Here is a 72,089-nt window from a genome sequence, read left to right on the forward strand (position 1 = left end):
ATGTTAGTGCTACTACAATCCCCAATACAAGTATCCCTGGTGTGGGCTTGGTTACCCTTTCCCGTGATACACCCATTGAGTTGTCGGAGAGGACCAGCCGGCTCCAGCATCTCCCTACCTAGGTCAGCCCGACTGGCCCTCTGGATTAACTCCTGTGAGGTAACTGACTCAATATCAATTCCCCAAACTGGTGCATAATCATAATATGTGGCATTCTGCCAAAAGTTCACCTTTCAGTGCTTCACAAGCTTGTGGCCTGAGGCTTCCCGGCATATTTGCCCTGGGCCATCCCAACTGTGCTTAGGCTTCCCGGCGTAAATGCCTCTAGGGTGTTACGGTAGTCCTCACAGTTATCCAACACCTGAACCCCTGTTGGCAAGGGTGCATTGCACGGATGATGAAACTCTAGCCCTATGTCTTTATGGCATTGTATGAGTCAGGTGGTGTCAACCGTATCCCATACTACTGGCTACTACCGGTCTCATTTCCAAGCCGACTATGACATCTAGTCTGACATTCACAATCATCAGATAAGAATCACAATGTTGATCAACAGACAGTCAATGTGTAGTAATTTGAGTAATTGAACAGAATTTAAATAACACAGCATTTATAAGAATTTAATTGTCGGCATAATAATGCAGTTACACATACATACACGATAATATTTCACTCACTTGGGTCCAGTTCTAAGAACTCAGTTGCAAATTTAGTTTCGGCTGCAGTCTGGCAGTAGGCCTCGAGCGCGGGATCAGATCCTAGATATAAATCAGAAATTATCATTTTAATATTCCAACCTTGGAGGTCCTAGGGTTGATCTAAGCTCACTGGGTTGACCGGGTGTACAATTGGTCTTCACTTGGAATTCTCTGGGCCTTGCACTGGGCCTTAGGCCTATGTCCCGGTGCATCATCCAAAGATGGTGGCCTAGGGGTAAAATAGTCATTTATAGTATTGGTACATGATCCTAGGTCATATTAGTCTTATAGTGCTGTCCCCCAACTTGACAGTGCTGCAGAACCAACACAAACAGGGTTTTCAAGTTCTGCGGGGCCCACTTGGGTTCCCAAAGCATTTATTCACATAGATAGATGTGGGGAGGGGCATTTAGGTCATTTTCCACCTTCCCACACAGTTACATGGCCATTGGGTGAAGTCCCCCAAGTCAGAGCATCAAAACTGTAACATTCCATTCACTGGGTGATGTCTGCATTGCCCAGTGCATCGACCAGAGATTTTAAAAATGAGATCTGGCTGAGTTTTCAAGGTTGCTAGCCATGGGCAGTGACCAAACCTTTTCCCCATGCATGTTAGGGTATCATGGACCCCCAGGGGTGATCCTTACACTGGTCCATGTGGATTTTCAACTAGGCCCACCACTTGGCTGCCAGAGGCTGCCTAGACAACCCAGTGAATAGTAACCCACTATTTATCCAGCTTCCAAACTTGGTTTCAGCCACATGCAAGGTTGATTACAGGTTTAATACACTGATTCAAGTCTGCTACCACTTAGGGTTTGGTCCCATACAGTCAGGACAAGGATTCAGGGCTCCAAACAGCCAGCTATCAGTGTAACTGGGCAATGCAGCCATGCACAGCCAGGTTTCAGTTCCAGATCAGCAAAACAAATATGAACATCAATGTAAAACACTCAGATCTTCCATGCATCATGTTTGCATGGCAGATCTGAGGTTGTACTTGGCAATTCCCAATTGTTCTGGGCTGCCAAAGGCCAGATATTCAGAAAAAACACTAAGGAATCAAGTAAAGAACAGCAGCAGCACATGAACAGTATGTCTAAGGTTAAATTTTATACCTGCACAGGTATATGGGTGCTCAAATCCAGGCCTTGGATGCAAGGCTGTCCTCCTTCTCTCTTCCTCCTTCTCTTTCTTCTTCTTCTTCCTCTCTTTTCTCCCTTCTTTTCTCTCCCACGATTTGAACAGTACCAAGAACTCTAAATGAGCCTAGGGTACCCCTATTTATAGCCCAACCCATGACTAGGGCTTGTTTGGCTGTTAAGGTCCATTCCCAGAATGCATTTTTTACTGCATTCTCAGCCATTCTGGGCACTCTGGTGGGGTCCATAGTGGTCCAGGGGTATGATGTCATCCCTTAGACTCCCCTCAACCTATGGAGGGTTCCCATGTTTAATATGGGTGGTCCCCATAATTAAAATCCTTAAAATAGTGCTATTTTGCACTCTGGGCGATGTCTCTAGGTGATGTCGACATCGCCCAGTGCATCGCCCAGAGATTTCAGCAAGGCTGAAACTCTGTGGGCTTGCACAGGGGTTTGACCCAGGGTCAGGGCCTTTTACACACATTTTCAGGGGTGGGTCCCATAATTGTGAAGTGGAGAGAGAATACCTGGAGTCCAGGCAGTACATTATGCAATGAGTTGTGCAGTTGCAAGGGTCAACTGTCCATCTTCTGACAGGCATGTAGGAAGACTTGCATAGGGTTCCTTCATCAATTTCAACCACTAGAGTGATACTCCACAGTGTGCTTGGAGGCCATGTCTGGGGTTCCTGTCCTTTAATCAAGATTCCAGTCAGTCAAGGGCAAGGTTTGACACATGGGCTCCGGGCCATTTGCTGCAGGGACCTCTAGTGCTCGAAAGGGAGGTGGGAGTGACATTCTGTTGACCATCAGGCAGATGAACCTGAGGATGATGGAGGGTTTTGAAGATGTCAAGAAGCAGTTCTCCACTCATGGTAGGCATCTCATGGGATGGATGTTTATTGGAATTTTTCTTTTAGTTTTCTTGCTTTTCTCTTTTTTTTTTTTTTCTGATCAGTTAATTTGAACAATTTGGAAATTGTGGAAGTATGTACCTTTTTGGTTTGGGATGGACAAAATCATGTATTTTGAGTTGGGAGAATCACAATCACTCCCAAGCAGGAATTTAGAATAATTTGGAGGTTGAACTTGGTTTTTTATATATATATGCTTATATATTTACCTAATTCCTCTTATTTGGATTATTGTTGATAATTATGGTTGATTATATTTGGTTTATCATTGTTTATTATGAATCATCAAATATATAATCGCTCACCTATTACTTACTCAAGACCCAATGAAACATTAACATAGTTGTCACTTAATAGCCTATGTTTCAAGTCCTAAATTCCATGTTTGCCTATTATCTTCTACGTTCTCATTTCACCACAATCAGTCCTCTTCCTATGTCAGCATACAATTATTTATGTTCTTGAGATTTTTATTTAGAACCTAATTGTGGAGATTAAATCAAGAGGTTATGCCAGACTGTGGTCGGTGTAGAGCATCATTGCTCCGATACCACTCTATCACGCCCCCATCCCGATGAAAGATATTTTACAATAAAGGGGGTGACTGGGACAACAAGTGTCATCCCACTACCCACCAGGATCACAGATACAGTGTCCCGAGTCATAGTCCACCCTGTCATCAAGTCTTGATAACAGCAGGGAATATACCCAATGGAATAAATCGTTTCAATTACAGAGTTAGCAGAAGCGAAATTTAACTAAATCATGTGAATATAGAGCATCGGTTCTCTAATAATAATACATAGTACCATTTCAATAACTCATAACTATTCATTTCTCTCCTTATAATTAAACATAAAGTTTATACATGTATGAACATGAATATAGAAATTAAATAATAAATCACACCACTAGGGTACCATTCTTGGGTGTACATCGACATCCAAGTCAATAGCCACCGGCTCCGCTTGATTCGCATCCAACGGTGCTCATCAAGAGGTTACCTACATATCAACTAAAAAGGGGGTTGAGCAACGGGGTTAACTCCATAAGCTAGTGAGAGAGCAAAGGGGAATGCACATACACATAAACACGTAATTCCAAGCAATTATGATGCATGATAATGTTAGATTCATTTTTCACCTAGCACACAAATTCTAAGCCAAGTGTATGCTACTGTGATAACTCAGGAGATACTGAGGGTCACTTAACTTTTTGCCTCAATCAAACCTCAATTATCACACGAGAGCCTACGCCGGTAGAAGCCATCAGACCACCGGGTGGCAGACCCCAATAGCCATCACTACCCCTGACCTAGCCTCTCCCACCTCCACAGGCAACAGGCGCTCAGACTATCCAACACATAAATCCCTATTGGCAAGGGTCATAGCATAAGGGAGCAAAAATCCTAGCCATAGATATATTATATGCAAGTCCTATCGTCCCGAGAGGTATTCCGGGTGCATCAATATCCCATTCCATTTAGTACCCGAGTCCAGCACGGCACAACGCATACAGATCAGGATGGCAATTAGTAAATTTCATAATTAAAGTCTGGGGTTCCGACACCAGCACACCCGGCACCATAACCCTGTACATTGGTGAGAATAATATCTCATCACATTCATAGTAGTTCACATTTGAGATAAATAATGCAATGCGCACAATGCTTATATTTTATATATAGCGTGATAATGATTTCTTAATATATATATTCAAGCCCAACAAAATCACCCAAAACCCACTCACCGAACTCGGGTGTCTCCCAGCGTGGTTGACATGAATCTCACCAGTGCACCAGCTATCCATCGAGTTGAGTAGCCTAAAAATACAAAAGCAACCATCAAAAGATGTATAGAGGGGTCCCATTTTATGCCCCCAAAGTTAAAACTAAGTTTCAACCAAGATAGCACGGGCGGACTCATGGACGGAAGCAACAAGGTGAGTCTATCCCTGACTCCGCTCAGGCCAAAAGATTAAAACACGAGGAGCGGATCCACGGACAGAACTTCTACTTGGATCTGTTCTTGCATCCGTTCGATTTCTGAGACACACCTGAGAGCGAGTGGATCCACAGCCGGATGCGTCATCCTAATCCGTCCTTGCATCCATTCGATCCCTGAGACATTCCCGAGAGAAAACAGACCCGCGGGCGGAGGTAATAGAGTCATTCCGTTCCTTCATCCGTTCAGGTCCAGTCACTGGGATAATACTGGACGGACTGACAGACAGAACCATGATGATGAATCTGTTCGTGCATCCATTAGAATTCTTTTCCGAGATTTCTTAGGGTTTTTCCTCCAGCGTGGAACCTGGAGTTCACCTTGCACTCAGGGTCATAGAGGGGGTATCTTAGGTCTCCCTAGGGTCACTAGAACCTAGGCTTACCTCATGGATCCAAGATCTCATAAGGGCTTAGCTCCATTTGGTCCAATGCTAGGGTTTGATGGTTTTAAAACCAAGGAATCAGTAGCAATGGCTGCAAGGTAGCTTATGAAAACCTTAACTAGGGTTTGGTCATCACCATTAGAGCTCCCTCTAGGGTCAAGCCTCACCTTGAGTCCCAAATGGAACCCTAGCTTAGCTCAAGCTCAACGATTCTACTTCAAATCAAGAATAAGAAATGGGAAAGAGGGTTGTACCAAGATTTAGGTCATACCTTGGTGAGTGGAGCTCCATTCCCAGCCCTATCCAGCCTTGAAGATCCACCTCCTCTTCCTTGTTTCCTTCCTTTCCTTCTCTCTTTTTTCTTCTTTTCTTTAAGCCTTGTCCGGACAGCAAGAGGACGAGAGGTCGGGCAGCCAACCTTCCTGGCATGCCTTCTATCTTCTTCCCTTCCCCTCTTATTCCTCTCCCTACTTTCTTCCTTCTTCTTTCTTGTCTCTTCTCCTCCACGGTTTGCTTGGAGGGGAAGAGATAAGAGAATATGAGGCTTTATCTTATCTTTTAATGATCAAAGAGGCCTTAGGTCTTGTTTGTTTAGGTGCCCCTAAAACTCAACACAGTCTTTTGGCTTAAATTAGGTCTTAGGGTTTATTTGGCCAAGGTCATAACCTATTAAGTCCATCTAGTTAGGACATGTTTGGGTCTACCCTAAGTCTTATAAGTCATATTGGTCTTTAAGGTCTGTTTGGTTTAAGCTAGGATAGAAAACTCATTATTTATTTTTAAGTTAAGTCTTGTGGGTCCACTCTTATAGATGAAACAACCAAAGAAAGGTAAGGGTGGGAGTCCATCTGGTCTGGGGATCTAATTATGGTGTCCGGGACACGGGGATGTGGGTCCCATCAAAAAATAAGTCAAAAGGGTAAGTAACAGCACGGGTGGATCCACGAGCGGAACCAGTCGAGTAAGTCCATTCATGACTCCATCGCTGCTGTTAGGGCCCAAACCTTGAGGAAAGTTGCGAGGCTTTGACCCATACTCTCAGGACTTCGAGGGGATACTTATAATAAAAAGTTATGTTCAAGGCCATAGTTGTTGACCATTGCCACCATGGCATCACCCTTTGGTAAAGTCTACTTTACCCCGGGGTATTAGGATATATTTCAGGTGCGGGTGTAACACATACCCTCCTCAAAGTCCTTGAAGTACGGGTCGAAGCCCATCATTTTTCTTTATATTTTTGCCCTTGATAGCAGGGACAGAACCACTGCTGCTGAGTCCGCCCGATGTTCTGTTCGTACTGTCAAGTTTTGTTTCTTGTGTTTTCTAAGGTGGGACCCATGTGCCCATGTCCCGGACACTGTGGCTATATTCTAGCCATGGTGGACCCCATCCCCATTCTTCCATTTCATGTGGAGTCATGTAGGTGGGCCCACATGGCTCACTTAAAGCTTTAATGAGATTCAAGTCCTAAAGACTAAATTAAATGGTTATGGGCCCCACCTAACCATAAGTAGGACCTGCCTCCTTCCTGATGCTAACCTGGTCTAGGGGCGTTAAGGTCAACTAACCCTATGTAGTGCTTGTAATGAAGGTTCATATGGGTTATTGATCGGGGTGTATACATGTACGCTATCTATGTTAAACCTATGCCCAAAAATACGGGCTAATTTGAATTTTGTTGAAGGTTTGGAACCCAAGGTCAAAGCTACCAGTACACTATGGTGCATTGATCCCATGGTTGAATTTAATGAGGTAGCCCCATTACCTACACACCATTAAGAAGGCAAACACCAACTCCTTGTAACTATACAGTTCACCACCAAATGTACAGTCTAAGATAGGTACCATCCCTTGATTTCTAAGGCCCTACCCGAGTACATGATACATTAGGCCTTTGAAACATTTAGGGAAGGTTAATAGGCGAAGACATTAACAGCGGGGTGATTCGGCACTATTTCATTAAGGCAGAAAGAAGAATAAAAGAGAGGCCTAGGCTCCTAAACTTAGCTTGAGTGTGAGAAGCTAAGCTTGGAATCCTCTCAAATTGCTCCCAATTTCTAAGGTAAAGACCCCAACCTAGTTAAATTCTTTCTCCCAACCTATTCTTAAACATAGGGTTGGTTGGTATTCTGGAACTAAAGATAAGAAGTTAACACCCATCACGCTTGCATATGTTCTATCTTCTTTTTGGTTAATTATAAACCCAATTCTTTTGCATGCATGCTTAAACCCAACCATAGGACCTAATCCTTGTTCTAGGTTAAACTATTGTTGACCCTCGTCACCTTGAATGTTTGAATTAAAGCATTTTCAGACCAAACATCAACTTGCATGTTTGATTTGATGATTAGAACTCAATTCCATACATGCATGTTAAATCCCAACACAAATATTAAATTCTTCTACTCTGGCAGATTGACCCCCACTTAGTTAAAATGATATAACTCCATTATCCGAACTTCATTTGCCTTGATTCCAATTTTGTTAGAAACTAGACTCACAGAGCTGCATGACCTTAGAAGAAACCATTGTCCAACTATGTCTCTAAATGAGATAAAATTTCATTTCAATCCAAGTAAAGCAGTAAAATAGGATTATCTGGGCGATGCACCTTAACGCTTAGTGCAAGGCCCGGAGTTGCTGAAGCATGTGTTTTTCATTCCAGACTTATGGGAACACTGTTCCTTGCTTATGGACCCCCCTCAACACCTCTTGAAACCTTTCCCCATCATCCCAACCATGTGGGCCCCACCTAGGTAGCTAGAATGAGGGAGAATTAGCTTAAAAATGTATTTTGAGCTTGGGACAGCATGCCCAAACAGGCCTTAGTGAAGCCTGGTCTATAAATAGGAGCACCCAGCCCTCTTATTTCTTTTTCCCTATTGTTTCCAACAGTTAAGAGAAGAAAGAAGGAAAGAAAGAGAAGGAGAAGGAGAAAAGAGAAAGAGGAAGGGAAGGAAGAAGAGGTTTGTGAAGCTTGGGATCGACCTCTCCATAAGCTAGGCAATCAAACCTGAACTTAGAACACTCTCCTTACCTTGATTTACATCAGTTCTAAGTGTTGAGCTCAAATTCATAAGCTATTTAGCCTTATCCTTGTATATAAAGTGTAGAATCACCATCTAGAGACCCAAGGTAGCCTTGGATCTTGCATGCATGTATGATTTAGCATGATCTAAGTAGTTATTATGTTGTATATAACCTGTGTGCATGATTAAACTCAATTCCACCCATGATCCTAGCTAAATCCTTGCTTATAGTCCATCGATAGTAGCACAGAGACACCCAACCTTAGATGCATGTTGTGTAATATGACCCTTAGCCATGATAACTACTACAATGAACCAAATATGACCTATACCTAATCTGTTTTGTGAGATTGTTGGTGTTCAGCCACTGATCACAGCCATGCCTGGCTAATCTCTGTGATGTTAGAACCCAAACTAGCATCCCCATAGATAATCGAGCTTTGAATGCTCAAGATCCATCCCATTCCGTTATTTACACCTGTTACAGCCCACCTGAGGTCATCCATAGTCGAATTGGGATGACCCCAATAGCCAAAACTAGATTTAGAGCCTGGAATCCCATGTCCTACAGGCACTGGGAGTTCCACAGGGAGTTTGGCCCAAGTGCCCAATGATGATAGGTTCTATAGGAACTGGACGATCATATTTGGTCAAATACCTAGTGACAAAATCCTATGTTCCTTTTATTACGGTATTTCTGAACAAGTACCTGGATGACAAGCCTAAAGGTTATTTGGTCTCTAATCTATTTCCAGCCTTTTGGACTATCACCAACAGGTCTAGAACAATATGGAGAACATGTAAATGACCTAAAACCCTACCCCATTAATCCTTGTTGTCATCCATCCCTTGGATGCATAAGTGGGCCCTAGAGAGCCAGAACCCACACACAGATTAAGCCAAACCTGAACTGAAAACCTTGGCACTATTTTATATGATTGGTAGGACTGTGATTAGGCTAACCATGCTTTAAATTCATAAAAACTTGGGCTCTGCATCTCTGGGTGATGCACTGGGCGTTTGACCCAAAGGCCCAGTGCAAGTCCCAAAGAATTATAACTTAATGCTTAAGTACTCAAAGCTGAATCAAATCAAACCTAGACCAATCCTGGAACTCCAAGACCCTTTTCAAACAATGTTTGACATGTTCTAATGGTTCGGTTAACATAGATTATAACCCCGAATATGAGGTGCTGTGTCAGATACTGACTGGGACCAAACCGACTGAAGAACAAGCAAAATTTGCACAAGGTGAGTAGAATTATACCATGAGTGTAGGTGTAACATGATTGATGAGTCATGACAACAATAACAATAATATTTAATGTCTTTATTTATTTAAATTGCTTATATTCCTATTTGATTTCTGATTCATATTTGATGGGTATTGGAATTGAATGTTAATGTTATACATGTGAAAATGCTAGATTAAATGTCGTAGCCGACATGGAAATGAGGCCAGTGGTAGCCTGTAGAATGGGATACGGTTGACACCACCTGACTCATACTATGTCATATAGAATGCATATGGCTAGGGAATCATCACTTGTGTTATAAGCCGTTACCAACAAGGGTTTAGGTGTTGGATACAACAAAAGTGTGAGGCCAATGTCCTGAAGGGCATTGCTCGGTCAATTGGCTCATCTGGTCACTAGGACAGGTGATGTCTGTTGGCCTATCAGTTGATAGGGCTGGTGGTAGCACAATGGTAACCTAGAGGGCCGGTCGGGCTGACCTTGGGAAGGGTTACTGAAGCTGACTGGTCTTCTCCGACAACTCAATGGGTGTATCGCGGGAAGGGGTTAGAGGTCTGCACTAGGGATACATGTATTGGGGATTGTAGTAGCACTTTTACCTACCTTAGTTTGATGCTAGGTGGCTTAATAATAGTAAAGAACCTCATTTCATATAGGATTCATTTGGTTGTGCTTGTATCTGCATGCATGGTTATATTTCATTCACAGACTCGATGGAGCTCATACTCTTGTTTATTTCTTTTTAGATCATACTATAGGTGGACATCTCAATAGCTGGGAGACTCATTTTACTAAGGAGGATGATGTTGATTACGACCTTTTGGGTTTGGACCCCAAGGGAGGTTATCCCTCTTGTGAGGGTGACCAGGGTGGCCCTTGAGGACGATCCTTAAGGGATGGACAACATACTAATCTAACCTTTTAGGAACTCTCTTTGGGTAGATAAGATATACTAAACCCCCTATCTTATATAGCTTACTTGGGCTCTTGATGTTGTAGCCCTCTTTTGTATTTTGTAAAGCTATTAGTTAGAAAAGTATTGATGGCATAATCAAGTGGTGAAATGGAGCAATGAACAATGTATTATTTATTTTTGAATGTTTAATTATATGCTTTAGCTTTCGCAACACTTTGTATCTCATTTTATCCATTTTTATGTATGTGTGTGTGTGTGTGTGTGTGTTTGTGGGTTATATTAACTGCTTCTGGATCCTGGGGATTTGGTGGATGTTGTTATACTATTCAAGTCACTTGCCCAATCCTCCCAGAGGATGGTTTGGGGCGTGACAGAGTGGTATCAGAGCGGAGAAGCTCTTTCTATACTCACAAAAAGCGGAGATAGGATAACTAGTAATAATAGAATCAAAGAACAAATAGATAAAAAACATGAGATAATCTTGTGGATAAAACACCATAGGAACTAACATAATGTGAAGATAACAAGATTTCATGAACCAAAAGAGCATAAGCCATTACACCTTGTTTGAGACTGGAAGTACTACTTCCGAACTACAACTTAGAAAGGAAAGTACAACCAATAACAGGAAAAAGACTTTAACAGTTTACCTTCTAGTTACAGGTACAAAACACATCCCATCCAATCTTAGGGCTTACGTCCATTGTATTATTGATAATTTCCCATGTTTTTAGCTACACATCTCTATACGTGCGATGCTTTACAATCATGTCGTACTATAGCAAATACTAGCTTGTACGCATAAGTACAAATTAGTATCTTCCTTAGTTAGGAAATGTAGATTTATCAATGCCTAAGGTTCCTTTCCAGAGAAACAACCATGGTTAACACATGATCCAACCGGGGTAGTCATCATGGAAGAGGCCCTCAATTTGTTTCAAAAGTTGGACTGCCAAACAAAGTTGAAGCTCAAAACTTTGAAGTGTCAGTCACTATGGCAAGGATGCCCGAGGACCTTCCAAACCCAGTGCCTGCGGCCCCTCCAGCAACGACCGTCGGTGAAATGAATTCCATCATGGCAAACATGATGCGGACCATGCAGTAACAACAGAAATTGCTGGCCCACATGACTGCTCAGTTCACGACGATGATGCAACAGCAAGCAGTGCCACCATCCAATCGGCCTCCACAATTTCCACCACCTGTGTCTCAGCAAGCAACAGACAACTCCACTGCTAGGGTAATGAAGAGGCTCAAGAAACTTCAGCCTCCCACTTTTTCCAAGATCGGCTCAGAGGCGATGGAACCAGAGAGATGGATTAGTGCTTTGGAAAAAGCCTTCCCCATTAGACTGTACTGATGCCCAGAAGTTGATATACGTAGGGTACCAGTTGTAGAATGAGGCTGAAGCATGGTGGAAGTCGACGCAACCAAATTTGGAGGCGACTCAAGGAAGTCTTCTTTAAGAATTATTTTTCCAAGAGTTTCAGAGACGAGAAGGAAGCTGAATTCTCTGCACTCGTACAAGGATCGAAGATCGTGTTGGATTACCAGCAGCAGTTTGAGGATTTATTCCATTTCATATCAGAGCATATGAAGGGAGAATCTAGTAAGATGAAGAAATTTGAAAAGGGGCTCCAGCCTGAGGTCGGGTCCATCCTGTCAGTCATGGATATTCAGACCTATGCACAGATGGTTGATAAGGCTAAGACTATAGAAGATAGACTGAAGGAGGAGACCACAGTGTCATCGGGGCTAGGTAAGAGGCCTAATGCCTTCCAAAATTTAGAATGGCCCAACAAGACCTTCCGAGGATCTATCTTAAGCCCTAGCCTGACACAATACCGTGGGCTTGAAATGGGTCAAGTTTGTCAACCCATTCGCCCAACATTCGAACAGTGTACACAGTATTATCGCCATGCCTCGAGCCAATCCACTCTACCACTTTGCCAGGTGTCGAGTCAAGAAGGCATGACTTCTTCTAAGCCTAACTTTTCTGCACCTGCCTATCCGCTTGCTGGACCCAGCTATTGCTATACATGTAAACTACCTGGACACATGTCTAGAGATTGTCTTTGTCGGAGATTTTGTCCACCACGATGGGATCCACCTACTATGCTTGCATATGTTTTATCTTGTTTTAGGTTAATTATAAACCCAATTCTTTTGCATGCATGCTTAAACCCAACCATAGGACCTAATCCTAGATCTAGGTTAAACTATTGTTGACCCTTGTCACCTTTAATGTTTGAATTAAAGCATTTTCAGACCAAACATCAAATTGCATGTTTGATTTGATGATGAGAACTCAATTCCATACATGCAAGTTGATGAGCACATTTATGTGTGAAATCTTAGGGCATAAAGCATGCATTTTACCACATTGAACAGAGTTACTCGGGTATTTTTCTGAATTTTTCAGGTTGTAGGTCATTTTATGCTATTTTGGGCTATCGGGAGCTATATCTCCTAATTTACACGTAAAGTCACCATATTTTGTTCCATGGCTGTAAAGAGAACTAAATTTTGAGCAAGATGGATGTGATGCAATAAAAGAATACATTCGTTTAGGCCATCCTGCAAGTGATTATTCTTTTTGGACCAGGAAAGAATAATGGGCTAGAAATGAGCTCGAATGCAAGCCCAGGCCAGTCTGTGTTTTTTCAAGGGTATTTTTGACATCAAAGAAGATGATTTTGATCAAGGATTGAGATTTCATCAAGCACAAGGCCCCTTTTGCATTTTTTATTGCTTGAAGAGAGAGAATAGTTGCCAACTGCACATGGGGCCCCACCTTCCATGTTTTTCTTAAGCACCCCATGGTCCACCTTTTTTTGAAGGGTAGAATGGAAATTAATTAATTCTTGAAGAAAGGAATCCAAATCATCACACACTCTCTCTCTCTCCATCGAATTTTCAAGGGCACTATGGGGATTTGACTATTGATGAATATTTTATGGGAAATATTCTCTCGTCCTTGGAAAGTTGAAAGTCAAAGATTGGGATAGCCTTGTTCACATTACTTAGAGAATACAGCTGCAAGAAAAAGGAAACACAAGAGTCAAATTGAAAAGCTCTCAATTTAGAAATAGTAGGTGTATTCAGCTAGGAACTTTGATGTAAAAGGGAGTAAGGATCAAAATCCACCATTGAGAGGGCTTCTCCACACTCCATAGTGTTTCCTTTTAGACCAATACATGAGGACTAGTTCAAGCTATGAATGGATCACTGTTAGACTAATAAACTCCCATTGGTGTATTCGTATGGAGGAATAGGCCCATTAAAAGGGTTAAAGAAAAACAATTGGAGGTCTTGTTTTTTAACGATCGATGGCCGCAATGCTGGATGCAAAAGTGAGTGATAGAGATGATAGAGCATTTTTTAATGGTAAAGGATCTAAAAGTGATCCATAGACACATGATTCCGATCTTGTGACGTGAAGTTGACAGATGGATTTGATTTTTTAAAAGGAAACCTTCTACAAGGATGTCTTGGATACATTATCATATATATATATTTTTTAATTGTAAACATTTTGTTTTATTATTTTTTGTTTTGGATTGAAATGAAAAAACTTCTTGTATATGTAATTAAATTATATATATTAGGGCTGCAACAGGGTCGGGTTGGGCCGGGCTTTATAGAACCCTAGCCCAACCCTAAGTCCCCTTAGCTGGGCCCAGGCCCGACCCGACCCTGACTCAGGGCCAGAAAAATCCAACCCTGACCCACCCTCAGGGTCGGGCCGGGCTGACCCTGATTGGCCCTGATCATGGGGAAGGGGAAAGAAATGCATGGGCTGGAATGGGCCAGGGAGAACATTATCAAATTTACATAAAATAACACTATAATAAAAAGTATTATATCACTTATTGTCGTCATATATAATATATTATATAAAAAAATATAGGTGACATTTAAAGTTTATAATGAATATATTATATCAATATATATTTTGACTTAAATCAGGGTCGGGGCGGGCCAGGCCAAGCTTAGCTTGAAGCCTCAAACCTAACCCGACCCGACCCTGACTCAGGGTCAGAAATTTCCAGCCCTAACCCGCCCTCAGGGCCAAATATCTCAACCCATACCCTATTCGGGCTCAGGGCGGGTTTGGGCCGATAGGGCCAAACTTGCACCCCTAAGATTATATACTCTCATACATGGAAGAGGGGGAAAAAAAGGCCAAAAAAAAAAAAAAATTGGAGACAAAAACAAGTTTAATGGTAGTGAACAAATTTTAAATAGTAGTGAAGCCAACTAATAGATACATGGCAACTAAACAGTTATTCAAAGTGATTTTGGATGAATCCCACTGACAGACTCAGGGTAATCAAATAATTATTTAGAGTAATTTTGGATGAATCAAACTGACAGACTCAGAGTAACCAAACAATTTTTCAAGAAGATTCAGTTCACAGAATCAGGGTAACCAAACAGTTAATCTATTAGGAATACGATTCAACAGGAAGTCACTTTATGAAATTATGTCCACTATCGATACATGCATCTACAGATTTATGCAACCAAATGCAACCTAAAGGATCTGTAAGTGTGAACATAGATATATATATATATATATATATATATATATTATATCACAGGTTGAGCCCAAACACATGGGGCGGGGCGGGCCAATCATTTTGACCATTCAGGGGGGCGGGGTGGTCATTTCACCCACCCCCATGCACCTAGTGCAGATAACATTTCCTCTAGTTTTATCACATGAAATTTATGTTGAGTATCTATGAGGGCCATATAACTCTTTCCAATTCATGTCTTGTTCATTTTAATTTGTACTAGTGATTTATGATTTGAGTAGTTGTTGTAGTCAGGTTCTCAATTCATCAGGGGTTAAGGATCGAACCATTAATAGATTACGATATATAGACTGAACTGCAACCAAGCATAGTAGAATCTATGAAGATCAGACCTCTTAATACAAAAACTTGCCTAACTGCCTCTAATCTGATATGTAAATATCATGCAATAACCATGCGGATGAAAGATTCACCATTCAAAATTTGAAATCCATCTAGGTGGAATGAATTTTTCTCTTGCTGTCCTCAAAACAAATCTCGAGCGTGAGTGCAAGAAAAACTATTGGGGAGGAATGTCGAAAAACTTGAAATTCTGATTCTAGAATTTTTAGCCCAATCATGGATTGGGTTGAGCCCCATAGGACTGGGTCTATGTTGTGATATCTCAGACCTACCTCAGGCTGGGCTGGGTCTTAATTGAGCTAAGGGACCTAGGGTTGGCATGTTGTTTTAAAAAATGGGCCCAGCCCTAAACAATTGCACCCCTACATACTCTAATGATGAAGTATCTTAATTTTATTCTTCTTATTCGCCATTTTACCAAAAAATGCCTAATAGCTAATAACGTCGTCTCAACTCCCAAGTGATCATATCAGTACGAAAATAATGAGGCCTAGGAAAACTTTGTTTGTGTTATCTTGTTGGGCCCCTGGTGATGGGTAGACAGTTTTCTGGGTTTGTTGATTAATTATGTATCCCACACAAGGTGTTATATCAATGTATTGGATGAGCTTGAGATATTAAAATGCATGACCCAAGAACGGACAAAGGACTCTCTCTCTCTTTCTCTCCTTATGTGAAACAATCCTAAGGCTTGGCCGCCGTCAAAATACAACGATGATCATACCTTCTTGCTACTGCTATGCCTATTTTTTTATCTCTTTATGAATTAAAGGTTTGGAGGCCAGATGGTTTCTTGCACGAAACCTCTTTTGATCGTTGTCATCGGCGAGTTCCTGGTTTTGGAGGCCAGATGGTTTCTTGCACGAAACCTCTTTTGATCGCTGTCATCGGCGAGTTCCTGGTTTCTCATATGGTTTCTACCCATCTCTGCCATTTGTGCCTGTGTTTCTGCACCGCTTGTGCGTGTCATTTCTCCGCCGTTTGTGCGTGCCTCTTCTCTGCCATAGGTGCGTGTACTACTTCTCTTCTCCTTCTCTGCTCCATTCACCATGATCCTTGGAATCGTTGGTGATGATACCGACGATGCCGATGACAATGACGATGAACCCACCCCTTTCTTCACGGTTCATCACCGCCTCGCCTTTTTTGTTTTCTTTGTTTGTCTATTTGCAGGTGTTGCTGACCCTGGTGCTGGTGGCACTGAGTTTATCGTCGACTCAGAAACTCCAGCCGTCGTTCAACCTTCACTGTACCTCTCCTATCGCCGGCCGAATCTCCACTCACCGATCCAGCAGATCCTTGCAGATCTGTTAGAAAGTAGGTTGTGGCAACATTTCAGATTGGTTTTTTAACTGTCTATTGAAGCTCCACTCGTCAATCCAGTAGAACTCTATCTTTCTAGCAAGTCTATTTGAAAGTAGACTGTGGCAGCATGTCGGCACACGTGGGAAGTCTGGTGTTTTTGGTCTGTTAGGCACGTATGGGTCCCCCTCTATTGGCACATATGTGCATGCGCTTATCTTTAGCTCTGTTTACAACTTTTTCTCTAGGGATATGATTGTAATTCATCCCCTACTCTGAATGACCCAGTCAATGGCATGCGAGACCGGGTCAATTTCCACTCCTTGATTTTAGATACCGTATATCCATACCTCGTGTTTATCATGCTCTCTATCTATCTTATGTGTTTTGTTTCCCTTCGTTTGGCGTTGGACGCACATGAATGAATAGCCTTCTTTTCTATCAAAAAAAAAACTCTCAAGTGATCCATTAACACTAACAAAGAAAAAAAACATTTTCCCCAGGTGGCGATGGGTGTGACGAGTAATACAAGGCTGTAATTCATACAGAGCAGAAAAGACCAAGGCCCATGAGAAGCACGGAACCACTTGGGGAAGGGGATTGTAAGAGAAAATGGAAGGTAGTTGGATTACTAACCGCAAAAGAAAAATTTTTTAAGTCAATTATTGAAAATAAATAATAATAAAGTCGGTCAGTCAAAAGGAGGGAGGAAAACTCAGTTACTCAAATCCATTGTGGTCCCACTCCAATAAAACCAGAGCATGGAAGAATGCTAAAAGTCATTGAAAATAATAATAAAAAGGAAAATCAAAACAAATCTGACTTTCCACAATGAAATCTTGCACCCATTATTAAGTTATGAATGATCAAAAGAAAATAAAAGAAAAACCAATTTGAGTCAATTTGAAACAGGGTGTGAAATGTGAATCCAATTGATGGTCTCAGTCAGGTCGTCAAGACTCAAAGACTTCAAGAGTCGGGGCGGGGGGTCCTTAAAACCATGGTTTATGGTCTGAGTCGAGTCGTCTCAAGAGTTAGGGGGCGGGGTCCTTAAAACCATGGGGTTTACGTTTGTATAGGGCGTTTCAAATGGATCACGTACAACCGTTATAAATTAAGGATCCAGAGCCGTAACTTAGAACCCATCTGGCCACCCACCCACCAAGTCCCCGACTCCCAAATCAGTTTTGTCTTCTGCACTTTGCAAGGCGAAACCATGTTTATTAATGCACCATCATCATCATCATCAGCATCATCCTCATCCCTCTATCTCCTCCTCCTATTGGTCTTCCTTTTGGCCATGTCCATTGCTGCTCCTCCTCCTTCTTCTTCTTCTTCATTCAGAGTAGTTGCTCCCCCTTCCATTAATAATTATGGTTTTGATCATCAACGAGAAGTAATGGAGGCTCTCCTTTAATGGAAGTCCAGCCTTATTCTTCTTCCTCATAACAATTCCCGTCCACTACTCCCTTCATGGACACTACAGATGATCCCAAACGAAAGCAGCAACAACAACAATCCATGCAAGTGGGATGGAATTACTTGCAATGAGGCAACTGGAGTCATCACCATAATAAATCTCTCGAGTATGGACTTGCAAGCTACGCTCCATGACTTTAACTTCTCATCCTTCCCTAACCTCCTCCGTCTTGATCTCTGTTAGCATATTAGCATTCCATTAACCATAGAGGTTTAGGGATTACCTGAACTGAATGGAATCGCAACAGAAGGGACGATCGAAGGTGGCTTGTAGTTACGAGCACGACGTGATCTCTACAGGCTTCTCCACAGAGAACTCCACACCACAAAACCCTAGGCAATATGGAAACCCTAGGAAACACAGAACTTGAAAGAGAGGGAGAGATTTAATTGAATTCATTCTAAGGTTTAAGCCTAATACTTATTTATAGACAAAACCCTGGGCGCCCCTCTCACTTGGTCGACTTCCACTAGAGGTCTAGACCGAATAGAAAAGGGGAGGGGTTGGTCATTTAAGTGACTGACCTCTCCTGAGCTCGGGTCTCGTGCGGCCAGCCCCTTGTGGGCGCACTAATTGGGCCCAGCCCATTTACGTTTACATCTCCCACTCACCCACACAGGGCGCATAATTTTAATTATGCATTCAAGTTTCTCTCATTCCGCGTTATCCTCCATACAAGTAATGGGGCGTGCGACCTGCCGAGATGGTACAAGGTAGGAGTACTATATCAAACTTCCATCTAGCCAACATAGTACATCACTCTCAAAAGTCTCAAAATACCCCAAACGATCCACTTACACCCGATCTAACATTCTCGATCCCTCATGATGAGCAGTGTTAATCCTTGGTATGTAATGTACTCATAACTACGTCGATCACAAATACGACACGTCGCCCGGGCAATGAGCCACATAACAAAGGTGTAACGTCCAATAGTTTTTCCTGAGCCCCTCATGTCAATCCAAATATCCCCAATAGCTTTCCTAATCGCTTCCCGCTGGACTGCAACATCCATGGTCCTAAGGAGAACGTCAAAGTAGCATCATTGGGTGTCTTTTTCATGACATCATCTCAAGATAATAAGGGTATTGTGGGATTAATATAATCCAGGTGGCTCACATAGTGACGAAGCAGGGATCCATTCAGTCACTCTCACAATCGATCGATATAAGCACATGCAGTATGATGTGCATGCTATGGCATAACTCCCACTAGGGTGGGCATGTCACTCATAATAAATAATTTCCATACAGATCTTAGTCTAGTCGCTACTTTAAGCGCCTAACCTAAGTCTCTAGCGCAATCACCCTCATGGTTTCTGCCTAGAACCTCACATCTGGCTTCTAACAGGCTACTTGGAAGTGTGGTGTCTTCAAAGTTGGACGAAGTAAAGGCCTCATCTTAGCTCTAACTAAGGCAACATAGAGCACACATGCTCATGGGCTTATCTCGCTCGCTACACCCCAGCGCCGAGGCGAATCACCCATGTGAGTGGGTTAATTCTAAGCCTGGTGACATCTTATAAACAATGAATGTATACACATAAGATTACTCAAACAAATATATGTTCATCAATAAATGTAAGAGAAATACAGATAAATGTCCATCACAAACAAAGTGTTCTCAAAACAAATACATATCAGATCCGCCTGAGTCCCAAGTTCCTAACGTGAACTAAGAAAACATCTCTGGCAATGGGCTTAGTCAATGGGTCAACCAACATATTTCCAGTGGAGATATGCTGCAGAACCACTTCACCTTGCGCTACCATGTCTCGAACGTAGTGATACCGTATATCAATGTGCTTGGCTCTACCATGGAACTTGGGGTCCTTCGTAAATGCAAGCGCTGCCGTGCTGTCACAGTGTATAAGCACAGCATCGTCTGAGTGAGCAAAAATGCTAAGTCTCTGCAAGAACCTCCTGAACCAAACGGCCTCCTGTATGTTGCCAAACATGCGACGTACTCCGACTCTATCGTGGATAGGGCGATGCAGGTCTGTTTCTTGCTACTCCAAGTGACAGCCCCGCCTCCCAGGACAAACGCATACCACGAAGTGGACTTGCGTTCGTCTCTATCACTAGCCCAATCAGCATCACTGTAGTCTCGCAGTCTCAAGTCTGAACCACTGACGGTGAGCAAGAGGTTTGCAGTGCCACATAGGTTTCAAAGTATCTTCTTTATTGCTTGCCAATGAGCTGGCCCTGGGTTACTCAAGTAACGGATCACCATGCCAACGACAAAGGAAATATCTGGACGCGTGCACATTAACGCATACATCAGACTGCCTACTGCCGCTGCATAGGGTATTTTGGACATTTGGTTTCTCTCTTCATCACTCTTAGGCATTGGTTTAGGCTCAAAGTGCATGCCTTATCCATTAAAGTGTCAATGGGCTTTGAGTTGCTCATATGGAACCGCTCCAGGACTTTCTTTGTGTAAGTCTCTTGAGACAAACTAAGAAGTCTCCTAGTGCGATCCCTCACAATCTTCACGCCCAACACAAAGTTGGCCTCACCTATGTCCTTTATCTCAAAATTAGAGGACAGCCACTCTTTAGTGGCAACAATCATTTCAATGACATTCCCAGCCAGTAAGATGTCGTCAACATACAGTGATAGGATAAGAAACTCTACCTTGGACCGTTTAACATACACACAGTGGTCCTCTTCAATCATGTCAAAACCCGTAGTGGTAATGGCATAGTAAAATCTAATGTACCACTGCCTGGACGATTGTTTAAGGCCATAGATGGAAAGTTTGAGACGGCATACTTTACGCATATGTCCCTTCTTCTCAAAGCCCACGGGCTAAGCCATAAAGATCTCCTCATCCAGTTCTCCATTGAGAAAAGTAGTTTTAACTTCCATTTGGTAGAGCTCCAAATCCAACTTTGCGACAATGGCTAGAATGAGGCGTATTGAGGCCATTCTCAACACAGGGGAGAACGCCTCATCATAGTCTACACCCTCCTTTTGAGTATATCCCTTCGCCATAAGACGTGCCTTATACTTATCAATTGATCCATCTGCCTTTCGCTTAACCTTTAGGACCCACTTGTTTCTGATGGCCTTGCGCTCAGGTGAAAGATCAACTAATTCCCAAACTTGGTTCTTACTCATAGAACTCAACTCATCTTCCATAGCAGCTTGCCATATTTCCTTAGCTGGAGAAGGGAGCGCCTCGCTCACTGAGACTAGGTCATCCTCAATCTCAAAATGACGTCGGGGAACATGTCCACGTGCACTCTTAAGTGCAGAGGGTTCTTGACCTGCGGGTTGTGCGCTTTCATTAGGTAGCGCACTCTCACTGGGTTGATGATCACTCTAACCTTCTCTGGCGATCTTATGATGAGTGTTTAATTCCTCACCCTCCCCAAGATTAGGTGAGACGCTTTCATTAGTCTCTATCTCAAAGAGATCAAGGTCTCTGCTAGCGTCACTAACGCTAGGGAAATCGATCTCTAACAAATCCACATCGCGGGACTCACTCTCTGTCATTCCTCCATCTTGATGTTCACCGTACACTACATAGCCTTTTGAGGTATCAAAATATCTTATAAAGATACTCTTTCTAGCTCTAGGGCCAAGTTTCCCAAACTTATGGGAGGTACTATGAACATATCCTACACATCCCCATAGTCGCATATGCCCCAAAGTGGGCTTTGCGCCTTTCCACAATTCATAGGGAGTGGAGGGAACTGACTGTGATATTGGGACGTAGGCAGCGGTCAACATAGCATCCCCCCAAAAGGATATTGGGAGGTTGGCCTGCGCCATCATCGATCTAACCATATCTAAAAGCATCCTATTCCTCCGCTCTGCAATACCATTTTAATGTCGAGTGTGGGGAATAGTCAGTTGCCTAGTGATTCCTTTTTCCTCACACATCTTTTTAAATTAATCGGATAGATACTTGTGTCCTCGGTCAGTGCACAGAGTTTTTAACCTCTTGCCTTGCTGATTCTCAACCTCTGCTACAAAGCGTTTGAAATAATCTAATGCTTTGTAGCGGTGAACGATTAGATACACATAACCATATCACGAATAATCATCGTAAAAGGTGAGAAAATACGAAGCACCATGACGTGTCTTCATGTTCATTGGTCCGCAGATGTCTGAATGGACAAGCTCTAGGGTCTGGGTTGCCCGTTTAGCCTTTCTAAAAGGCTTCTAGTGGGTCTTACCTGCTAAACAGGCCTCACATGTCGATAGGTTGACTTTAGGGAGTGAGCCAAGAAGGCCGTCTCTATTTAGCCGTCCCATCCTATCTCGACCTATATGTCCTAATCTAGTATGCGAAGTAATTGAATCTAGAGTAGTATTAGAATCAACTACAAAAGATGAAGAGGAAATAATAGGAATTATCAAATCTAATTTAATAAAATCATTCTCAAGCCTACAATGTCCAAAACTACTACCATCCAATTGTACTTCAAAAGAGTCACCATAAAAAATAAATGAATGTCCTAAAATTAATAATGCAGTAACTAAAAGTAGATTATGCTGGATTTCTGGTGCATATAGCACATCATGAAATAGCAAGATGTGCCCAGTGCGCAAGGTGAGCTGGTAGGTACCAACTCCTCGAACTGCTTCACTAGTGCCATTCCCCATGTATATACTTTAGGCGCCATCCGGAATCTTTCTATAATCTACTAACCCTCCTCAATCTCGCGCTATGTGTCTTGTTTCTCCTGTATCCACAATCCAATCAGATTGGGTTTGGGCAATCAAAACATGTGTACATATAAAAGTACAAGGAGAGAGAGGCAAAAATGGAACCTGCTTTGCTTCAGTACAGTCACGAGCGAAGTGCCCCATCTTCTGGTAGTTATAGCACTTGACCTTGGTGATATCTTTCTTTCCACCTCGCTTGCCACGTCGGCGCTTAGTGGTCTTTCGCCCAGTTGATGTAGTTTTCTGAGCTTGATCTTGATTCCCAGTGGTCCTTTGTCTCTTGTGCTACCCCGCTTGGGCAACAAGGGCATGTGATTGGGTCACCTCTAGGCGCTCCGCCTCTAGTTCCACATGAGCGGCAATGTCATTAAATGTCTTGACAATGTCGTTAAGTATCAAAACTATCTTCATCTGTCCCCAAGAATCAGGCAACGTTCTGATGATGACCTGTACTTACTGCTCATCGGTAAGGTGTACCCTAGCATCAGCCAATTTTTGGATCATGTCTTTCACAACCTTGAGGTATTCAACCACAGTGTGCTTGGGGTCCTTATGGTACATCTCAAACTTCAAAGTCATGGACCTAAGTCTGGTCGTGGATGTACCGCCATAGTCGAGCCTTACCTGGTCCCATATGGACTTGGCAGTCTCGTACTTCTCACACTGGCCAATAAGATCATCGTGCATCGTGCTTAACATAAGAAAGCGCGCACTACAATCTCTCTTAAACCAATTGTTGTAAGCCTCTTTTTCTTGATGGTGACGGGCGGTAGTACCCACTTGGGGTGGGACCATCTTAGTGGTCACGAGGTCTAGGTAATCTTGCTCATTAAGCAACAACTTGGCCTTTCAGTGCCACATGTCATAGTTGGTGCCATCCAACTTGTTGCCTTGGTTAAGGTCAGCAACAACACTTTTTAAGGTCATCACTACAATGTACAAGGGAGGACATTAAGTATACATCCATAAATCCATAAATTTGTTCAAGAAATCCTAATTAAAATTAATGGTACCCTTCCCCACACGGTGAGACAAAAAACTTCGCTAAACTGGTAATCAAATCTCACAATGTGTGGGTCTGGGGACGTATAACTTTAACTGAAATCGAACAAATGTAGGAGAAAACAAGAATCTCCTAATCACAGTTTACTGCATCATACACATGGGTACGCAAAGGACTCACACAAGAGACCCAAATCTGGTACTTGAAGTGATATGGCGAGTCAGTACGGGGTTGCGATACACAGTGCAGTAGCTCCCATTACATGGCTTCTCAAAAAATATTAAAATTACAACCGGCTCTTTACATTCAAGATCCTAGTACAAACTATCAGCAAACACTACACTTTGTATCACTTCTAGGCACCAACTCTAACGTACATCTATCCAAATAAACACGTCACTTGACAAGTACCAAATCCATCCCATGAAGATATAAAAATAGCAAAACACATGGTGTGCATGGGATGGGGTGTTTGACAGCGGTACCCTAATGGCAGCGTCAAACAGGTCTGTACCGTAATGGGGAGAATCACATGTTTCTTTATTAACAAAGTGGCCTTGGGCGATCTCCAATACACATGGGAAAAATATGGGACGATTTGGGGCAACACCCGATCTCCCATTTTTCTCCCATGGATCTCATAAAATGATTTCTCACTAATGGGGGGTGCACATGAAATAAATAAAATACCCCCAAAAATGAGAAACCCTACAGGGAAGATCCCCAAAAATTTGTTGGGGGCCACAAGAGCAAATCACCAATACATGATATTCTAAACATACATGATTTATTCAATAAAGAAACGACATAAATAACCATATCATTGACAAACCCCAATGCATGTATAACAAAACAAAGCTTATGCATATAGTTGTAACTAGCCAAAACCATATCACATATATTTTGTTATAACCAAAAAACCCAAAATCATGCATATATTTCCATTATACCAATCATATATGCAATCTGATTTATAACAAAAATAAAAAAACAAACCATATAAAACAGTAAGTTTTTTTTCTTTTTTTTTTTTTTCTTCTTCTTTTTATTATCCATGGGCAGGCCACCTTGCGGCTGCCAAAGATTGCCCCTTTTTTTTTTTTAAACATTAAAAAACAAAAAAAAGTTCACTATGGGCAGGCCACCATGCGGCTGCCAAAGATTGCCATTAAAAACAATAACAAGGTTCACCATTGGTAGGCCACTATGCGGCTGCCAAACATTGCCCTTTTTTTTTTGTTTTTTTTAAATCATGTTGGATTCATTTTTTTTTCCTTCTTTTTTTTCCTCTTCCTCTTCACTTATTGCAGCAGCCGTGCTTGGCCACTGGCGAGCAAGGCTACTGCCCCCTTTTATCGTTTTTTTTTTTTTTTATAAACAATCTACTGTCAGGGAACGTTTACAGTGCCAAGCACGGCCGCTACCCACAAGGTTTTTTTTTTTTTAAGAAAAAAAACAGCCTTGCTTCAGCGCACCTTGCACATGACAGCAACAGCAGCCACGCGCTGCTGCCGCGCTGTGCACTAAGGCCCCTGCCAAGGAGGGTCGATCGATAGCCGAAGGGTAAGAGAAAAAAACTACGAACAACAAGCCCTAATCGGCTCTGATACCACTATTAGCATATTAGCATTCCATTAACCACAGACTTTTAGGGATTACCTGAACCGAATGGAATCGCAGCGGAAGGGACGATCGAAGGCGGCTTGCAGTTACGAGCACAACGCGATCTCTACATGCTTCTCCACAGAGAACTCCAAACCACAAAACCCTAGGCAATGATGGAAACCCTAGGAAACGCAGAACTTGAAAGAGAGGGAGAGATCTAATTGAATTCATTCTAGGGTTTAAGCCTAATATTTATTTATAGACAAAACCCAGGGCGCCTCTCTCACTTGGTCGACTTCCACTACAGGTCTAGACCGAATAGTAAAGGGGAGGGGTTGGTCACTTAAGTGACTGACCTTTTCTGAGCTCGGGTCTCGGGCGGCCAGCCCTTTGTGGGCGCACTAATTGGGCCCAGCCCATTTACGTTTACAATCTCCATAACAATTCACTCTCTGCTCCCATCCCTCCCACCATTGCCAACCTTTACCAACTCACCCACCTCTTTCTCTACAAAAACAATTTCAATGGCTCCATCCCTACTGCTTTAGCTACTCTGAACAACCTGATTGTTCTAGATCTCGGTCACAATCAACTTTCTGGTTCGATCCCTTCCACCATTGGAGGCTTGAACAATCTTCTTCAGTTGTATCTGAACTCGACCCAATTAATTGGATCAATTCCCATGGGGATAGGAAACTTGAACAATCTCACTTATTTGTGGTTGTTGGACAATCAGATATCAGGATCCATCCCACTTGAACTTGGGATGTTGCATTCTCTTTTGCAGCTTGATTTGTCAATCAACAACTTGATAGGTTCAATACCTACTTCTTTTGGAAATTTGAGCAAGCTAAGATTTTTATTCCTCTATGGGAATTCCCTCTCCGGTTCCATTCCTATGGAAATTGGAAACCTGACCAATCTCTCTGTACTACAATTGCCGGGTAATTTTCTGACAGGTTCACTCCCTCCAGAAATTGGAAACTTGAGATCTCTTGTAGTTCTTCAATTATTTGAGAACAGTCTCAATGGTTCAATTCAGGCATCTTTTGAAAATTTAACCAATCTAGTTTATATTGGTCTTCATAACAACCAATTGTTTGGTCAAGTACCTCAGGAAATCAACAATCTTACAAAATTGCAAAACTTGTAACTTGGAAGTAATCATTTTAACAGGTATTTACCACAACATATATGCAAAGGTGGTTATTCAGTACTAGAATATTTTTCTGCAACTAGTAACCATTTCATAGGCCCGATACCCAAAAGCATGCCAAATTGCACCAGCCTAATAAGAGTCCGGCTTGGTCATAACCATCTCACCGGAAACATATCAGAAGTCTTCAGTGTTTACCCGAATTCAGAGTACATCAATCTGAGTTACAATCATTTGCATGGGGAGGTTTCACAGAATTGGGCAAAGTACCTAAAATTAACAAACCTAAAAATCTCAAGAAACAAAATTTTCGGTCAAATACCACCCAAGCTCGGAGACTCAACTCAACTGCAAGGACTTGACCTTTCTTCCAATCTCCTGGTAGGCCAAATTCCAAGAGAAATGGGGAGGCTTAGCTCTTTGCTGATACTAAAGTTGAACGATAACCAACTCTCTAGCACCCTACCGGCTGAGGATGTTGGGTTGTGCTCCAAACTTCAACAACTTGACCTCTCAATGAACAATCTAAGTGGATCTATTCCAAATCAACTAGGGAAATATTGCACGAATCTTCTTTACTTGAATTTGAGCAAGAATAGGTTCAGCAGAAGCATTCTGGTTGAAATTGGTAATTTAGTTTCTCTACAGATGCTACTGGATCTTAGCGGTAACTTATTCATAGGAAAGATCCCTCCACAGCTTGGAAGCTTGGACAAGCTAACAAATTTGAATCTCTCTCATAACATGCTATTGGGTTCCATTCCATATACTTTTACTAAAATGCTCAGTTTGATAACCATTGATGTATCCTACAATGAGTTAGAGGGTCCTCTACCTAATAATCATGCCTTTCGAAATGCTTCTAGGGAAGCTTTCATTCACAATAAAGGTTTGTGCGGCAATGCCACAGGTTTGCGACCTTGCAATATTTCTATGCTATCCCCAAAAAAGAACAACAAAGCCATCCTTCTTATGATCATATCTCTCTTAGCACTACTGTTGTTTCTTCTATTTGCATTTCTTGGGACTTTTTTGTTTTTTCCGTCGTCGGAGGGAGAGATGCATAGAAGAGGAGAACCCAATTACAAACCAACAACAACGTAGAGATGTGTTTACAATATGGAACTATGATGGAAGGATAGCATACCAAGACATCATTGAAGCAACTGAGCAGTTTGACTCCAAATATTGCATTGGCACCGGAAGACATGAAAGTGTGTATAAAGCAGAGTTGTCATCAGGTCAACTGGTAGCTGTCAAGAAGTTCGCCTCTTCTTCTTCAAATGACGACGAGATTTCAGATCTAGAAACTTTCAGAAATGAAATTCAAATGAGGACAGAAGTTCGACGTCGAAACATCGTAAAGTTGTATGGTTTCTGTTCACATGTGAGGCACTCATTTTTGGTGTATGAATATGTGGAGAGAGGAAGTTAGGCTACAATCCTAAGCATAGACGAAGAAGCGGCAGAATTGGATTGGAGTAAAAAGGTTAACATTGTTAAAGGTGTTGCCCAGGCTCTCGCTTACATGCACCATGATTGCTCACCCCTAATAATTCATCGAGACATATCGAGCAAAAATATTTTGTTGGATTTAGACTTTGAGCCTCATGTCTCAGATTTTGGCGTTAGTAGAGTTCTAAAACCTGATTCATCGCTTTGGACAGGTCTAGCTGGAACATATGGATACATTGCACCAGGTTCTCTCTCTCACTCTATATAGGTGCGAGAAACCCATTCTTATTTTTATTAATTTCACTTATTTGATTTATTCTACACAACTTGCTTACACAATGAGGGTGATTGAAAAATGTGATGTCTATAGCTTTGGTGTAGTAACATTGGAAGTGATAATGGGAAAGTATCCCGGAGAACGTATCTCTACTTTGCCATCATTATCCTCTATTGAGCAAAACATATGCTTGAAAGATATAGTTGACCAGCGCATCTCACCTCTCACAAATCAGGTTGTTGAGAAATTGGTTTCACTTATGAAGTTGGCATTCTCTTGTTTGCATGAGAATCCACAATCTCGGCCAACCATGCAACACATGTCTCAAGAGCCACCAATTTGCTACATTTCCTAAAGCAATTCCATGAAATAACATTTGGACAACTATATATTGAATCTTCAAGTGAGATTTAGTCCAACATATGAAGAATTTTGCATAGTTTAAGCCCATGTAGCATTTTCCTTCTTCTGTGTGTGGTATATGGTGAAGAGTTTGGTGAGTTTATCTTGTATCTTATACACATTATTGAGTTAAAAAGTCAAGTCATGACGAGTTTGCATATTATTACCACATCTTCCTTATTTTTATGTATTCTACAATTTGTGTGGTCTTTTATTTATTTATTGGTAAATTATCTTTCATTTGTTGACTATTCTCAATGTGTGTGTGTGTGTAGGTGTGTGCGTGCGTGCGTGCGTAAATTTGAAGGGTAATAGTCTGATTACATGAAATTTGCGTTCATTGTCTGTAAGGCTCTTTCACACTAACTTTTTTTTTTTTTCATTCAATGTTACTACTGAATTATAATTTTGATGCAATCCTGGAGTCATGTTTTATTATTTATTGTAATTTATGTTTAATTTTTAATTGTAATTGGGCTTAATTCTACGATATTAATGATTTCAAGTGTTATTTTGATCAATGAGTTTGGGGGGGCTGACCCATCGTAAAGTAGGATCTTTATCTCTTGAGGTTCGCTGATCGGTATGGTTTTGCGGTTCCTCTCATAGGGGGGTTGAAATGACCATTCCACCCCCTGATCGAACACACTGTCCGGGTGGGGTCCACCCCCTTTTATTAGAGGCACTAGGGAACCATACCAGGCAGGGGAACCGCAAGTGAACGAAGAAGAAAGTGGAAGAATAGAAGTTGAATCTTTTCTTGTTTTATTCCTCTGTAATCAGGTATATTTAAAGCCAAACAAGGCCGTAGTCCAAGAATACAGTCCCTCTTACAACTAAGTAACAGAGTTTCTAACCATACAACAAATCTAACCTAATTTTCTAACCAAAACCCCTTACAACAACACGTGGTCTTTAACCAATTTCTTACAGTAGCAGGTGGTCCTTCAATCTCTTACAGCATGGTCATTCAATCTCTTACAGCAACACGTGGTCCTTGGTCCAGGCTGGAGCTCTTTTGGTTCTTGCACTTCTCTCCCTCTTCTGCTGGCTTGGTTCCAACTGGCCCTGTTTATTAACAGCTTGCTCTTTTGAATCTTGAGCATTCACAACTAACTCTGTTGTGTTAATTGGTATTTGCATCGTCATATCATTCCCCAACCCATCAAAAGCAACCTTGTTCTCAAGGTTGATAGTAGGAAACCTGGAAAGAAAATGCTCATAGTCCTCCCAAGATGCATCTTCCATAGGAAAATCCTCCCACTGGACCAGAACCTGGGGAATCAATCTGCCGCTGCGGATGACTTGTTGGGCAGCCAACACAACAGTTGGTAGGTGAACTGGTTGCTGATTGAAACTTAGCCTAGGTAGGGAGCTGGTTCCCTCTTTAGGCATAGTTCCTAGAAAGGGTTTGAGCATGGAAATGTGAAATACAGGATGTATTTTACTATAGGTAGGCAGTTCTAATTGATAAGCCACGCTTCCAATTCTCTTAAGTACTGGAAATGGCCCATAGAATCTTCTGCCAAGCTTATGGTTGCTCCTCAAAGCTAGAGATAGCTATCTATAGGGTTGTAATTTGAGTAACACCAAATCCCCCTCTTTAAATGTCAGGTCCCTACGATGTGTATCAGTAGCTTTCTTCATGGTTGCTTGTGCTTTCAGTAAGTTCTTCTTCAGCTCTTGAAGAATGACGGTCCTATCAGTCAAGTCATGGTCCAATGCCTTAAGCGTTCTAGAGCCGAAAATATAATCATGTAGTGCAGGAGGAAGTCTGCCATATAGGGCTTGGAAGGGGGTCATACCAATTGCTGTAAGAAAGGAAGTGTTGTACCAAAGTTCTGCCCAACTCAAATACTTGAACCACTGCACAAGTTTCTCATGCACAAAACATCTAAGGTATTGCTCCAAGCATTTGTTAAGAGCTTCAGTCTGCCCATCTGACTGTGGGTGATATGCAGTGCTTCTGTGGAGAGCAGTACCACTCAACTTAAACAACTGTTGCCAAAACTAACTTAGAAAAATTGCATCCCTGTCAGACACCATTGATTTAGGGAACCCATGTAATTTAACTACCATGTTGACAAATAGATTAGCCACCTTAGTAGCTGTATATGAGGCAGGTAAGGATCCAAAATGAGCAGATTTAGTGAGGCAATCCACTACGACCATTATCACAGAGTAACCATGTGATTCGGGCAACCTAGTTATGAAATCAATGGAGATGTCTTCCCAAACCTGTTGGGGAATAGGTAAAGGTTGAAGTAGACCAGCTAGCTTTGTTGTCAATGCTTTAGTCATTTGACAAACAGTACACTGTTGCACAAAAACGGTGATATCCTTTCTCATAGCCCTCCAATAAAAGCTTCCAGCAACTCTCTTAAAGGTCCTCAAGATACCTGCATGCCCCCCCCCCCAAAGGACTAGAGTGGAATTCAGTCAATATCAGCTCCTTAAGGGCAGAATTGGAGCTGATGACTATTCTGTCCTCATAGTAGAGTAAGCCTCCCCTGACATCATATCCTTCAGGCAGAAGGAAACCCTGGTTCCATTGGGAGTGTAAGTGTTGTAACTCAGGACTTTGTGAGTTCTCAGCTACTAATTCTCGTGTAATATCAAACTATGCAGTTGATAGAGTAAAGAAAATCTCCAAGCTTTCTGCACTGGTTTGAGTTTTGGATTGTGCTACAGGTACTCTAGACAGGGCATCAGCTGCATTGTTCTCTTTCCCTGGTCTGTACATAATTTTGTAGCAATATCCCATGAGCTTACTAAGATAGTGATGCTGTTCTGGTGTTTGTACCACTTGAGTCATTAAGTCTTTGAGACTTCTATGCTCGGTCAAGATAATGAACCTTCTGCCCAATAGGTAATGTCTCCACTTGCCTACTGCCACAGTAATAGCAAACAACTCCCTAACATATGTGGAAGAACCTTGCATTCGTGAGGACATTTTCTTGCTATAATATGCAAGAGGGTGACCTTCTTGACTAAGTACAGCCCCCACTCCCACGCCGGATGCTTCAGTTTCAACCACAAAATCCTTCGAAAAGTTGAGTAAGGCTAGCACCGGAGCTGAAGTCATGGCTTGTTTCAGTGCCTCAAAGGCTTGTTGAGCTTGCTCAGACCAAGTAAAGGCATCTTGCTTGAGCAGGTTTGTCAAAGGTGCAGCAATTGAAGCATATTGCTTAACGAATTTTTGGTAGCAACCCGTGAGGCCTAAAAATCCTCGCAACTGTTTCAGATTGTGGGGACGAGGCCATGCAATCATGACTTGGATTTTGCTGTCATCAACCTATACTCCTTGTCCTAACACAATGTGTCCGAGGTAATCAACAGAGGACTGACTGAATACACATTTGTTGAGCTTAGCATATAAGTGATTGGATTGAAGGCATCATAATACCAATTGTAAGTGTTGCACATGCTTTGATATATTGCTGCTATAAACTAAGATGTCATCAAAAAACACTGTCACAAACCTCCTTAGAAAGGGTCTGAAAATTTGATTCATGACTGCTTGAAAAGTAGAGGTGGTCAAACCAAAAGGCATGACGACAAACTCATAGTGCCCCTCGTGAGTTCTGAAAGCTATCTTATGAATATCCGGCTTATGCACCCTAATCTGGTGGTATCCGGACCGTAGATTTAGCTTGGAAAACATAAATGCCCCATATAACTCATCCATTAGTTCTTCTACTATTGGAATAAGGAACCTGTCCCAAATGGTGATTGTATTTAAGGCTCTGTAGTCAATGCAAAACCTCCAGCTCCCATCTTTTTTTTTAACAAGAAGAACCGGAGAAGAATAAGGACTTGTGCTGGTTCTGATAATGCCTTGGTCTAACATCTCGGTAACCAATTTTTCAATTTCACTTTTCTAAAAGTGGGGATATTTGTAGGGTCTTACATTCACTGGTTGAGCATCATTTTGAATGGGAATGTGGTGGTCAGTAGGCAAACAAGGGGGAAGACCTTTGGGAATTTGAAAAACTTGATCATACTCAAGTAAAACTGATTGTATAGCAGGGTGGACAGCAGGTTGCATATCTTCATCATCAATGATTGCAGTTAATTGAAAAACAGTAGCAATGCCATCAGAAGAAGCTAATCTCCTTAATGCCTTCAACTGCAAGGGTTCTGCATTCAAGAAGGGTTCCCCTACCAAATGCACTTTTACCCCTTCATATTCGAAATCCATAGTCAGCAGTTTATAATCAGTGAGGACAGGACCCAAGAGTTCTAACCATTGAATACCTAGAACAATGTCTGAGCCATCAATGGGTAAGACATAAAGGTCAAGCTGGAATTTATGCCCCTGTAGCTGTAGTGGAACAGCCTTACATTGTTGTTTACAGACCAAAAATTCCCCATTCCCTACAAACACCTTGAACTATTTACAAGGGGTAATGGTCAACCTCAGTTCATTAGCCACACTCTCCTTAATGAAATTATGAGTGTTGCCACTGTCGATTAGAAGTTGAAGGTGATGCTCAGCCAAAGTACCTTTCCAGCGAATAGTGTGAGGATTGAGGTGACCAGCTAAAGCATGCATACTAATCTCATGTAGCACAGTAGACTCTAACTGAGTGTCTTCAATGGGGGTGTCTACTCCCTCCATGTCCTGTGGGTCACTAATTAAAGGCAAGAACCTGGTCTTGCATTTATGCCCCCTAACATACTTTTCATCACACTTATAACAGAGGCCTTTTTCCCTCAGTGCATTCATTTCTGCAGACGAGAGCTCATGAATTCTAAAAGGGTTAGTGGTATTAGGGGTTACCTGATGAGGCTTAGCAGTTGTAGATGTAGGAGAGGGTCCAAGAATACCAGTAGTAAAGGAAGAGGCAGGTGTAGACCAAGATCTGACCTCTAGATGTTTTTGTTCATATAATTTTGCTAAACTCATTGACTGCAACAATGACACAGGCTGAGCAATGAGTATATCCCTCTTTAATTCAGGTTTCAAACCTGAAGTAAATATGCAGATGAGCAGGGGTTCGGCAATGCCAGTAACTTTGTTGGAGAGAGCTTCGAATTGATCCTGATACACAGTCACTGTAGAGGTCTGTTGAAGATGAACCAGAGCCCCCTTATGATCCTCATACAAAGAAGGACCAAATCGCATGCGATCGCCTGCAAAAACCCTTGCCAATCCTGGATCAAGCCACTGTTCTTCATCCATTGGAACCAAGTTGAGGCAGTGCCATCGAAATGGAAAGAACCAATCTGTAATCTCTGTTCCTCTGAGGTTTGGTGAAAATCAAAATATTGTTGAATCTTAAAGATCCAGCTCTGCACATCACTGCTATCAAACCGAGGCACATCGAGCTTCAAAAACCTTGGAGTAGGAAGAACTGGTCCATCAAAGCGTGAAGGAGAGATGGTGCTCGCAGAAGATCCAGGTAAACCTTTGACAGTAGTTGTTAATGCCCCAATTGCAGCCTGAAGATCGAGTACGGTCTGAGTAACTCCATCCATTCGAGCATCAATTTCATGGCAGAATGTCTCAGATTCCTTTTGAAATTGCAAGAAAGCGTCATCAAGACCGACAATTTTCTGTCGAGTAGTCATGAAGGCAAGCAATGAAAGCACCAATTTTGTTATGAAGAGAGAAAGGAAGAAGAATGAAGAAGAAAGTGGAAGAATAGAAGTTGAATCTTTTCTTGTTTTATTCCTCTGTAATCAGGTATACTTAAAGCCAAACAAGGCCGTAGTCCAAGAATACATTCCCTCTTACAACTAAGTAATAAAGTTCCTAACACCACAACTAATCTAATAGAATTTTCTAACCAAAACCCCTTACAACAACACATGGTCTTTAACCAATTTCTTACAGCAGCTGGTGGTCCTTCAATCTCTTACAGCATGGTCCTTCAATCTCTTACAGCAACACGTGGTCCTTGGTCCAGGCTGGAGCTCTTTTGGTTCTTGCACTTCTCTCCCTCTTCTGCTGGCTTGGTTCCAACTGGCCCTGTTTATTAACAGCTGGCTCTTTTGAATCTTGAGCATTCACAACTAACTCTGTTGTGTTAATTGGTATTTGCATCGTCATATCAGTATAATCGATTAATAAACCTTGAGGACAAGTTTTCTTTTACCCAGGAAGAATAATGCAGTCATGGAATCATATTTTATTATTTATTTTGGTTTATAATTATTTTTTTTTAACTGTAAGTGGGTATAGTTATAGGATGTTCAGATTTGTTTGGTCGATGGGTCACCCCAAGCCCATGTGTTGTTTTATTAGGTCCATTTGAAATTAGGCTTAAGTTTAGGGAAGCAGTTTTCTGTTTGGGAGTGTGGCCTATGCCAGCATTCCCATGTGTCTATCTCTCTCCTCCTCAAACAAGGGGGCAGAGGTTTCTTTTCATATGATGAAAAGAGATAGAATCATGGGAGTACAGGTGTAGGCCACACTCCCGGACAGAGAACTTTCTCCCTTAAGGAGAGTTTATCATTGCTTTTTATTTTGATCACAGGAACTAAATTCGTACGGAATCCTAGTCAAATGATTCTCCATAGGATTTATTCAGATCTCTTTTCTCTAACTTCTCATCTTCTTTGGAAAGTAAATGATTTTTTAGTCTCCCTTATATCTCCACTACATTTTGGATCATAAAAATTGAGTTGCTTTTCCAAATATCTGTCCTAATTTATCCCTTGGATTGATATCCTTAATAATGTGTCTAAATGGATTAATGATTTACAACTGTTTGATCTTATTGACACTCCGTCTTCTACATGTTTTTAGTATTGACTTTGTTTCCAGTCCTATTCTGAATTGTCTTCCATTATATGATTTTCTCTCCAAGATAACAGATGAGGATTGGCCTGCAAGTCAGAACGTAGTACTTTGTTTCAGTTGAAAAGGGAGTTGTCGGATGATGTGTCTCGCATTCTCAGAGAAGACAAGGCTGGCTTACCAATGTTTCGTTTTTAGTGGTTTTGTTTTTGTCTATTTTTTGGGTTTGGTTGTGCTGGTTTTCTTGGAAAGGATTGAGTGGTGAGAGTGTTCTGTTTTGTTTCCTTGGGCAGGGAGGGGTAAGGCGGGTTAATTATGTCCCCCCCTTGTAATCTTCTTAATTTTTCTATGATTAATAAAGCTTTAGGGGCTTCCCCGGGTCCCAGATAATATTCGAGATTAACCAAAAAAAAAAAAAAAAAAGTTGTTAATGGGATGTTTAACCAGTTTTATGGTATGGTGGATTTGGCCATTATTATCTATATCCATAAACAGTTTGTTTTTGTCTAAATGAATTTTGGTGGTGAAGAAAACAGCAAGGGGACTGCTCCAGGGCTGCCAATTCAAGGAGCAATTTCATTCGGGATAGCAAATCCATAGAGGTGAGGACTGTTTTATATTTTGTTGGATATTCACTCCGTTACCGGGTTACATATGTTTCATGGAATGTATTAAGGGATGATTGTACATATTTAATGCAAATTGTAGGTGTGAAAGCTAAAACTAATATGATTAGGGCCTTTTTTTTTGTTTTAAAGAATGTAATGGAATTTATATCTAGTTTATTTTAATGCGATGTTTTTTCTTTCATAAAAAAAATAACAATAAGATTTTATGGTTTTTCATAGGAGATTGACAAAAAATAAAGGGAAATTTACGAAACACCCTCTGAAAATGGGTCGATACTCAGATCACCCCCTTATATTTGAAAATACTCAGATCACCCCCTCTACACTAACGGTATTAGTCTGCTGTTACTTATTGGTGTAAAAGGACTATTTTATCCTTGTACTAAATCATTAGAATTAAATTTACAATACTACCCTTTCCTTCATCTTCAACCTAAAATACCCCAACCCTCTTCCTCACATAACCTGCAACCCTAAAACCAAATCTAATGGGTTTTGGGCTATGGGAATAAAAGAGATGAAGGTGGTTCGGTGAGCTCTGTTTGGGTTTTCGGTTAGTGGAAATGGAGAATGGGAGTAGGGAAGGGTATAGATTAAGGGGAAAAGGTGGATCTGTGAATGGGATTCTCGGCTGGGTTTTAACCATGGGAAGAGAGGTGGGAGGTGCTGTTGCAGTCAACTTCATTCAGAGCCGATTTCAAATAACCCTTGTCCCAAATTTTACAGAAAGGTAAGAAAAAATTATGAATCTTGACTTGTGAATGTTAAATGGCATATTCTCCTTTCTTTTATTTAAAAAAAAAAAAGCACAAAGACAGGATGAGAACGAACAAAATTGAATTCTGTCTCCTTGAATATTTCCTTTCCTTAACAAAACTTTCTCGTTGTTTATAGTCTTTTTTTTTTTTTTTTTGGATTTCTTTCTCTGTAATAAGAGAGAAGAAGTGATTAGTAATTTTGGGTAAGAGAACAAATTAAGAGGGTTTAGAGAGACAAAAACTCAGAAGGGCATGATGTGGATGGTTTTAGTAATCATAGCTAGAAAGACAAGATTTTCAGTTTAACACGAAAGATCTTAAGGTGGTCTGCAAACATTTGGCGAACAGAAGGTGAACAATTGCTCTTCGCATCAACAACAAGATTTTGGTCAATCCATTGGACTTGGTCACGGCTTCCTGAGCCTTCTGGTCACTGAACAGATGGCAAACACTCCAAAGTATCAACACCGTGTGTTCCGTCGCTTCCTTAGACACCTTGAGCATCTTCTGCGCTATGGCAGGGACGCAGTTCGGTTCCTCGCATGTTACCATCTGACTCTCATTGCAGGTGGACGCCATCTCCAACACCTCCAAAGCCTTGTCTGCAACCAATACCGTAGTACAGTCCCGGCGGGAGAGTAACTTTCCCAACACCTAGACCGCTCCGAGTCGAACGATCTGCAATCAAATTTGCCTTGTCTTAGAAACCGTAACCAACAATCAAGACAATGGAAGATAAGAAATCACGGTCTCTATTACACCCGTATCCCAGATATCCCCTTATACCCGGGGCAGTTTGGACCTTTACCTAATGGGTAATGCCTTATGATCATAGTCAACCCCGACGACTTTGAACTGGGAATACCATAGAAAGAATCCCCTAGAAGACCTGAAAGTGTGGGCCAAAGCCCCGCTACTTTCCTTGAAGTTTGGGCCATGACAGAAGCACCGGAGTCACAAATGGACTCTCTCTTACTGAATCCGCTCAAGGATCCGCCCATGCTGTCATCAGCCTTTTTAGATTATTTTTCTGTGGGACCCACATACCCGTGTCTTAGATACCCTAGTTGAACCTTTAGACCATATGGACCCCTGCCCTCACCACTGATTGGTTGAGTGGACCATGAAGTGGGGCCCACAAGGCTTAACTTGGTTGAGTGGACAATTAAGTCCAATGGACTTGGGGTGCACCCCAAACATGACCTAATAGACCTAATGGGTACGGCTAAAGCCAAACATGCCCTAAGACCTAAACCAAAAACCCATTTAAAGACCTAGGGCCACTAAGTGATTTGGGATACCTAAACCAAACACACCCTAAGGCTCATCTAACCCCTTAAAGGATACCTAAACCCCTCTCATTCACTTATCTCTCCCCTTCCCCCATAAACCGTGGAGGAGAAGAGACAAGAGAAAAGAGAAGGAGGAAGAGGAAGGAAGAAGAAGGAGAAGTAGAAGAGGAAAAGGAGGGGCAGGGAAGAAGATGGAAGCCATGGCAAGGTGGCTGGCATCCCCACACCTCCTCCCCAGCTGGTCGGACCCAAGGGAGAAGAGAAAGAAGAGGAGAAGAGATGGAGAGAGTGGCTGGAAGAAGGAAGCTCACCAAGGTAAGCTCCCTCAACCTAGCTCTCCCTCATTTCTCTTTGCATTTCGATGGTTTCTTGAGCTAGAGCTAACCTAGGGTTCCATTTGGGACTCAAGGTGAAGCTCGGCCCTAGTGGGGAGCTCTAATGGATGCTGACCTAGGCCTCTAAGTGCTGCAATCGCAGCCATGGCCAATGAATCCTTGGTTTTGAACCTTAAACCCCAACCTATGGACCAATGTGAGACCCAAACCTTGTAGAATCATGGATCCTTGAGGTGAACCTAGGACCTAGCGACCCTAGGAAGACTTAGACACCTCCCCCTTGTTCCTGAGGTGCTAAGGAGCTCCAAGCTTCAAGCTGGAGCAAAAGCCCTCTGCAATCTCAGAACAGACTGCCGGTAGACAAACAACCGGATCCATCTATCATGGTATTGCCCGTCAGTCCACCCAGTATAAACCCAGTGTGTTGCCCTGAGCGGACGAAGGCACGGATTCACTCTGTTTGCCTTCGCCCGTGACCTGTTGCTCTCGGGTCTGTCTCAGAAAATTGAACAGATGCAGGGGCGGACCTAAGATGCACTTCCGCCTGTGGGTCCACTCCCTTTTAGTTGTGTCTTAGGTATTGAACGGAGGCACGATCGGACCCAAGTATGACGTTCCGCTCGTGGGTCCGCTCGCTCTGCTTTTACCTTTTGGCCTGAAAGGAGTCAAGGGCGGATTCACCTCTGCTGAGACCGCCCGTGAGTCCACTCGTGCTATCTTGGTTGAAATCTGATTTTAACCTTATGGGCCTATCATGGGACCCTTATATGCATGCTTTAATGATTGTTTTTGTATTCCTAGGCTACCCAACTCAATGGAGAGCAGGAAGCCCAGGTGAGATTTATGTCAACCACACATGGCGACGCCTATGTTAGGTGAGTGGGTTCTAGGTGATTTGTTGGGTTTGATTATTATATAATTGTTAATATTAAGCATGTTATGATATATATTTATAAGCATTGTGCTCATTGCATTATTATCCAATTGTGATCTGATATGAATGTGATAGCATGCTCACCATTGTATCGGGCTACAGTGCTGGGTGTGCCGGTACTGGGATCCCAATTTATTTAAATTATGAAAACTGTTGTATGTCATCCTGATCTATATGCCATGTCGTGCTGGTACCTGGGTACTAGATGGAATGGGACGTTGATGCATCTGGAATACCTCTCGGGACGATAGGACCTGCATGTAGTATATCTGTGGCTAGGATGCTTGTTCCCTTATGCTACGACCCTTGACAACAGGGGTTTATGTGTTGGATAGTCTGAGCACCTGTGGTCTGTGGAGGTGGGAGAGGCCAGGGCAGAGGTAGTGATGGCTATCGGGATTTGCCACTGGGTGGTCATGATGGCTTCTACCGGCGCAGGTCCCTTTGTGATAGCTGAGGTCTCACTGGGGCGATAGGATAAGTGACCCTTAGTGTTTCCCGAGTTATTACAGTAGCATATACTTAACCGATAGAATTGTGTGTTAGGTGAAAAATGAATCTAACATTAGCATGCATCATTCTGATTGATATTGATTGTATGGTGTATGTGCATTCCCCTTTGCTCCCTCACTAGCTAGTATAGCTAACCTCGTTGCGCAACCCATTTTTTAGTTGATTATGCAGGAGGTACTACTTGGATGAGCACCGTTGGATGCGAATCAAGTGGAACCAGTGGCCGTGACTTGGATGTAGATGTACACCCAAGATTGGTGCCCTTGGGGCAATTATTTGTCATTTTATTATTTTCTGTCTTCATTCCACATTCATGTATAAACCGTGTATTTATTTATAGGGAGAGTAATGAATGGTTACTTATGTTAGAATTGTAGTATGTGTTATCATTAGAGAACCGATGCTCTATAATTTCACATGATTTAATTTAATTTCGATTCCGCTAACTCTGTATCTGGAACGGTTTATTCCTTTTTGTACGTTCCTTTCTGTTATCAAGATGTGATGACAGGGTGGACTGTGGCTCGGGACACCGTATCTGTGATCTTGGTAGGTGTTGGGATGATGTGTAATTTTCCCAGTCATACCCCTATGTGGCAATATTTATTACATCGGGATAGGGGCGTGATAGTCTCCCTTCAAGAAGGGAGCGATGGAGAGGATTGGGAATTTGGGGAAAAAGGAGAAGGAATATTCCCTCTCTGATTCCTTATTTTAATTAAGAAAAAAAAAAGAGTACATGTTGGGTTTTTAGATCTAAGGGTAAAATAGTAATTATACTCTTCTCAAGGGTAGTTTAGGATTTTCAAAAAATTTAACTAGCTGACTTCATCAGTTAACTAACGGTAGGGTCTAATTTGAGTATAGGGCTCTACTGCAAGGGGTGATCTGAATATTTTCAAATATGTGGGGTGATCTGAGTATCGGCCCATTTTCAGGGGGTGTTTCATAAATTTCCCAAAAATAAATGTCATCATGACAGCATATTAATCCCTTAAAAATAGTTTATTATTTGCTTAATTAACCTCAAATCTTGTTAAACTAATTAGAAATAATAAACTACTTAGTAATCATTTTCGGATACAAATCAAAATGATAAAAAAAATAATAATTAGACCATCATACAATCATTAGGTTACCCTAAGGAGTCTGGTTGAGTGAGGGTAAAAAGAGTAATTGGTTTCCGATAATGGGAACTTAAATAATCTGTTCACACTGTAATGTTGCACCCTAATGCAGACAACTCTGCTCGTGTATTTAACATGACATTTTCTTTTGATTGCCCATGTCTTATACTCCTATTTCTAAAATTTTTTATTTAAGAGTAAAAAAAATATATATATATCAAAAATACTTTAAAGGTGACTTATTATTATGTTATTTCCCTCCACCCATTGAGGACGGTTCACCCATCATCCTGAGGTTCACAAACCCCTCCTAGGGTTTTAGTATGTTCCAAAATATCCTCCCAATACCCTTTCCTGCACTCTCCCACCCTGCGGTGAATGGGATCCCATTCACCGTGGGTGGAGGGCTCGGTCCTAGTCTAGAAAAGCGAAAAAGAAAATTATAAATTATTTGACAAATCTCGAACTTGAATGCAAGAAAACTGTTGGGGAGGAATGTCGAAAAACTTGAAAGTCTAATTCTAGAATTTTTAACCCAATCATGGATTGGGTTGAGCCCGATAAGACTGGATCTAGCTTGTGATATCTCAGTCTGACCCTTAGTTAGTAAATTCGTGTATCATACGCGTATTATATGCGTCCCCGTATTTTTAAACATATAATACTCCCGTTCCCGTATTTTTCCATATTTTTATAAAAAAATGCATTTTTTAATCGATTGAGTATTATACTCATATAATACGCGTATTATATATTTTTTTTTTTAAAAAAAATTTACCCAAAAGATTAGAATTTAGGGAAACGATTTCACTTTCCCTTTCGTCCCTTTCGATTTGCGTTGAACATCCAACCGTAGCAGGCAACAGTAGCCGCCCTCCATCTCCAATCATCCTCGCCATCTCCGTTCAACAAAGCGGCACTTAAGTCTTGTACTCTCCTCTTGTTTCTCTGGTCTTTGAACTTTGATGGTGGTAGTGAAGCAAATGAATCTGGTGTGATATTGGCGAGAACGGCTCAATCTCTATTCTATTTTATTCTTGTTTTTCTGTCTCTTGTAGCTAATGTGTACAGTGGAGATCCATATCTGGAATTCTCCCTCTTGTCTTGTGTTGGTTAATTAGTGGGAACTCATCCCCCTTCACAAGAACACATCTGGTTAAAAATATATGGTTATCTCATTGTAGATAGAAAGAAATGTAATGTTGGAAGAATGATTTAATGATAAGGTAATCAACTTGCTCATGTCATTTTCAGACAATCTACATTCATTTCTTGTAGATTATTGATATTTTGGTATGTTAAATGATAATCTTAGAGATGTTATATAGCATATTATATTATTGTATTTATTTTAGTTAATAAAATCATGATATTATTTTGTTTATTAGGTGGTGAATGCATGTTATATAATGAATATATGTCCATTTTTTTTAAAGTATTATTACCGTCTATGTCGTATTATACCCGTATTAAACGCATACCGTATTATTACCGTACGCATTTTATGAAGCCGGATTTTTGAAAAATATTATTACCGTCTAGTCCGTTTAATTGCCATACGTATCCGTTCCCGTTCAATTGCCGTTCCCGAACTTACTAAGGTCTGACCTCAGGCTGGGCTGGGTCTTAATTGAGCTAACGGACCTAGGGTTGGGATGTTGTTTTAAAAAACGGGCCCAGCCCTACACAATTGCACCCCTACATACTCTAATGACGGAGTATCTTAATTTTATTCTTATTCGCCATTTTATTAGAAATTGCCTAATATCTAATAACGTCGTCTTTTTATCAAAAAAAAAATCTAATACCATCGTCTCAACTCTCAAGTGATCCATCAACACTAGCAAAGATTTTTTTTTTTTTTCCCAGACGGAGATGGGAGTAACGAGTAACGCATGGCTGTAATTCATATAGAGCAGAAAAGACGAAGGCCCATGAGAAGCATGGAACCGCTTGGGGAAGGGGATTGTAAGAGAAAATGGAAGGTAGTTGGATTACTAACCGAAAAAGAAAAACTTTTTAAGTCAATTATTGAAAGTAAATAATAATAAAGTCGGCCAGTCAAAAGAGAAGAAAACTCAGGCAGTCAAGTCCATTGTGGTCCCACTCTGATAAAATCAGAGCATGCAAACTGTGAATTTTTATCCTCTTAATTACACTGTCCGTACTTGACCGTCAATTACATCTAATATAGGGAGGTGGACCCCATCTCGGATAGTGTGTTCGGGTAGGGGGTGGGATAGTCATTTCTATCTCCCCTGTTAGATGTACTTGAGTCAAGTACGGGCAGTGTAATTGAGTGGATAAAAATCCGCAAACTGCAAAGAATGCTAAAAGTCATTGAAAATAATAATAAAAAGGAAAATCAAAACAAATCTGATTTTCCACAATGAAATCTTGCACCCATTATTAAGTTACGAATGATCAAGAGTCCGGGCGGGGTCCTTAAAACCGTGGTTTATGTTTCAAGAGGGCGTTAATTCAAATGGATCACGTACAGCCATTATAAATTAAGGATCCGGAGCCGTAAGTTAGAACCCATCCCGCCACCCACCAAGTCCCCAACTCCCAAATCAGTTTTGTTGCACTTTGCAAGGCGAAACCATGTTTATTAATGCACCATCATCATCATCATCATCCTTCTGTCTCCTCCTCTTATTGGTCTTCCTTTTGGCCATGTCCATTGCTACTGCTCCTTCTCCTTCTTCTTCTTCTTCATTCAGAGTAGTCGCTTCTCCTTCCATTAATAATTATGATTTTGATCATCAACAAGAAGCAATGGAGGCACTCCTTCAATGGAAGTCCAGCCTTATTCTTCTTTGTTATAACAATTCCCGTCCACTACTCCCTTCATGGACACTACAGATGATGGCAGCAAACGGAAGCAGCAGCAGCAACAACAACCCATGCAAGTGGGAGGGAATTACTTGCAATGAGGCAACTGGAGTCATCACCATCATAAGCCTCCCGTGCATGGATTTGAAAGGTACGCTCCATCACTTTAATTTCTCATCCTTCCTGTTATGATCATAGATAGTCATAGATAGATGGATTACTATGTTGGATTAATCATTTAGAGGTAGATGGGTAATTTGTATTGGACTATTGGGTTAGCTAAAGGCAGTTGGGTAATTAGAGGATAAATGGTTGTTATAAATGGAGGAATGAAGGTCATGTAGAGGTATCCAAGAATTAATCAAAATCTCTTTTCTTATCTTTGTTCTAGGAGGTCACCACCCTCGAAGTGGTATTTTTCCCTTTTCTGTTATTGGGTTCGTAACATTGGTGCTTTCATTGAACCTCCCCCTACCATTCCATTACCATTTCTTTGCCCTTTCTCTTTCATTCCCTTAATCCCAATGGATTGGTTCTCTCATTACAATAGCTTGGTCCATTGTTTTCATTACTGGGAATAACACGATCTGACATCTCTGCTCCTCAACTGTCTTGAGGCTGCAATCACCACCGAGCTCGAGCGGATCTACTATGTTGACACAGTGGAATGTGCAACGATTCCCAGGGAGCACGACGATGCACATGTCGACTCCACGGCTTTGGTTCCGGCTGCCTTGAACCAAACCCCACTAGTTTCAGCGCTCGTAGCATCGGATCCGGCTTCTGGCGTCCTGAATACTGTCCACCCTCTTATCAGTCGAGTTGACCAGATTCAGCCGGCAACAAAACAACCGACGCACGAACCAATCGACCAACATCCGATCGTTGCATCGCAGCTCTCTGAAGGTTGTTCATTACCGTCATGCCGAGCTCCATCACAACCCTCCATCGTGTTCTGTGCGGAATCACAATCCTTTAGGCTTCCCCTGGATTTCTCGGCAGATATGGAAATTCGCACCATTGGCATCGAGCAGGCTCTGCAACCCTTTGATCCAGGCAAGTATTCATACCTGTTTGTGCTTATCGACCAAAATCACGACACGAAAGGGAGAGAAAAGATCTGGATCCCTTTTCTGATTTTGGGGTCATGGAGTTCCGACGGTCAAGACCCCCATCCACCGATTAGGGCCAGTATGGTGTTCGATCGAGGAAAAATGGAAGTCAAGGTGCCGACGAAGGTGGCACGCGTTTGTCGACGACAGAGCATAGCTATCACACTGGTGATCGATCGCGGAACAACAAGGACGAGTTGGCGTTCCATCACCTCTGTTTCCCCCCCCTTCCCGGTTCAGCCATGGAGGTCATGGAGCCTTGGCGATCAAGATCTTGGAAGCCAGCGAGGTCGATCTCCTTCGATCTTGGACTCCAATCTAAAACTTCGCCCACCACCGGAGCCACCACCTCCTTCGAGCTTCTGCCGGAGCGACAATACCGGTTCCTTTGCTGCGAGAGTTTTGTCTGTAGCTCAACAAGTCCATTGCACCTTGGATCCGCAAAACCAAACCGCTGCAACTTAGAGCAACGAAACCTTGAAATTCCTTCAATTGGCACAGCTGTACAACCAAAAAAAAAAGCACAGCAAACGGAGCAAAGAAAGATAGGTAAAGGAACGGCAAACAAATGTAAGACAGAGGAAAGTAATAGGGAATATAAAAATAAAAGGAAGAAGAAGGACCGTGTGGCCATATTGCACTTGCCACGTGTTTGTTATTGCTGGTGTTCTAAACCAGCCATGAATCCGTTAAAGTCGATGGCAGAGGGCTGAGTTGGGTCTGGACTCATGCATTCTCATGGATTGGTTGAAGATGGCACGATTTTTCGGTGTTGGTCCAGCTTTGTTTGGGCGGCTCTTCTTGGCTATGGTTTGTTTGGTGTTAGGGAAGCATGCTTGCGGTGCACCAGTTGTATGCAGCTGAACCTTGAGGACAAGGTTCTTTGAAGGGGTTGGCAATGTTATGATCATAGATAGTCATAGATAGATGGATTACTATGTTGGATTACTCATTTAGAGGTAGATGGGTAATTTGTATTGGACTATTGTGTTAGCTAAGGGCAGTTGGGTAATTAGAGGATAAATGGTTGTTATAAATGGAGGAATGAAGATCATGTAGAGGTATCCAAGAATTAATCAAAATCTCTTTTCTTATCTTTGTTCTAGGAGGTCACCACCCTCGAAGTGGTATTTTTCCCTTTTCTATTATTGGGTTCGTAACACTTCCCTAACCTCCTCCGTCTTGATCTCCATAAAAACTCACTTTTTGGTCCCATCCCTCCCACCATTGCCAACCTTTCCCAACTCACCTATCTCTTTCTCTACAAAAATAATTTCAACGGCTCCATCCCTACTGCTTTAGCCACTCTTAACTACTTGGCTGTTCTACATCTCAGTAACAATCGACTTTCTGGTTCAATTCCAGCATCTTTTGGAAACTTGACATCTCTTACTCTACTTCGTTTGTATAGCAACGGTTTCACCGGTTTAATTCCTGCGTCTTTGGGAAACTTGAGAACTCTTATTGAACTTGATTTGAGTGAGAATAATCTCATCGGCTCAATTCTTGTGTCTTTGGGAAACTTGACATCTCTTGCAGTTCTTCAATTGTTTAACAACAATCTCAATGGTTCAATTCCTGCTTCTTTTGGAAACTTAAGATCTCTTACTGAACTTGATTTGAGTGAGAATAATCTCACCGGTTCAATTCCTGCGTCTTTAGGAAACTTGACATCTCGTACTAAACTTAATTTGATTGACAATAGTGTCACCGGCTCAATTCCTGCGTCTTTGGGAAACTTGACATCTCTTATAGTTCTTCAATTGTTTAACAACAATCTCACTGGTTCAATTCCTGCGTCTTTGGGAAACTTGACATCTCTTTCTGATCTTAATTTGATTGACAATAGTCTCACCGGCTCAATTTCAGCATCTTTGGGAAACTTGAGGTCTCTTACTTGACTTGGTTTGAACAACAATATTGTCACCGGCTCAATTCTTGCGTCTTTGGGAAACTTGAGATTTCTTGCAGTTTTACAATTGTTTTACAACAGTCTCACTGGTTCAATTCCGGCGTCTTTTGGGAATTTGACCAATCTAGTTTATATTGGTCTTCATTACAACCAATTGTCCGATCAAGTACCTCAGGAAATCAGCAATTTTACAAAATTGGAAAACTTGCAACTTGGAATTAATCATTTTAACGGGTATTTACCACAACATATATGCAAAGGTGGTTATTCAATACTAGAAATTTTTTCTTTATCTAGTAACCATTTCATAGGCCCGATACCCAAAAGCATGACAAATTGCACTAGCCTAATAAGAGTCCGGCTTGATAATAACCATCTCATCGGAAACATATCAGAAGTCTTCGGTGTTCACCCCAATTTAACTTACGTCAATCTGAGCAACAATCAATTGTTTGGCGAAGTTTCACAGAATTGGGGGAAGTGCCTACGATTGACAAACCTCAAAATCTCAGGAAATAAGATTTCTGGTCAAATACCACCCGAGCTTGGAGACTCAACTCTATTGCAAGGACTTGACCTTTCTTCCAATCTCCTGGTAGGCCAGATTCCAATAAGAGAAATGGAGAGGCTTAGCTCTTTGCTAATACTAAAGCTGAACGATAATCAACTCTCTGGCACCGTACCAGCTGAGGATGTTGGATTGTGCTCCAAACTTCAACAACTTGACCTGTCAATGAACAATCTAAGTGGATCTGTTCCAAATCAACTAGGAAAATATTGCACGAATCTTCTTTACTTGAATTTGAGCAAGAATAGATTCAGCGGAAGCATTCCAGTTGAATTGGGAAATTTAGTTTCCCTACAGATACTATTGGACCTTAGCGGTAACTTGTTCACAGGAAAGGTCCCTCCGCAGCTTGGAAGCTTGGACAAGCTAACAAATTTAAATCTCTCTCATAACAAGTTGCTCGGTTCTATTCCTTCTACTTTCGCTAAAATGCTCAATTTGATAACCATTGATGTATCCTACAATGAGTTAGAGGGTCATTTACCTGATAATCATGCCTTTCGAAATGCTCCAATGGAAGCTTTCATTCACAATAAAGGTTTGTGCGACAATGCCACAGGTTTGCGACCTTGCAATATTTCTAAGCTATCCCCAAATAAAGAGAGCCACAAAGCCATCCTTCTTATGATCGTAGCAGTACTACTATTTCTTCTATTTGCATTTCTTGGGACTTTTTGGTTTTTCGATCGTTGGAGGGAGAGATGCTTAGAAGAGGAGAACCCAATTACAAACCAACAACAACATAGAGATGTGTTTACAATATGGAACTATGATGGGAGGATAGCATACCAAGACCTCATTGAAGCAACTGAGCAGTTTGCCCCAAATATTGCATTGGCACCGGAAGACATGGAAGTGTTTATAAAGCTGAGTTGTCATCTGGTCAACAGGTAGCTGTCAAGAAGTTCACCTTTTCTTCTTCAGATGATGACGACGAGATTTCAGATCCAGAAACTTTCAGAAACGAAATTCAAATGATGACAGAAGTGCGACATCGAAACATCGTAAAGTTGTATTGTTTCTGTTCACATGTGAGGCACTCATTTTTGGTTTATGAATATGTGGAGAGAGGAAGCTTGGCCAAGATCCTTAGCATAGATGAAGAAACGGTAGGATTGGATTGGAGTAAAAGGATTAACATTGTTAAAGGTGTTGCCCAGGCTCTAGCTTACATGCACCATGATTGCTCACCCCTAATAATTCATCGAGACATATCGAGCAAAAATATTTTGTTGGATTCAGACTTTGAGCCTCATGTCTCGGATTTCAGTGTTAGTAGATTTTTAAAACCCGATTCATCCCTTTGGCCAACTCTTGCTGGAACATATGGATACGTTGCGCCATGTTCCCTTTCGCTCTCTCTCTCTCTCTCACACACACACACACTCATACTCACTTGCTCTCCTATAGGTGTGAGAAACCCATTCTTATTTTTATTAATTTCATTTGTTTGATTTATTCTGCAGAACTTGCTTACACAATGAGGGTGATTGAAAAATGTGATGTTTATAGCTTTGGAATAGTAACATTGGAAGTGATAATGGGAAAGCATCCCGGAGAGCGTATCTCCACTTTGCCATCATTATCCTCTATTGAGCAAAACATATGGTTGAAAGATATAGTTGATCAGCGCATCTCAACTCCCACAAATCAGGTTGTTGAGAAATTGATTTCTCTTATGAAGCTGGCATTCTCTTGTTTGCATGAAAATCCACAATCTCGGCCAACCATGCAATAAGTGTCTCAAGAGCTACCAATTTGCAATATTTCATAAAACAATTTTACAAAATAACATTGGGACAACTGTTGAATCGTAAGGTGAGAATTTAGTCCAACATGTGAAGAATTTTGTGTAGTTTAAGCCTGTGTAGCACTTTCCTCCCTCTGTGTGTAGTATATGGTGAAGAATGTGGTTTGTTTATCTTGTATCTTATACACATTATTGTGATAACCCTCTTATTCCTTAAAAGCCAAGTCATGACGAGTTTGCATAGTTTTATCATATCTTCCTTATTTTCATGTATTCTACAATTTGTGTGGTCTTTTATTTGTTGACTATTCTCAATTGTGTGTGCATGTGTATGTGTGGATTCTAGATATAAATTTGAGGTAATAGTCTAATTACAAGAAATTTGTGTTCATTGTCTATAACGGTTGTAAAACTTTTTCCCACTCACTTTTTCTTCATTCAATTTTATTACTGAATTATAACTTTGATACAATCCTGGAGTCATACTTTATTATTTATTTTAATTTATGATTAATTTTTAATTGTAATTGGGGTTCGTTCTAAGTTAATGATTTTTCAAGTTTTATTTTGGTCAATGGGTTTGGACTTACCCATCGTAAAGTAAGTTTAGGGTTTATTATTACCTTTTATAGAAGTTTAGGGCTTATTATTACCTTTTATCTCGACCATAGGAACCTGATTAGATGGATTCTTGAGATTTTTAGGGCTTTAATTATGGTTTATTTTCTTATAACTATGGAATGAGTGAATTTTTTTTTTGGTAGAATATGGAACCAGTGAATAGTGTTTGAAGAGCGTTGTTGATATTGATTTTGGAGTTTCTTCCTTTTGAAATATTAAAGAGTGTCAACCCTTTCCTGCCTCTATTCCCGAGTTTGCAGAATAGTGACTTAGGAATAAGATTAGATATACTGTTTTACCGTGTATGGTGCGAAAAGTACACTCCCTATTGGGTTTTGACACTTTTATTGTGTATGATGATCCGTATTTAGAGATGTTTCTCCACCAATTTCAACATCAACGTATTGATGCCGTGAACATCATCAACATGTTTGATCTTATTGACACTCCCTCTTCTACATGTTTTAGTATTGACTTCCATTATATGATTTTGTCTCCAAGATAACAGATGAGGATTGGCCTGCAAGTCGGAACGTAGTACTTTGTTTCAGCTGAAAAGGGAGTTGCCTGATGATGTGTCCCGCATTTTCAGAGAAGACAAGGCTGGCTTATCGGTGTTTCGTTTTAGTGGTTTTTTGTTTTCTATTTTTTGGGTTTGGTTGTGCTTGTTTTCTTGGAAAGGATTGAGTGGTAAGAGTGTTCTGTTTTGTCTCCTTGGATAGGGGTAAGGCGGGTTATGTCCCCCCTTGTAATCTTCTTGATTTTTCTATGATTGATAAAGTTTTAGGGGCTTCCCTGGGTCCTAGATAATAATCGGCATTAACAAAAAAAAAAAAGTTGTTAATGGTATGTTTAACCAGTTTTATGGTATGGTGGATTTGACCACTATTATCTATATCCATAAATAGTTTGTTTTTGTGTAAATGAATTTTGGAGGTGAAGAAAACAGCAAGGGGACTCCTCCAGGGCTTCCAAGGAGCAATTTCATTCGGGATGAAATCCATAGAGGTGAGGACTGACTCAACTGAGGTGATGTAGCGGAAGATAGCAAATTGCCATGGGGTTTGTTTCATATTTTTTTGGATATTCATTCTGTTTTGAAGTGGCCGGGTTACATCTGTTTCGTGGAATGTATTAAGGGATGTTTGTACTTATTTAATGCAAACTCTAGGTGTGAAAGATAAAACTAATATGATTAGGGCCTATTTTTTTAAGAATGTAATGGAACTTATATCTAGTTTATTTTAATGTGATGTTTTTTCTTTTATAAAAAATTAACAATAAAATTGTATGGTTTTTAATTAGGAGATTGACAAAAACAAATGTCATCATGACAAGATAATAATCCCTTAAAAATAGTTTATTATTTGCTTAATTAACCTCATATCTTATTAAACTAATTAGAAATAATAACCTACTTAGTAATCATTTTTCCCGTACAAATCAAAATGATAAAGAAAACAATAATTAGACCATCACAATCATTAGGGTTCTAGGTAAGACTTCTGAATATGAAATTAACGTTTTTCGGATGAGAAATTAAGTTGATCTAATAATATGGTCATTCGAGAAAAAATGGAGAGAATTCAGCGTAAGAACTACAAAGGTTTTTTCTAGATTATTAAATTCTTTGTTTATCTAATGTATAGTAAGGTGAAGTAAGGATTCGATCCTAGATCTTCAAAACAAGCCACAAATTGGCACATTTTAGACTTTAAGGTTGAAACAAAAGAGAGAGAAAGAGAGAGAGAGAGAGAAAAAGATGGAACATTTGTTTGACCATGTGGAATGATGTATCGATTCTGACTATTGCATGTTTAGGGAATAGTCTGGATTTACCACATATAAAATTTTCAACACAAATTCAATCGTTTACCTGACATGTATGTTTTTGGATCTTTCGATAATCACTGCACTCGTTTATCAAAAAAATAATAATAATCACTGCACTCTTTTAGTGGGTCCCAAATTTTTCATTGCGTCATTTCGTCATGTGCCTAACTCTGTCTTGTCTAAAACTTTACATGTGAAAAAGAAATTGAATAGATTACCAAAAAAACAAAAAGGATTGAATATGTATTAAGTGTGAAAGCAGAAAATGTTGGTGGGTTACAGCCATAGGAGATCAGTTACTCTACAGAGTCAGGTTGAGTAAAGGCAAAAAGAGTAATTGGTTTCCAATAATGGGAACTTAATTAATCTGTTTATAGTGTAATGCTGCACCCTAATGCACATAGCCCTACTCATATATTTAAAATCTGATATTTTCTTTTGATTACCCCTTGTCTTACGCTCTTATTTTGAAAAAGTTTTTTTATTTAAGAGTAAAATAAGATTTTCAAAAATACTTGAAAGGTGATTTATTATTATATGATTTTTAAAGGCTGTCATTCTTTTTTATATTTTTCGAATATACATGTGAAATGACAAAATTTATCTCTATTGAAAAAGAAAAAAAAGGTATTATACTAAAGGATTAAGTTTCTCTTCCCCCATAGAGGACGGTTTCACCCACCATACTAAGGATCACAAATCCCTCCTAGGGTTTTAGTATGTTTCGAAATATCATCTCGATACCCTTTCCCGCACTCTCCCGCCCCGCAGTGAATGGCATCCCATTCACCATGGGTGGAGGGAAACTCGATCCTATACTAAAAAAAAACAAAAAAAATAAGGTTACAAATTATTCGATAATGTTTCAATAAGAAAATACTTTTACTAATAAAAATAAATATAATAATATACAAATATCAATGATGTTTTCAAACCAATAGATTGTAATATTTTATTCAAACCATTCAAAAGGAATATTTTCACCATAATCATTGAAGAAGGTTCACCATATCATGACCCTCAAAATAGAATCTTTTATGTGGACCTCCAATTGATCTGTGTTCAGTGTCATTGCATTTCATTTTCAAATAATAAGAGTTTGTGACCTACGATTTTCAAGTAGATTTTGTTTTTTTTTTATTTTTTTTGGTGCAATTCAAGGGCTGACTGGCCATCACTCCATGAGGGCCCTGCCCCGTAAGGAAGCAAGGAGAGAGAACCTACAAGGAGTCAAATATGATACCCATAGGCTTCACTTCTTGGAAAAGAAATAAATGTGGACTAGGTGTCGCTAAGGAGACTTGAACCACTGATCAAACTCCTGATGCAGTTCACCAAAGGGAATAACAAACCACCAGGGCAAGCCCTGGATCGACGATTTACAAATATTTTACCCCCTTTGTTTCCTAATCGGTCAATTGTGGCCTTCGAAATAAAATCTTTTTTGTGGACCTCCCAAATGAACTATTTTCAGTGTTATTGGATTCTTTTTTCAAATATTAGGTAGTTGTGACCTACGATTCCTTATTCAAATATTAGGTGGTTGTCACCTAGGATCTTCAAAATTCCAAGTTGATCCCTTTGTTCTTACATTCACCAATCGTGGCCATCGAAATAGAATCTTTTTCTGTTTGCATTCGATTGAACTGTATTCAATGTCGTTCGATTCCTTTTTCTAAAAATAGGTGGTTGTGAATAAGGAATTTTAAAATTCCAAGTTACCCCTTCTGTTTTTTTTTCAGACTTAATCGTGGCCCTCAAATTTAAAATATATTCCCAAGGACTACCGATTGACATATTTCAGGTGTCATTGAATTTGAATCCAAAATGTTTTACCAGGATGAATCATTTCGTCCTCTAATTAAAGGAATATTTTCCTGGAGATTGTCCCTTGAAATGGAAAGTCAAATCATTATCAATAAGTGCAATTCTGAATACCCACCCGAGTTTGCCATATATAGTCCGGTCAGTTTTGTATAACCAACCAGTTTACCGCATTTACCCATACCCGTATCCATCGTATCTATTTTGGTCGGTTTTGTGTATCCAAGCCGATTTGTCACATTTAATCGACCTGTATTTAGAATTTTTATCACCTCAAGTGCATCAAAAAGATACATCTCACGGTGCACCTTAAAGTGATTTTGTTTAAAACACTCCTCCAAGTGCATGTGCACCGTCAAATGAGACTAAATTTTAAATAGTAGTGAACAAATTTTAAATACATAGCAACTACACAGTTATTCAAAGTGATTCTGGATGAATCTAACTGACAGACTCAGAGTAACCAAATAGTTTTTCAGGAAGATTCAGTTCACAGAATCAAGGTAACCAAACAGTTAATCTATTAGGAATACGATTCAACAGGAAGTCACTCTATGAAATTATGTCCACTATCAATACATGCATCTACAGATTTACGCAACCAAATGCAACCTAAAGGATTCATAAGTTTGAACATAAAAATATAAAAAATAAAAAAATATTTTATATCGTAGGTTGCGCCCAGACACATGGGGTGGGGTGGGCCAGTCATTTCGACCAGTCAGGGGGGCGGGGTGGTCATTTCACCCACCCCCATGCGCCTAGTGCAGATAACATTTCCTCTAGTTTTATCACATGAAATTTATGTTCAATATCTATGAGGGCCATACAACTCTTTCCAATTCATGTCTTGTTCATTTTAATTTGTACTAGTGATTTATGATTTGAGTAGTTGCTGCAGTCATGTTCTCGATTCATCAGAGGCTAAGGATCGAACTTGTTGGGACAAAAGACCAGGCACGGCGAGAACGAGCCATCAAGGTCGTGAGTCCAAGACAAGGCCACGCGGCCTGACAAGCACGAACGAGGATGCTCTCCAAGCTTGTAGAAAGAGCCAGGTCACAGACATTGTGCTATGGTGGACACAAGGTTGCCCCCAAGCTCGTGTCACCAGTGCGTAGCTTGCTCGCCTGTAACGGGCAGTGGGCATGGGAGGAACGACCTCCATAACTTACGTAAACAACACCAAGTCTAGCATGGACCAATAGGGTCCGAGACTTTCGCCCATGTCATGCCAAATCCAGCGCGTGGGAAGCAACGGATAAACATTATCCCCACACTTTACTCTGCAATGGTCTCACTCCACTCCGAGATTCTAGCTTACTTATTCAGGCACGGCTCTGCTTCTCAACCACCTTAAGATGGGAGGTAACACACATCCAAACCATCTGAATTCTCATTGAATTGACTATTGCTCAGGAATCTAACTTCAGCATCGGAGTGAGATCACCGGTGCACCCGGTCCTCTCTGCTAATCATTGTTTTGCAGGCAAAACTCGCTTTGGTAGGATTTTTGACGCAATAGTTTGGCGCCGTCTATGGGAACGACATTCTCAAAGCCTAAAACCTCTCTCACACAACAACCAGAAATCATGATAGGAGAACAAAATGTTGTTCCTTCCAACACTGAAATCCCACCAGCCGGGGAGAACCCGGTGACTCACCGGACGATGAAGAACACTCGCGGTGGGGGGAATGCAGGAAAGCAGACCCTTCGACCAACGAATATTGCATCGACCGGGCCCCAGCTACCGACGGCAAGAGAAGTTGGAGGGTCTCTACCCACGGCGACAGTGGAGGCTGGCCAAAACACAGTACCAGATCAAGGCCAGTCCAGCAACGGCACCAGGGCACTGCCTCCCCCACCGCCGCTGCCTCAGGGATTTACCCCTGAGACTGCAGACTCTGATGCGCCGGCCAATGTTGGCCAAATCCAAGACCTGCAGCAACAAGTCCTCAATCAGAATGGGGTCCTCAGGGACGTGGTTCGGGAACTGCAGGCGTTGAGGGCAGCCAATGTGGCAGCAGCTGTAGCCGCAGGCTTGCCTCCAACATAAGTATTGCCTCTGGCTCCGATCCCGCCTCCAGCGCTCACACTCCCAGGGACTACCCAGGGAAACCCAAGGCCCGTAATAGATGGCACACGAGCGATAGGGAGCAGGGCGGGATCGTTGTACCCATCCAGAAGAGAGCTACCCCCTCGCGGGGTCGTTCGCACGGGGAATCTGCCTACTAGGAGCAGACCCTTCAGTGTAGAAGAACAGCCAGTATCCATTGGCTGAAGGACTCATAGCAGGACCAAGAGAACTCATTCTAGAGCCTCAGACGCACGAACTGGTCAGGTTGACCAACAGAGGTCGCTCAGGCGTGATCTCAGAGACGAGTTGAACGCACGTTGCACGCGGGCTGATGCCGTCAACAATCAGACCATGGAAAGTGAGCTTGACCGTAAGCTCAGAGAGATGAATACAAAGATCGCGGCCCTGGAGAGGGGAAGTGTCCCCGAAGAAAGTTTTAGGCCCGGCCAGCATCCTTTCACGGTCAAACTCATGAGGGCTGAGCTTCCCAAGGGCTTTAAACCCCCTACCTTCGAGGTCTATGATGGGAAGGGTGACCCCAATGACCATATCAGCTACTTCAATGCCATGATGACGGTCTACGATGGGTCTGATGTGGTGTCGTGCCGCTCTTTCCCCACCTCTCTTAAGGGGCCCGCGACACTGTGGTTCGTGAAGCTGAAACCCAACTCAATCCGAAGCTTCACCGAGTTGGCCAAGGCCTTCATAAGCCGCTTCCAGAGTAGCGTGAAGTAAAAGAAGACCGCTGCCTGGCCCTATTGGCAGTCAAGTAGCGTTTTGATGAGTCCATCAGGGACTATATCACCCGCTTTAACGCAGAGAGCCTTGAGATCAAGGACCTGGACAATGCTATGGCCTTCAACGCCTTGCATTATGGGGTCACCAACCACGATCTGGTGAACTCGCTAGCCCTAGACCCGATAACCACCATGCCGCAGCTATTGGACCACTGTTACTAGTACGCTAACATGTTTGATATCATGAAGGCGAGGAAGGCAGTAGATGGCAGGGCTCCAAAAAAGAAGAGAGCAAACGAGAAAGAGGAGAAGAAAAAAGACACCAAGAGGGTGAGGTTTGATAGAGACTAGAGTCCAGACTACATCCCAATCAACACCACCAGGACCAAAATCCTAATGGAGGTGTATGATCGGGGCTTGTTGCAATGGCCTAGGCTGATGTTCTCGAATCTCGAGGACAGAAACAAGAATAAATACTGCAAGTTCCACAGGGATGTTGGACACAACACCAAGGATTATAGGTAGCTGAAGAGAGAGATCGAGGACGTAATACAGAAAGGCCATCTGAGGCGCTATGTCAAGGAGGATGGGAAAGTAACTCTAGGGGTCGCGAAGTCACGGGGAACTCCCCTAAGAGAGAGGATCGGAATAGAAGAAGAGATGATAGAGGTCGCCACGACGACAGACGTGATGACCACTGGGAGGTCCAAAGGAACCAAGACGAGGCAAATACCTCCACGGCGCCTGCCATCCTCACCATCCTAGGAGGACCAGGGTAGGAGTAATTGTACAAAGCCAAGGCAAAGGTGCAGTTCGTGGCCGTCAAGTTGGCCCTAGAAGAAGGCGTGCACTGAGCCCGTGATCACGTTCTCAGACGAGGACATGGAGGGGCTAAGTTGGCCACAAGATGACGTGGTCATGGTTCGGGCAGTGATAGCCGATCGTCCAATCCACAGGATCCTGGTGGACACAAGGGCATCTGTGGACATGCTGTCCTATAATGCATACTTGCAGTTCGGGTTCAAGCTAGACACACTAAAGCCTGAGTCGGCACCTTTGTACAGGTTCTCAGGTGCATCAGCCCTGATTAAGGGATTAGTGGGGCTCCTGATGATAGTGGGGACCGCCCCTTGTCAAAAAACCGTCAAGGTGAACTTTATGGTCATTCGAGTGGCGACTGCCTACAACGTCATACTGGACAAACCTAGCTTGAATGAGTTAGGAGCAGTAGTCTCCACCAAGCATTTAAAAGTCAAGTTCTCTACCCCTAACAACATAGGGGAGTACCAGACAAAGCAGAAGCAAGCTCGTGAATGCCACGCTACGTTCTTGAAAGGCATCAAAGGCAATTGCAGGGGAACGACCTACCCGATAGTAGTCACGGATAACCGCAAAGAAGATAAGCTGTACCAGCGGGGCAAGCCAGTTGAAGAGCTCGTTGAGGTCCCACTAGACGATCAAGACCCCACGAGAACTGTGAAGATTGGGTCTTTACTAAGTAGTGAAGAGGCAGGAGAGCTCACCTCGTTCCTCCGGAAGAACAAAGACGTGTTTGCTTGGTCAGCGGCTAACATGCCAGGCATACCACCCCATATCACTGAGCATGCCCTACACATGGATCCCACCAGAAAGCCGATGCAGCAGAAAAGGAGGACATTCACCCCAGAGCGACAGGCCGCAATGAAGGAAGAAATTGAGAAGTTGAAGGCATCCGACTTCATCAGGGAAGAGCAGTTTCCCACTTGGTTGGCCAATGTAGTCATGGTCCCTAAGCCCAATGGAAAGTGGAGGATGTGTGTAGATTACACCGACCTTAACAAAGCGTGCCCCAAGGACGAGTACCCGTTACCAAGAATTGACCTCCTAATAGACGCAATGGTAGGGCACAAGAGGCTGAGCTTCATGGATGCTTACTCAGGATACAACCAGATCCTGATGAAGGAAGGGGATAAGATCTTTACAGCTTTTCATTCCGACTAGGAAAACTTCTACTACCTGGTAATGCCGTTTGACCTGAAGAACGCAGGGGCGACCTATCAAAGAATGGTAAACAAACTATTAAAGGCTCAGATAGGTAGAAACATGGAGGTATATGTGGATGATATGCTGGTGAAAAGCATAAAAGCCCAAGATCACCTAACCGACCTGGACGAAGCCTTCTAGGTGTTGCGAGCCCATCAAATGAAGCTAAACCCGACCAAATGCGCGTTTGGGGTCAGCTTTGGCAAGTTCCTGGGCTACATGGTGTCTCAAAGAGGGATCGAGGCCAACCCAGCAAAAATCAAGGCTATCCAAGAGATGAGCCCGCCCAGGACAGTTCGCGAGGTGCAGAGGTTGGATGAGAGAGTGGCAGCGTTGGCATGGTTCGTGTCCCATTTAGGGGACAAATGCTTGTCCTTTATCAAAACTTTGAAGAATCTGAGAGATGTCAGAGGCTTCACATGGATAGAAGAATGTCAGAGAGCCTTCGAAGATTTGAAGTCATATCTTGCCAATCCGTCCCTGCTAATGCGTCCCGTATCGAAAGAGGAGTTGCTATTATACTTGGCCACATCCACTATAGCAGTGAGTGCGACCTTAATACGAGAGGAAGAGGGGGTACAAAAACTAGTGTACTATGTCAGCCACGTGCTGCTAGATGCAAAGATGTGGTATCCCCAGATTGAGAAGCTCGAGTTCGCGCTAGTCAAGGCAACCCAAAAGTTGAGGCCGTACTTCCAAGCCTACCCCATAGTGGTCATGACTGACCAACCACTGAAGAAAGTGCTTCATAAGCCTAATGTATCTAGAAGACTTACCGCGTGGGCCGTAGAGCTGAGCAAATATCAGATCGAGTACAGGCCCAGAACGGCTATAAAGGGCCAGGCTTTGGCAGATTTCATGGTCGATTGTGCGCAGAGCAAAAATGCACCAGAGCAGGAGGACCCAATGGAAGTAGAATCCAACCCAGAACCATCTTGGACCATGTTCGTAGATGGGTCGAGCAATTCAGAGGTCCGGGGGGCGGGCTTCATTCTAACAAGCCCAGAGGGCTTCAAAATATAGTTCGCGATACGCCTTAACTTCCTGGCCTCAAACAATGAAGCAGAGTACGAAGCATTAATAGCAGGGCTAAGAATAGCCAAGGCCATACAGGTCAAGAGGCTGGCGGTACTGGCTGACTCACAACTGATCGTGAATCAGATCAACGGGCATTATGAGGCTAAAGACGATTGAATGGTGGCATATTTAGAAGTAGCCAAGAAGTTAGTGAGCTCATTTGAGGCGTTCGAGATGAATCGGGTGCCCCGTAACGAGAACAAGAAAGTTGACGCGCTCTCGCACCTATCAACAGAAGCGCTAGCCCAGCTAGATGGGTTAGTATACATCGAGTAGCTACACAAGCCCTCCCACCATGTCTGAGAGATTGCACCGATCAAGGTCGAGCCAGTTGGATGGACCCAATCGTCGTGTACTTAAAGGACGATGTCCTGCCCGCAGATAAGACCAAAGCGCGTAAGGTTTGAGGTCTCACAACTCGATACACGCTGGTGGAGGGAGAGCTATACAAAAGATCGGTCTCTGGTCTGTTGCTAAAATGTCTGACTCCCACGTATGCCCTTAATGCCTTGATGAAAGTTCACCAAGGCATATGTGGCTGTCACATGGTGGGATGCCACCTAGCCTATAAAGTGCTCAGAGTAGGGTTCTACAGGCCCAATATGTAGAAAGAAGCAATCCAGTACGTGAGAAGGTGTGAACAGTGCCAGAAATTCACAGTAGTACCACGTCAACCTGCCACGGAATTAGCCTCCATACTTAGTCCTATCCCCTTCGCCATTTGGGGAATGGACATCCTGGGTAACTTTACCCCAGCCTCAGGAGGAAGGAAATACCTTGTAGTCGCGGTGGATTATTTCACTAAATGGGTGGAAGCAGAGCCAATAGCAAAGATCACGCGACAATAGATGGAGAAAATTTTCAGAGACAAGGTCATCTACCGGTTTGGGCTACCAAAGATACTGGTCACAGATAATGGGACGCAGTTCAACAACCTGTAATTCAGGGCGTTCTGTGCCCAGTATGACATTGTGCTCCGAACGACCTCGGTTGGTTATCCACAAGCAAACGGCCAGGCGGAAGTGACCAATCGTACCCTACTAGCAGGAGTAAAAAGAAGGTTAACTGAGGCAAAAGTAAGGTGGGTCGATGAGCTCCCCAGTGTATTATGGTCATATCGAACTACAGTCTGAAAGTCTAGTTCATCGAGCTAGCACAAAAGACTGACCTCATTGGTTAGCACAAAAGTAGAGTTCGTGGAGCTAGCACAAAAGACTGACCTCTTTGGTCAGCATGAAAGTCTAGCTCACTGAGTTAGCATAAAAGATTGACCTCCTTGGTCAGCACGAAAGTCTAGTTCGTTGAGCTAGCACAAAAGACTGGCCATTAAGGCCAACACAAAAGACTGGCTCATAAAGATAGCAGGAAAGGATGACTGCTAAAATTGATAACACAACAAGATCGTGGCCCATGCAAACACAAAAGAAAAGGCACAAGTAAAAGAAGACGATATTCTTTTATTAATGTTCAAAGCACCAAGTACAAGTACATGAGGAAGTTACAATATCCAAATGCAGTTACAGAGATCAATACATGGTCCAAGTTCCCCTTCACTGCGGGAGAAAACGTGGCAAACTAAAGCCCACCAGCGATGCGAGTTCAAAGTAGACCAACTTGGTGCTCTCGAACAGAAGAAGGTTGATGAAGCACAAGCACCAGGGGTCGCAAAGTGTGAAACAGGAGTAGCAATAACAATAGCATCAGATAGAACGATTCTGAGCTCATCAAAAGTGCCTATCACAGAGCGACCCCGAGAATCAAGAGCAGGCCGCCTTGCCAAATGGGATTCACCATCAGAGAGCTGAAGCACCAAAATAGCCCTGTTTCTACTCCTCTACCTCTAAAGGAGGTAAAGAGCTTGAAGAAAATGGGTGGGTCATTGGCTTAGGTCCTCCAGCGCACCGATAGTTCCACATCACCACCTGCCAAATACGTTAGCAGTGGGAAGGAGTAGGGGCACCCTCCTCAAGATTCTCTACCCCTTTGATGTAACGTTCCCACTTTAAGGAATTGGCAATGGGACGAAACACAAAAGGGAGCCTTCGCAGCCGATCACCCAAAGGATATTGCATGTCGATTGAGGATTGAAGCTGTGAAGGTCAATGTCGATGGAAGATTGAAGCCGAAAAGCAACACCAGCAAGAAGAACAAGTTCCCAGAATTTGAAGCCCCTGTATCTGGAATGATGGCGGCATCGTGAAACCCGTGGAAGGTATAAGCCTCCAAGAGAAATGAAGAACAACGAAGTAACAGTAGAGGCCATGGATCTATAAGGGATGCGTGGGATGAAGGACTTAGCCTCTATTTAAAGAAGAAGAGTGACGGTTTGAAGTCCAAAGCCACGTAAATGGTAAGTTACGTCAGGGACCACAAGTCCTAGCCCTATTGGTCTCACGCTGCCCTGAAAAATTAGGAAAGGCACGGTTACAAGGACGGCGATTCAGTTCCCGTGCCAATGCCATTATGCCATGGGACAGATGCCGATCTCCCATTGGCTTTGTGTCTCTCCAAGAAACTTGAAGGGCACTGTTATCAAAGCGGCAACTCAAAAGCCAGCTCTCATTAATGGCAAGGGAAAATCAGGCGTTAGTCAGAAAGGAAAGGCACTTACGTGGTAAATCTACAAAAAATCTCGGGAGAAGATTCAAAATCATGATGATGCTTACGTCGCGTGGAAAAGTAAAACATCACGAGGGAAAACAACTTCAGAGGATTGACAAGAAAAATCGAGCCCGTAGGATTGGCCTGAAGGCGCGACCTGGGAGGTCAGCATGCTAGTTCCTTTCCAAAAACAAACAATCTAAAGGAAGGATAACACAAGAAAAGAAAAGCGTGCTCCAACACATATGAAAAATATCTTTCATTGAAAGCGGACAGAATATTTACATAGCAAAAAAAAAAAAAAAAAAAAAAAGAGGGAGAAAAGAGAAGATTGCAAAATCCTCAGTCCTTGGCTGGAGGATCAGAGGCAGGAACTGCACTGGTCAAGGTCGAGTAAGCTAGAAGAGGATTTGAGGCAGGGGCCGTACGGGCCAAGGTCGAGCCTGCTAAAGGAGGGTCATTGGAAGACTGGCCCACTGAAGGAGGATCAAGAGGGACAGTCTCATCCATTGTGATCAAGATAGTTGCAGGAGGAGATATTGGAGCAGGGAGATCGCTCGGGATCGTAGGGCCTTCAGAGGCCGCTGGTACCTTAGGAGTCGTAGGAACAAGGGGGATGTAGTATTTAAAGCCCGAGAAATCATAGTTCGGGGTCTTCTCGAGGACGTGCTTCACGGTATCATCCACACCACCCCTGTAGCTCTTACGACTCACTTCTTTCATGCGATCCCTCAGCTCCTCAGAAATCTTGAAGGCTTCCAAGGCTTCCCTAACTGCCTCCTCGATCACCTGAGGCTGTCGGTCTTGAAACTTGATAAAATCCTCCTGGATGGTATGGGTCCTTCTCCATTCCATCTCAGTCTCTCTCTCCACCACCGCCAATTTCTTCTCCAGCTTCTCTATGCGCTCACTGAAAGACTGGACCATCTCCTTGTGATCATGGGCTACCTCCGTCAGAGTAGAGATGGTAGTCGCAGCAGCCACTGTCTACTCCTCCGTAGCCTGCCTCATCTTTTTCTCCTCCTCGTAGGAGGCAGACAGGCTCGCTACCTACCGTCGTAGGTCCCTTGCCCCATGGGTAACCTGCCAAGGATCAAACGCCATCAAAGAGTGTAAAATGAGGGAAATGGTGAATAGAGCCAAGTTCGAGGTTCACACTGGCAAAATCCATAGCAAACGAGTCCATGAGCTCTTCATCAGATTGGGCACGAATGGCAGCCACGTCCTCAGGAGGGCCATGATCCATTAGCTCCATAGTAACCTGAGGAAGAGCGAAAGATGATTCACCCTCATAGACCTCCCATTGGAACTGGAGGTGCTTCTTCCCCTTGGGAGGGGGCAAACCCTTCTTACCCTGGGTGGTCTTCCCTTTAGTGGAACCCTAGGGGGCTTGCCTCGATTCCTTGGGGGGTTGGCTTTGTAACCTGGGAAGCCTTCCCCAGAGACCCAGCACCTGGCGCAGCTTTCTTCGGGACCGGTTCAAGATCCACCACTTCCTCGCGTGCCCTCTTCTCTGGGGCCTTTGGCGGCAAGTCCTTTCTGGCCTTCTCCATCTTCCCCTTACCCTTTGAGGGGAGCTCTTGTTTCTTCTGACCGCTGGCAGGGGTCGCCGAACCCCCAATGGTGACACCCGGAAGGGAGGAACGAGTTGTTCGTTTGGACTGCTCCTCCAAAGCTTTCTGTCTCACCACCTCCGCCTCTCCACCGAGCTCATCAAAGTTTGGTTCGTAGTCCACTGGAAGAAGCAAATAGAGACGAATTAGAAACAGTTTGTGATCATATGATGCAAGGAAAACGAGACCGCAGGAGGAAGGACTCACCCCGTGCTGAGCTCAGCTCGTACCTAACCAACAGATCCTCGTCTATCAGACTGCGCACATTGAAGGCCATGCCCTAGGCGATGAGCTCGAGAGATGTTGGTCGTATGAGCTCAGCATGGGGACCTGATTTACTTGCTTTATCTGCACAAACCCCCACTCTGCTTTGAAGGGATTACCCTTGATACGCGCAAAGAAAAAATGGTATTTCCACTTCTTCGCGGAGTCGGGCATCTGGCATACAAACGCCTTGGACTTTTGTGGCCCAATCGCACCACGGAGGGCCACATAGAACCACTCATCGCCGATCCTCTTCAGGTGATAAAAATAAAGGAAAAGCGCCCATGAGGCCTTACGACCAAGCTGGGCGAAGAACAGGTAAAAACCAAAAAGATGCTTCCACGAATTCGCCACTAGCTGGCCAGGAGAAATCGTGAAGTAATGTAGCACGTCCAGGATAAAGCGATGGACCGGGAAATGTAGGCCACACTGAAATGCAACCTCATACAAGCATACGGTGCCAGGCCGTGGGGTATTCGCCCTCTCGGCTCTGGTAGGAACCCATGTCTCCACCCATAAGGGGAAGCCATACTGGGCCCTGAGAGCAGCCAGTGAATCCTCGGTCATGGTACTCTTAAAAGTAGCCAGGCTGGTGGGCCTCACCAAGTCCTCTTCCTCCACACCAAAAGTGTCACTCCATCAGGCCCTCAGCTGATGCCTACCCTCTACCACTAGACTGGACGGAGGAAGCCTGGGCCAAGCGTTTGGTCTAGGCAGAAAACTTCGTTGACTTGAAGAGTGCAGATCGCTCCTCTTGGGTCCTCTCGGAACTTACTTCGGGGTCAGAACCCCCAGTCATTCCAGCAACCTCGCCGAAGTCCTTATTGGACTCCGCCTGAGATGAAGACGAAGACATAACTGGAAAAAACTTACTAATAAAGAGTTGCTGAAATAGGGAGTCGACAGCGCAATACGACCAGAGTTACGTAGCACGAGTTCGCGAAAGAAGAACTTCACTACAAATGCTCAAGAGTTCCTGAATGTGATAATCGCCAAAATAAATGCAACGGCCAAAAATAGAAGCAGCAGGAGGCAAGAAGAGAGAAAACTTCAAATTCGCCAAAAGTCGATAAAAAGTTACAATAAAGATGAAGCCCCAATTTATATGAAGAAGAGAAGAGGAAGAGCTTTTGAATCCAACGGCCAAGAGGCAAGTCCATCGGAGTGCCAGGAACAGTTGGTGTTAGACCTGCCCGAGGTAATAAAAGCTTAAGCCACGTGGCTGAACCATAGTGGGAGACTTAGCGCGATGGGGATCAACCAAAGGTAGGCCTAGCCCAGACCTCATAATACCTACGGCCACGTGTCTGTGCTAATGGGGAATGTCAAGCGTCGCCTCGAACCGAGGCGTCTTAATGGCGTAGGCCATGTGTCAAACAACGGCCAGAACATCAAGTCACACCCAGCCGCTAATATGACAGGCTTACGCGTGCGAGGTCAGATGCCCAAAAATTTGAATAGATCTAACCCCCCAGGACGCCAGAGTCCAGGGGAGTGGGGGGCTCGTGTTGGGACAAATGACCAGGCACGGCGAGAACGAGCCATCGAGGTCATGAGTCCAAGACAAGGCCACGCGGCCTGACAAGCACAAACGAGGATGCTCTCCAAGCTCATAGAAAGGGCCAAGTCACAGACATTGTGCTGTGGTGGACACAAGGTCGCCCCCAAGATCGCGTCACCAGTGCGCAACTCGCCTGTAAAGGGCAGCGGGCATGGGAGGAACGACCTCCATAACTTACGTAAACAACACCAATTCTAGCATGGACCAACAGGGTCCGAGACTTTCGCCCATGTCACTCCTAATCCGGTGTGTGGAAGCAACGGATAAACATTATCCCCACACTTTACTCTGCAAAGGTTTCACTCCACTCCGAGATTCCAGCTTACCTATTCAGGCATGACTCTGCTTCTCAACCACCTTAAGAAGGGAGGTAACACATATCCAAACCATCTGAATTCTCATTGAATTGACTATTACTCAGGAATCTAACTTAAGCATCAGAGTGAGATCACCGGTGTACCCAGTCCTCTCTGCTAATCATTGTTTTACAGGCAGAACTCGCTCCGTCAAGATTTCTGACGCAACAGAACCATTACTAGATTACGATATATGGACTGAACTGCAACCGAGCATAGCAGAATCTATGAAGATCAAACCTCTTAATACAAAAACTTGCCCAACTGCTTCTAATCTTATATGTACATACTATGCAATAACCATGCAGATGAAAGATTCACCGTTCAAATTTTGAAATCCATCTAGGTGGAATGAATTTTTCTCTTGCTGTCCTCAAAACAAATCTCGAACGTGAGTGTAAGAAAACTGTTGGGGAGGAATGTCGAAAAACTTGAAAGTCTGATACTAGAATTTTTAGTCCAATCATGGATTGGGTTGAGTCCTAGAGGACTGGGTCTAGGTTGTGATATCTCAATCCGACCTCAGGCTGGACTGGGTCTTAATTGAGCTATGGGACCTAGGGTTGGGATGTTGTTTTAAAAAACGGGCCCAGCCCTAAACAATTGCACCCCTACATACTCTAATGACGAAGTATCTTAATTTTATTCTTATTCACCATTTTACCAAAAAATGCCTAATAGCTAATAACGTCGTCTCAGCTCTCAAGTGATCCATCAACACTAGCAAAGATTTTCTTTTCTTTTTTTTTCCCAGGTGGCGATGGGTGTGAGGAGTAACACATGGCTGTAATTCATATAGAGCCGAAAATGGAAGGTAGTTGGATTAGTAACCGGAAAAGAAAAACTTTTTAAGTCAATTATTGAAAGTAAATAATAATAATAATAATAATAATAAAAATAAAGTCGTTAAAAGGATGGAGGAAAACTCAGTCAGTCAAGTCCATTATGGTCCCACTCCAATAAAACCAGAGCATGCAAGAATGCTAAAAGTCATTGAAAATAATAGAAAGGAAAATCAAAACAAATCTGATTTTCCACAATGAAATCCTACACCCATTATTAAGTTACGAGTGATCAAAAGTTAAGAAAAGAAAAACCAAATTGAGTCAATTTGAAACAGGGTATGAATCCAATTGATGGTCTCAGTCAGGTCGTCAAGACTCAAGAGTCAGGGCGGGGGGTCCTTAAAACCGTGGTTTACGTTTCGAAAGGGCGTTTCAAATGGATCACGTACAGCCGTTATAAATTAGGGATCCCAGCAGCAGCTAAAGTTGCAACCCACCTAACCCCCAAGTCCCCAAGTCCCCAACTCCCCCAATAACCCACAAATCAGTTTTGCTTACTACTACTACTGCTGTACTTAGCAAGACGAAACCACGATTATTAATGCACCATCATCATCATTATCATCCATCTGTCTCCTCCTCTTATTGGTCTTCTTTTTGGCCACGTCCATTGCTGCTCCTTCTTCTTCATTAAGAGTAGTTGATTCCGCTTCCATTAATAATTATGATTTTTGTAAATGTAAACGGGTTGGGCCCAATTTATGCGCCCACAAGGGGCTGGCCACGCGAGACCCGAGCTCTGGAGGGGGTCGGTCACTTAAGTGATCAACCCCTCTCCTTTTCTATTCCGTCTAGACTTTTAGTGGAAGTCGACCAAGTGAGAGGGGCGTCTAGGATTTTGTCTATAAATAAGTATTAGGTTTAAATCCTAACACAATTAATTTCATATATTTTGAGAAGCCGTCTCTCTCCTTCTCTTTCAAGTTCTGTGTTTTCTAGGGTTTCCATCACTGCCTAGGGTTTTGTGGTGTGGAGTTCTCTGTGGAGAAGCCTGTAGAGATCGGGTTGTGCTCATAACTGCAAGTCGCCTTCGATCGTCCCTTCCGCTGCGATTTCATTCGATTCAGGTAATCCCTAAACCTCTATGGTTAATGGAATGCTAATATGTTAACAGTGGCATCAGAGCCAGATTGAGTTTGTAGTTCGCACATGATGTATATTTTTTTTAATGACGATCAACACAAAAAAAAAAAAAAAAAAATGTTTCTGAAAGATTGGTATTCGCATCTCTTTCTTTCTTCTTCCTTTTTTTTGTTTTCTTTTTTTTCTTCCTTTCTGTTTTTCCCATACAGTGAAACCACTTGGACGCCGCGGCCCTTGGCGCACAACGACACAGCAACACATGGCTGCTACCGCAGCTGTGTGCAAGTGCGCGCAGGAGAAGGAAACCGAAGGTAAGAAGGGAAGCAGGCTGGGACAGCAACCATGCTCGGCAGCGCCAAGCGTGGCTGCAGCAGGTTTAAAAAAAAAAAGGGATGCAAGCACGGCAGCAGCCATGCTCGGCAGCGCCAAGCACGACACTGCATCAGTTTACAAAAAAAAAAAAAACAAAAAAAGAGAAGCTGCTGCTGGCAGCAGCACGTTTAAGAAGAAGAAAAAGAAGAAGAAGAAAGAGGAAATGAAAAGCAATAAAAAAAAAAAAACCTAATGTTGTTAGTTGTTTTTTAATTTTTGTTATACCCAATTGCATTTTTTTTTGGAAATATATATAGTATATTGGCATACTTTTGGAAATATATGCAATTTTGGTGTTTTGGTTATAACTATATGCATGTGAGTATGGCTGTGGGCCATTTTTGGAGATTGTTATTGAGTTGGTTATTATATGGTTTCTTGATCTAGGGATAAATCTTATTTTTTATTATGCATGTAATTTGATATATGTATTGTTTATGATTTGTTCTTGTGGACCCCATCAAATTTTGGGGATCTCCCCTATAGGGTTTCTAGTTTTGGGGGTATTTTATTTATGTCATGTACAACCCCATTAGTGAGAAATCATTTTGTGAGATCCATGGGAGAAAAATGGGAGACAGGGTATTGTCCCAAATTGTCTCATATTTTTCCCATGTGTATTGGAGATTGCCCAGGGCCACTTTGTTAATAAAGAAACATGTGATTCCCCCCATTGCGGTACAGACCTGTCTGACGCTGCCATTAGGGTATCGCTGTCAAACACTCCATCCCATGCAACCATGTGTTTTATTATTTATTTCTTCATGGGATGGATTTGGTACTTCGAGTGACGTGTTTATTTGGATAGATGTGCGTTAGAGTTAGTACCTAGAAGTAATACAAAGTGCAGTACTCGCCGATAGTTTGTAGTAGGGATCTTGTATGTAAAAAGTCGGTTGTAATTTTAATATTTTTTGAGAAGTCATGTAATGGGAGCTATTGCACTGCGTATCACAACCTAGTATCGACTCGGCATGTCACTTCAAGTACTAAATTTGGGTCTCTTGTGTGAGTCCCTTGCGCACCCGTGTGTACGGCGCATTAAACTGTGATTAGGAGATTCTTGTTTATTCTCCTACATTTGTTCGAAATCAGTTAAAGTTATACGTCACCAGACCCACACATTGTGAGATTTGATTACCAGCTTAGCGAAATTTTTGGTCTCACCGTGTGGGGAAGGGTACCATTAATTTTAATTAGGGTTTCTTGAACAAATTTGTGGATTTATAAATGTATACTAAATGTCCTCCTTTGCACATTGTAGTGATGACTTCTAAGACTGTTGTTGCCGACCTTAACCAAGGCAACAGTTAGATGGCACCAACTATGACATGTGGCACTGAAAGGCCAAGTTCTTGCTTAATGAGCAAGATTACCTAGACCTCTTGACCACTGAGATGGCCCCACAAAAGTGGGTACTACCGCCCGTCACCATCAAGAAAAAGAGGCTTACGACAAGTGATTTAAGAGAGATCGTAGTGCGTGCTTTCTTATGTTAAGCACGATGCATGATGATCTTTTTGGCCAGTATGAGAAGTGCGAGACTGCCAAGTCCATGTGGGACCAGGTAAGGCTCGACTATGGCTGTACATCCACGACTAGACTTAGGTCCATGACCTTGAAGTTTGAGATGTACCGTAAGGACCCCAAGCATACTATGGTTGAACACCTCAGGGTCATGAAAGACATGATCCAAAAATTGGATTATGCTGGGGTACACCTTATAGATGAGCAGCAAGTATAGGACGTCATCAGTACATTGCCTGGTTCTTGGGGACAGATGAAGATAGTTCTGACATATAACGACACTGTTAAGACATTTAATGACATTGCCGCTCATGTGGAACTAGAGGCGGAGCACCTAGAGGCGACCCATTCACATGCCCTTGTCGCCCAAGTGGGGCAGCGCAAGAATGGGTCTAAGCGTAAGAGACAAAGGACCACTGGGAATCAGGATCAAGCTCAGAAAGCTATGCCAACTGGGCATAAGACCACCAAGCACCGATGTGGCAAGCGAGGTGAAAAGAAAGATATCATCAAGGTCAAGTGCTACAACTGCCAGAAGATGGGGCACTTCGCTCGAGACTGCACTGGAGAGAAGCAGGTACCATTTCTGCCTCTATCTCCTAGTACTTTTGTATGTACACATGTTTTGGTTGCCCAAACTCAATCTGATTGGATTGTGGATACAGGTGCAATAAGACACATAGCACGAGATCGAGGAGGGTTCATAGATTATAGAAAGATTTCGGATGGCGCCTAAAGTATATACATGGGGAATGGCACTAGTGAAGCAGTTCGAGGAGTTGGTACCTACCAGCTCACCTTGCACACTGGGAGCATCTTGCTACTTCACGATGTGCTATACGCACCAGAAATCCAGCATAATCTACTTTCAGTTACTACATTATTGACTTTAGGATATTCCTTTATTTTTTATGGTGACACTTTTGAGCTACGATTGGATGGTAGTAGTTTTGGACATTGTAGGCTTGAGAATGATTTTATTAAATTAGATTTGATAATTCCTGTTGTTTCCTCTTCATCTTTTGTAGTTAATTCTAATACTAGTCCTGATTCAATTACTTGGCATGCTAGACTAGGACACATAGGTCGAGATAGGATGGGACGGCTAGCTCGAGAAGGTCTTCTTAGCTCACTCGCTAAAGTCAACCTACTGACATGTGAGGCCTGTTTAGCTGGTAAGGCCCACCGAAAGCCTTTTGGAAAGGCTAAATGGGCAACCCAGACCCTAGAGCTTGTCCATTTAGACATCTGCGGAACTATAAACGTGAAGGCACGTCATGGTGCTTCCTATTTTCTCACCTTTATCGATGATTATTTGTAATATGATTATGTGTATCTAATCGCTCACCGCTACGAAACACTAGATTGCTTCAAACACTTTGTAGTAGAAGTTGAGAATCAGCAAGGCAAGAGGTTAAAACTCTACGCACTGACCAAGGACGCGAGTATTTGTCCGATCAATTTAAAGAGATGTGTGAGGAAAAAGGAATCACTAGGCAACTGACTATTCCCCACACTCCACAGCAAAATGGTGTAGCAGAGCGGAGGAATAGGACGCTTGTAGATATGGTTAGATCGATGATGGCACAGGCCAACCTCCCAATATCTTTCTGGGGGGATGCTATGTTGACCGCTACCTACGTCATTAATCGGATGCCATCACAGTCAGTTCCCTCCACTCCCTATGAATTGTGGAAAGGCCCAAAGCCCACTTTGGGGCATATGCGACCATGGGGATGTGTAGGATATGTTCATAGTACCTCCCATAAGTTTGGGAAACTTGACCCTAGAGCTAAAAAGAGTATCTTTATAAGATATTCCGATACCTCAAAAGGCTATGTAGTATACGGTGAACACCAAGATGGAGCAATGACAGAGAGTGAGTCCCGTGATGTGGATTTTTTTGAGATCGATTTCCCTAGCATCAGTGAAGCTGACAGAGACCTTGATCTCTTTGAGATAGAGACTGATGAAAGCGTCTCACCTACTCTTGGCGAGGGTGAGGAATTAAACACTCATCATGAGATCGCCAGAGAGGGTGAGAGTGATCATCAGCCCAGTGGGAGTGCGCTACCTAATAAAAGCGCACAACCTGCGGGTCAAAAACCCTCTGCACGTAAGAGCACATGTAGACATGTTCTCCGACGTTGTTTTGAGATTGAAGGGGATGCTGTCCTCGTCTATGCCCCAAGGGATGAGGATGAGCCAGCCTCAGTGAGTAAGGCGCTCTCTTCTCCAACTAAGGAAATGTGGCAAGCTAATATGGAAGATGAGTTGAGTTCTCAGTAAGAACCAAGTCTGGGAGTTAGTTGATCTTTCACCTGGGCACAAGGCCATCGGGAACAAGTGGGTCTTGAAGGTCAAGCGAAAGGCAGATGGATCAATTGACAAGTATAAGACACGTCTTGTGGTGAAGGGATATACCCAAAAGGAGGGTATAGACTATGATGAGACATTCTCCCCTGTGGTGAGAATGGCCTTAATATGCCTCATTCTAGCCATTGTCGCAAAGTTAGATT

General features: G+C 42.5%; 1 protein-coding gene and 1 pseudogene across 1 annotated transcript; both read left to right on the forward strand.

Annotated features, from left to right (window-relative positions):
* The first annotated feature begins 26,914 nt into the window (after nt 1-26,914).
* Nucleotides 26,915-28,599, forward strand: LOC122668573 (annotated as a pseudogene).
* A 7,984-nt stretch (nt 28,600-36,583) lies between these two features.
* LOC122668574 (MDIS1-interacting receptor like kinase 2-like) lies at nt 36,584-49,144 on the forward strand. The gene is made up of 5 exons (XM_043865118.1): nt 36,584-36,750; nt 46,263-46,814; nt 46,920-48,261; nt 48,297-48,555; nt 48,873-49,144. Exons 1-5 carry the CDS (start codon nt 36,584-36,586, stop codon nt 49,142-49,144), a joined length of 2,592 nt encoding a protein of 863 aa, XP_043721053.1.
* The last annotated feature ends 22,945 nt before the right edge of the window (nt 49,145-72,089 follow it).

This window comes from Telopea speciosissima, chromosome 7, assembly GCF_018873765.1.
Source record: "Telopea speciosissima isolate NSW1024214 ecotype Mountain lineage chromosome 7, Tspe_v1, whole genome shotgun sequence".
NCBI lineage: Eukaryota > Viridiplantae > Streptophyta > Magnoliopsida > Proteales > Proteaceae > Telopea > Telopea speciosissima.

Coding starts and splice junctions, on each gene's coding strand:
- LOC122668574 (XM_043865118.1), top strand. CDS start 36,584: ATGGAGAATGGGAGTAGGGAAGGGTATAGATTAAGGGGAAAAGGTGGA. Junction 46,815..46,919: donor GCATCTTTGGGAAACTTGAG/GTCTCTTACTTG, acceptor GTTTTACAACAG/TCTCACTGGTTCAATTCCGG. Junction 48,262..48,296: donor TGGCACCGGAAGACATGGAA/GTGTTTATAAAG, acceptor TCTGGTCAACAG/GTAGCTGTCAAGAAGTTCAC.